Source organism: Hevea brasiliensis, chromosome 5, assembly GCF_030052815.1.
Source record: "Hevea brasiliensis isolate MT/VB/25A 57/8 chromosome 5, ASM3005281v1, whole genome shotgun sequence".
Lineage (NCBI taxonomy): Eukaryota > Viridiplantae > Streptophyta > Magnoliopsida > Malpighiales > Euphorbiaceae > Hevea > Hevea brasiliensis.
The window spans coordinates 18082303-18154391 of record NC_079497.1 but is presented as its reverse complement, the minus strand read 5'-3'; the positions used below and the strand labels follow the sequence as shown (position 1 = coordinate 18154391).

The 72089-nt window shown below is 35.3% G+C and overlaps 2 protein-coding genes and 1 non-coding gene across 4 annotated transcripts; 2 read left to right on the top strand and 1 right to left on the bottom strand.

Moving 5' to 3' along the window:
* The first annotated feature begins 24687 nt into the window (after positions 1-24687).
* On the top strand, positions 24688-26123 carry LOC110667221 (uncharacterized protein At3g17950). 2 transcript variants are annotated; one of them, XM_021828014.2, is made up of 4 exons: positions 24688-24789; positions 24986-25084; positions 25164-25313; positions 25485-26123. In XM_021828014.2, exons 2-4 carry the CDS (start codon positions 25073-25075, stop codon positions 25959-25961), a joined length of 639 nt encoding a protein of 212 aa, XP_021683706.2. In that variant the 5' UTR covers positions 24688-24789; positions 24986-25072; the 3' UTR covers positions 25962-26123. The 2 variants fall into 2 exon arrangements, with proteins under 2 accessions (XP_021683706.2, XP_021683705.2); XM_021828013.2 differs by lacking the exon at positions 24688-24789 and having other exon boundaries at positions 24898-25084.
* Positions 26124-32569: 6446 nt separating this feature from the next.
* LOC110667228 (uncharacterized) lies at positions 32570-33349 on the bottom strand. Its single transcript, XM_021828025.2, has one exon. It carries the CDS (start codon positions 33347-33349, stop codon positions 32570-32572), a length of 780 nt encoding a protein of 259 aa, XP_021683717.2.
* Positions 33350-70979: 37630 nt separating this feature from the next.
* On the top strand, positions 70980-71086 carry LOC131180485 (small nucleolar RNA R71). Its single transcript, XR_009149253.1, has one exon. It is a non-coding gene; the product is annotated as a small nucleolar RNA R71 (small nucleolar RNA).
* The last annotated feature ends 1003 nt before the right edge of the window (positions 71087-72089 follow it).

Genomic DNA, 72089 nt, shown 5'->3' with positions numbered 1-72089 from the left:
AACTTTTGACTTTTTCATTTTCATCTCTTTTTCTTTTTTTTTTCTATTAGTTCTTTAATTTAATTCTCGATTCCGAAATTTTCTTTTCTTCGATTTTATTGGACAGTTAGGTCAGGAGTCAGCTCTCGGGGTCAATTGACCAAATTGCCCCTCGCCGGTTCAACCAGGTTTGCAAATAATCCAATATTTCTTTCGGCTCCCTGACCTAATTATTTGACTGACTTAATAGTTCCTTTTCATGATTTTCTCTTTTCCACAGTGTCCATAAGGGTCCTAAGGACCGCAGCGTCACTTTTTATGGTTCGAAATTTGAGTTTAAAACGACTTCGCAGTCGTTCCCGAGGAGGTCACTCATCGCTGTGACTCTCGGCTCGTTTAACTTCTTATGTTCTGTTTTTCTTATTTATAGTCAACTAATTAAACATTACTAATTATTTGTGTTTATGGCTTCTTAAGTTGTCTTAAGTGTGGTCCTAATCCCCTTAATTGTCTGGATCGACACCGGTCACCGGAACATTGAAATCTACCAGGCTATGCAACCGGGGGTGTTACAATTCTCCCCCACTTAAATAAATTTCGTCTCGAAATTTTACCTCGTATCAATCTCTGAACAGCTGTGGGTGTTGTCTCCTCATGTCCTCCTCTCGTTCCCAAGTAGCTTCTTGGCCCGAATGATGGTTCCACAGCACTTTTACCAATGGTATCTGCTTGTTCCGCAGCTGCTTCACCTCATAAGCCAGAATCTCTATGGGTTCTTCTTCATATGTGAGGTCTGGATTCACTTCAATTTCCTCTACTGGTAGTACATGAGATGGGTCTGATCGATACCTCCTCAACATAGACACATGAAAAACATTGTGTATCTTCTCCAACTCTGGAGGTAGTGCCAAACGATATGCCAAAGGACCCACTCTTTCCAATAGCTCATATGGCCCGATGAAGCGAGGACTCAGTTTTCCCTTTCTGCCAAATCTCATAATTCTTTTCCAAGGAGAAACCTTGAGGAAAACTTTCTCACCCACTGCATACTGAATATCCCTTCTTTTCAAATCAATATAGGACTTCTGATGGTCTGATGCAGCTTTAAGTCGATCTCTGATCACCCTAATCTTCTCCTCAGTTTGCTGAACAATTTCGGGTCCAATCATTTTTCTTTCACCCACGTCATCCCAACACAACGGGGTTCTACATTTCCTGCCATACAAAGCTTCATATGGAGGCATCCCAATGCTTGATTGGTAGCTGTTGTTGTAAGCAAACTCAATCAAAGGCAAGTGTGTATCCCAACTACCCTCAAACTCAATCACACAAGCCCGTAGCATGTCCTCCAAGATCTGAATTACCCTCTCAGACTGGCCATCTGTCTGTGGGTGGAATGCAGTACTGAAGTTCAATCTAGTTCCTAGGGCTCTCTGAAGACTACCCCAGAATCTAGAAGTGAACCTAGGATCTCTGTCTGATACAATGGATACTGGCACTCCATGAAGTCTCACAATCTCATCAATGTACAACCTGGCCAATCTGTCCAAACTGTAGTCCATCCGGACTGGCAGAAAATGAGCAGACTCAGTCAGTCTGTCAACAATGACCCAAACTGCATCATGACTCTTCTGTTTCTTCGGAAGTCCCATCACAAAATCCATTGTTATTCTTTCCCATTTCCATTCTGGTACTGGTAGTGGATGTAACAACCCAGTTGGTACTTGATGCTCTGCCTTTACTTGTTGACAAGTTAGGCATTTGGATACAAACTCTGCCACATTCCTTTTTATACCCATCCACCAGTAATGCTCCTTTAGCCCTCTATACATTTTTGTGCCACCAGGGTGCATGGCAAAAGGAGACTCATGTGCTTCTTTCAAAATGATCTTCCTCAATTCAACATCATTAGGAACACATATTCTGCCCTGGTGTAGCAGTAAACCATCATCTCTGATTGAGAATTCTGGTTTCTTGCCCTGTCGGACTTCTTCCATCAGCTTCTGATATTTCTGATCATTACGGCGACCATTACGATCGATCAATCAACACCTGTCAGACATGCCATGCAACTGCTGTCTGCCCCTCATCATTAATCTCTAAGCTGGCATGTAATGATCTCAACTCATGTACCAAAGACAAAGGAGTAACTCGTAGACTTGCCATAGTCTTGCGACTTAAGGCGTCAGCCACAACATTAGCTTTCCCTGGCTGATAGTCTATCAGACAATCATAGTCTTTTATCAACTCTAACCATCTCCTCTGTCTCAAATTCAACTCCTTCTGAGTGCCCAAATACTTCAAACTCTTATGATCTGTGTAAATGTAACACTTTTCCTCATACAAATAGTGTCTCCAGATCTTAAGAGCAAACACAATAGCTGCAAGCTCCAAATCATGTGTTGGATAGTTCCTCTCATGCGGTTTCAGCTGGCGTGATGCATAGGCAATGACATTTCGATCTTGCATCAATACACAGCCTAACCCATTGTGAGAAGCATCACTATATACTGTGTATTCTTCACTCGGAGTAGGTAAAGTCAGGATTGGAGCTTCAGTCAAACATCTCTTCAATTCATCAAAACTCTATTGGCATTTATCCGTCCACTGAAATTTTACATCTTTTCTAAGCAGCTTGGTCAATGGAGATGCCAACATGGAGAATCCCTTCACAAATCTACGGTAGTATCGGCTAAACCTAAGCTGCGAATCTGCGTGACATTTCGGGTGGCCTCCAATGGGGCGACTTCAATCTTACTTGGATCTACCTTGATACCCTCTTCTGATACTACATGCCCCAAGAAAGATATCTCCTTCAGCCAAAATTCACACTTCGATAATTTGGCATATAGTTTTTTTTTCCCTCAAAGTTTGCAGTACAATCCGCAGATGTCTATCATGCTCTTCTGCATTCCTCGAATAGACCAATATATCATCAATGAATACCACAACAAACTGGTCGAGGTATGGTCTGAAGATAGTGTTCATCAGATCCATAAAAGCAGCCGGAGCATTAGTTAACCCGAATGGCATGACTAGGAATTCATAATGGCCATAGCGGGTTCTGAAGGCAGTTTTAGGAATACTCTGCTCTTGTACTTTCAGCTGATAATAACCTGATCTCAGGTCAATTTTGGAGAACACAGCTGCACCCCTCAACTGATCAAACAAGTCATCAATACGGGGCAATGGATATCTGTTCTTTATTGTCACCTTATTCAACTGCCGATAATCAATGCATAACCGGAGAGTGCCATCCTTCTTCTTTACAAACAACACTGGCGCTCCCCAAGGTGACACACTAGGGCGGATAAAGCCCTTGTCAAGCAACTCTTGCAATTGTACTTTCAACTCTTTTAATTCTGCAGGTGCCATTCTGTATGGCGTTATAGAGATTGGGTCCACACCAGGCATAACATCAATCTCAAACTGCACCTCTCTTTCTGGAGGTAATCCTGGCAATTCATCAGGAAATACATCCGGAAAATCACATACAGTAGGGATGTCCCTTAGTGCTGGACTCCCCACTTGGGTGTCTATCACATGTGGTAAGTATGCTTCACACCCCTTTCTGATCATTCTTCTGGCCAGTGCAGCTGAAATGATGTTTGATGGCAGTAAATGCCTCTCCCCGTGTATTACCACATCACCGTACAAAGGGAGACCAAAAGTGACTGTCTTCAGTCTACAGTCAATCATGGCATGATGCCTGGCTAACCAATCCATGCCCAAGATGATATCATACTCTCTGAAGGGCATTTCAATCAAGTCTGACAGGAAAACATGTCCTTGGATCACCAAAGGACAGTCTCTATAGATTCTGTTGACCCGGACCTCTTGTCCTAACGGACTAGTTACTAGCACTTCAAAACCCATTTGCACACATGGAACAGCAAGTGAACTGACTATGCTAGCACTAACATATGAATGAGTTGAACCCGGATCAAACAATACAAATACTTTTTTATCAGAGATAGAGAATGTACCAGCTACCACATCAGAAGTCTCAGCCTCTTCTCGCTGTCTCATTGTGTAGATTCTGGTTGAAGCACTTCCTTGTCCTGACTGACCAACTGTGCCTTGACTGCCAGAAGCAGTGCCTCTACCTCTACCTCTTCCTCTGCCAACTGACTGTGAACCTCTGAGAGCAGGACTCTGAATAGATCCCTCGGCAGTAGTAGGAGCTGGACTATATCTCGGAGCACTAGTACAGTCTTTAGCTATATGGCCCTTGCCTCCGCAGTTAAAGCAGGCTCCAGTGGCCCAGTAACACTCCCCCCCATGAATCTTGCCACAAGTCTCACAGGGGCGGGCAGAATGTGAACCCCTGCTTGACTGCTGACCAGACCTAGGGGGTCTCTGTCCGGAGAATCGGCCCCTACCAAATCTTCCACCTCGACCCCTGCTGGGTCCACTAAACTTCTTTCTCTTTCCAGAGGTAGCACCAGAACTTTGTTCAACTGATTTTTCCCCCTTGTCTTTTTCTGATTTCTCAGCTTTTTCTGATTTTTCTTTCCTTGGGGTTGCTTCTGATTCAATTCTCTCCAGTTCAAGTGCTTGAGACATAAGCTCTGAGAAGTTGCTGTGTCGGAATCCCACAACTTGCATCCTTATGCTGGGCTTCAAACCCGTCTCAAATCTCTTGCACCTTGCTTTGCTGGTAGTAAGGAGACTCCCCGCATAGTGACTCAGGCGGGAGAACTCCCTCTCATACTCTGCCACCGATCGGTTCCCTTGTTTCAAACTCAAAAATTCTTGCAGTTTCTGGTCAACATATGCATCTGGGATGTATTTCTGTCTGAACTCTCTGATGAAGTCATCCTGTGTCAAGATCGTGGTTCACTAAGCCGTGGGGATGGTCTTCCACCAATCATACGCATCCCCTTGTAGTAGAGACACGGAATACTCAAACTTCAGCTCATCTTGGCAGTGCAGTTTCTTAAACACTGGCCCATTCTCTCAAGCCATTGCTCTGCCTCTAAAGGGTCCACTGTACTTTAAATTCAGAGCCCCATACTTGATAATTTATCATACCGTCTGGCCGAGGCGGTGGTTGTGTCACAGTGTCCGGGTGGAGCTTGAGCAGCATACCTGACCATTTGTCAAACATCGCAGCCATCTATTGTCAGGCGAATCGGGCAGGAATCGCGCATTTGTGGGGTGTGCTGTGACCCACTAACATTCGGTAAAGCTGGGGCTTCCCCTTGTGCCTCAGCTTCAACAGACTGCTCCACTGAGCGATCCCCTTCTTCCATAACAGTTTGGAGTAGGGTATCTCCTGAACAATAACACAAGGAGATTTCCCTCCGTTAGTTCATATTCATGATGTAATGCACTGTATGTAACAATTATGGATATTGAGCAGTTGTACTTAACAAAAAAATACACAAATTCACAATTTAAAACGTACTTCAAAAACTTGCTCTGATACCACTAAAACATGTCACACCTTACCCCTCTATAAGGCATAACATGATCCCGTAGAATACCTAATGAATTACCAAACTTCACCTACCGATAACTCATTAAGTACCCTACAAAGGATTTTAAATCAATTTTCTTACTTTTGTTAAGTGGTGAGCATTTTCTAATAGGCATTTAAAACATTTAGTTAAAATTAAAACTAGTTAATATTTTTGGTCCATTTTAGTTTTCCGCAAATTATATAAAAATTTTGACAGAGTTTCCTCTGTATTTTGAGAAAACCGTTCTTCAAATACCTGTAAAAAGCACTTCTAAAAGTTTTTCTCAACCACTACTTCGGTTTCACAATCAAACTCAATCAATTTCACAATCATTTCGATAAATTTCTCAAGTTTAAAATTCAATAGTCCTCAATGTATAGTCAATCAATTTCATACATTCATATTTTTTTTTTAAAGATAAACAATTTATGTATTCATCATACAAAAATTTACATTAAGAAAATCCAAACTAAAGTTTATTACAAATTTTATACAGATTTTGTACAAGCTGCTCAAAACCCATATTCACATGTCCATACATTTCTGTGCATTACATACATCAAAATAATATTTACGATCAGGGTATAAATTATACCCGATAGCTTCAAAGCAGAACGATCCTCAATCCTTAGCAGCTCAGTCTGCTACTCCTCTAGTCTCTGTATCTGCGACAGCAATAGAAGTTATTGCTGAGTACTAGGACTCAGTGGTGCACAACATACTAAAATAATCTTTATGCAAAACTTAAATCATATTTATTCAAAAATTTGACTAAACATGAGCATTAAACACAAAACATAAATTATGAGATTTTAATGCAAACTAGGTTTATTTCAAAGTATCAAAACACATTTCATAAAACCCACAGTTAGATCATGCCATTCGAAACAAATAGAATCTCAATAGCCAGAGGCTAAAGAGAAATCACATCACAAGGCTAGCTAGCTCAAATATATGGATATCCATTCACATCCTCTTCTACTGGCACACCTCAACACTTCTCCAGAGAAGGAATCAAAATTCGAAACTAATTACCCCCACTAGTCGTGCTAGTGAGGTGTTCAAATATATGGTCATGACACTGCGGTTTCAAAACTTATCTTAACAATTTGCTAAACATTGCCATTTCAAACATACACAATAACTTTCAACAATTTCCATCAAACCATCATAAATAATGTCTCATTTCACTTTTTCAAACCATTCAAAACAATATGCAGCAAATAATTTACAGAAATTATACGTTGTGCACAAACCTCAAACGAGTCGTCCCTTAGCCTCGACTCGGTTCCTCGGGTTCCTTCCCGATATTCTTTTCAACTGAAACACACAATTTTACAATGTTTCAGTACTAGAACTTAACATAAATCCAAAATAAATTTAGCTTTACATTTACCTAGCTCTAACGTGCTAAATTCGACGTTCTTTAAATTTTGTGTTTCGGGTTACTATTCACTGCACTATTCAAGTCAAATAGTTGACTTTCTAAGGCTTAATAGGTATGGGAATTCCAACTTCACCCACATACCACATTTTGATCACTAAACTTGTTGGTTTTGGTTATTTTCTCAAAGCTTAGGTCATTTTGGCAAAATTGCCAATTTTCAGTTTTGGAGTTCTAAGTTGCACTATTCTATTAATCAATCTACTGTTGGAATTTGGCAAAACTTTCTTCATAGAAAATGTTCCTTATTGTCTTAAGTATATTCTCATTTTTGAATCACCCCAATTGGAGTTTTGTAGCTCAAGTTATGGCCAAAATAAGTTTACTGTTCACATACACTGTTCATGCTGCAATTTTGGGTTCTGGCAGATTTTGATCCAACTTTGGTCAGTAATTTGATTAAGTTAAGTTCATAACTTGGTCTGACTTTCTTCATATGAAATGTTATACTATGTCTTAGGTTTCCATCGGTTCAAGAATCGCCTAAATCCGAAGTTTTTAGAGAAAGTTATAGCCATCCAAACATTACTGTTCAACTGAAAATCTGCAGAGTTGCAGGTTTGGTAACTCAACTTTGCTCAATTATTTGAATGGGTTAATGGCATAATTTGGGGTGATGTTCTTCATGAAAGTTTTAGGTCTATATGCCCTCTAACCCCTGGCCAAATTTCAGGTCAATTTGACCTGTCTAACTCGAGTTATGACCAAATGAACAGTTACTGTTCATTTGGTCGATTTAATCTTGATGGCAGCCTGCTATCATTTCACTTTGGTCAATTGTTTCACCAAGTTTTGGTCAGTTTTTGGCCATGGTTCCTTAATGAAAATTGTGCTCTTTTATGTCTATTTTCATCTCCAATTGGTGGCATATCAATTGGACTTGTAAAATTTGAGTTTTGGTCCTTCAAAGTGGGTTTGGTCATGCTGCCAGCAGCATGACCATTGACCTACGAATTTGGTTTAATTTCCTACCATTCCCACACAATCCATTTGGTCATAATTGACCATTATTTCACTTCACAATAGACCAAAGTCATCATTTAAGCATTTCTCCAAAATTTGGTTCACAAACCCTAACCACACTAAATTGTTTCATTTAATCACATTTAAGCATACCAACATCACATCTACCTTCATATAAGCTTGCCTACACTTATAATCTAATCAAATTCATGCACTACCATATCAAACCCTAGCTAATCAAAATCCAAGTTTAGTCCTCCTACAATTAATTTCATTTCATTTTAAGTTAAGATCTAAGTTAAATACAACAAGAACACAAATATTAAACATAATTTTCAATTTTAAATTCACTAACCTTAAACTTTGAATTTCAATCTTCAATCCCACTCCTCTTTCTTTCTTTCTTGCTCAATCCTCTTCTCAAGTGAGGTTATCAAGTTTTTATGGAATAATTATGGAAGAAATTGGGGTTTAGTAGGGATTTAAAAGCTTGAACTCAAGCTTTAATGGGGTTTAGAAATGGAGAGGGAGAGTGAGAGTGGTGGACGTCCACTTAGGGAAGAAGGACTTTGTTTCTTTTTTTTTTTCCTTTTCCTTTATCTAATTTAATTTATGGAAGACCACAAAAAAAATCCCAATTAAAAAAATTCAATTTATTAATTTAGTTATGACATCATCCATGATGTCATAACTTTTGACTTTTTCATTTTCATCTCTTTTTCTTTTTTTTTCTATTAGTTCTTTAATTTAATTCTCGATTCCGAAATTTTCTTTTCTTCGATTTTATTGGACAGTTAGGTCAGGAGTCAGCTCTCGGGGTCAATTGACCAAATTGCCCCTCGCCAATTCAACCAGGTTTGCAAATAATCCAATATTTCTTCCGGCTCCCTGACCTAATTATTTGACTGACTTAACAGTTCTTTTTCATGAGTTTCTCTTTTCCACAGTGTCCATAAGGGTCCTAAGGACCGCAGCGTCACTTTTTACGGTTCGAAATTTGAGTTTAAAATGACTTCGCAGTCGTTCCCGAGGAGGTCACTCATCGCTGTGACTCTCGGCTCGTTTAACTTCTTATGTTCTGTTTTTCTTATTTATAGTCAACTAATTAAACATTACTAATTATTTGTGTTTATGGCTTCTTAAGTTGTCTTAAGTGTGGTCCCAATCCCCTTAATTGTCCGAATCGACACTGGTCACTGGAACAGTGAAATCTACCAGGCTATGCAACCGGGGGTGTTACAATATGCATCACGCTAGCTGAAATCGCATGAGAGGAATTATCTGACTCATGACTTGGAGCTTGCAGCTATTGTGTTTGCTCTTAAGATCTGGAGACACTGCTTATATGGGGAAAAGTGTTACATCTACGCAGATCATAAGAGTTTGAAGTATTTAGACACTCAGAAAGAGTTGAATTTGAGACAGAGGAGATGGTTAGAGTTGATAAAAGACTATGATTATCTGATAGACTATTAGCCAGGGAAAGCTAATGTAGTGGCTGACGCCTTAAGTCGCAAGACTATGGCAAGTCTGAGAGTTTCTCCTTTGTCTTTGGTGCATGAGTTGAGAGCATTGCATGCCAGCATAGAGATTAATGATGAGAGGCAAACAACAGTTGCATGGCATGTACAACCAGTATTGATTGATCATATCAGAATGGCTGCTCAGAATGATCAGAAATATCAGAAGCTAGTGGATGAAGTCCGACAGGGCAAGAAACCTGAATTCTTTATAAGAGATGATGGTCTACTACTACACCAGGGCAGAATGTGCGTTCCTAATAATGTTGACTTTGGACAGATCATTATGAAGGAAGCACATGAGTCTCCTTTTGCTATGCACCCTGGTGGCACTAAAATGTACAGAGGGTTAAAGGAGCATTACTGGTGGATGGGTATGAAAAGGGATGTAGCTAATTTTGTCTCTAAATACCTAACTTGTCAGTAAATGAAGGCAGAACATCAAGTACTAGCTGGTTTGTTACATCCATTGCCAGTACCTGAATGGAAATGGGAATGGATAACTATGGATTTTGTGATGAGACTTCCAAGGACACAGAAGAGTCATGATGCAGTATGGGTTATAGTTGACAGACTGACTAAGTCTGCTCACTTCTGCCTGTCTGGATGGACTATAGCCTGGAAAGATTGGCCAAGTTGTACATAGATGAGATTGTGAAGCTGCATGGAGTGCCAGTATCGATCGTATCTGACAGAGATCCTAGGTTCACTTCTAGATTCTAGGGTAGTCTTCAGAGAGCCCTAGGAACTAGATTGAACTTCAATACGACATTCCACCCATAGACAGATGGCCAGTCTGAGAGGGTAATACAGATATTGGAGGATATGCTATGAGCTTGCGTGATTGAGTTTAAGGGCAGTTGGGACACACACTTGCCTCTGATTGAGTTTGATTATAACAACAGCTACCAATCAAGCATTGGGATGCCTCCATATGAAGCTCTGTATGGCAAAAAGTGCAGAACTCCTTGTGTTGAGATGAAGTAGATGAAAGAAAGTTGATTGGGCCAGAAATTATTTAGCAGACAGAGGAGAAAATCAGATTAATTAGAGATCGACTCAAAACTGTATCAGACAGTCAGAAGGCCTATATTGATATGAAGAGAAGGGATATTGAGTATACAGTGGGTGAGAAAGTATTCCTCAAGGTTTCCCCTTGGAAGAAAATTATGAGATTTGACAGAAAGAGGAAACTAAGTCCTTGTTTCATCAGGCCATATGAGGTTCTGGAAAGAGTGGGTCCTTTGGCATACCATTTGGCACTACCTCCAGAGTTGGAGAAGATACATAATGTCTTTCATGTGTTTATGTTGAGGAGGTACAGATCTGACCCATCTCATGTGTTACCAATGGAAGAAATTGAAGTAAATTCAGACCTCACATATGAAGAAAAACCCATAGAGATTCTAGCTTATGAGGTGAAATAGCTACGGAACAAGCAAATACCGTTGGTAAAAGTGCTATGGAACCATCATTCGAGCCAAGAAGCTACTTGGGAACGAGAGGAGGATATGAGGAGACAACACCCATAGCTGTTCAAAGACTAATACAAGGTAAATTTTCGAGACGAAATTTATTTTAAGGGGGGGGGGGGGGAGAATTATAACACCCCTATTTACATAGCCTGTTATATTTCACTATTCCGGTGATCGGTGTCGGTCCAGACAATTAAGGGGATTAGAACAACATCTAAGACACCTAGATAAGCCCTGAATAAAAATAATTAGTAATTGACAGATATTTAAGTATAAATAAGAAAAATAGAACACAAAAAGTTAAATGAGTCGGGAGACACAGCGATGGGTGACCTTTCCGGGAAGTGACTGCGAGGTCAGTCTTAACCCGAATTTTGAATCGAAAAATGTGATGCCGTGGTCTAAGGACTACTGTGAACATAGTGGAAAAGAGAAAATCACAGAAAAGAGTTGTTAAGCAGGTCAAATAATTTGGTCAGGGATCTGGAAGAAATCTTGAATTACTTGCAAACCGGATTGAACTGACGAGGGGTAATTTTGTCAATTCACCCCTAGAGGTGACTCCTGACCTAACTGTCCAATAAAATAGGAGAAACGAAAATTTCGGAATCGAGAATTAAATTAAAGAGGCAAAGAAAAATTAAAAAAAAAAGGAAAAAGAAATGAACAGTGAATTATTGCATCACCTTGATGACATCACATGCGATGTTAAAATTAAATTTAATTTTCCCTACATTTTTTACCAAGTCAAACACACATAATTACACATAAAAATACATAAAAATTAAAAAGCAAATTCTCTTCTTCTTCTCCACCCAATTTGGCCGAAACTCTCTCTTCCTCCTCCTCCATTATTTCTACCATGAAAGCTTGGTCTCAAGCTTTTAATTCCATCAATTAACCCTAAATTCCCCCAAAATTCTCCGTAAAACCTTGTTAACTCAACTAGAAAAGAAGACTGAAGAAGAAAAAGGAAGGAGAAAAAGGAAGGAGAAAAGTGAAGATTTGGAGACTTAGAAATCAAGGGTTGAGGTAAGTAATTTAAATTGAAATTTTTAGTTGAAGCATATGTTTTAAGTTAATTTAACTAAGAATTAATGATAAATCAAACAAAAACAATTATTGGGGGATAAATGGAATTTTCGACCAACATTTAAGGGAGTTGAAAGGGTATGATTTTGATGAAATTAAAGAGGTAATTGAGTGTAAGTAAGCATGTAAACAAGACTTATACCTTTTAATTGCTTGAAATTGCACAATTGGAAAATTAGGGTTCTTAAGCCTTTTGAAATTAAGAGAAAAATTATAGCAAATAGTCAACTAATGCAAATGACCTTAATTGAAGTGAGAAATGGTCAATTGGGACCATTTGTGGTATGTTTGAATTGGTAGAAACCAAGTACAATTCGGATTGGCTAGAGTCACTATTCTGGCAGTTTGACCTAGGTCTCTTTTAGGGACCAAAAATGAAATTTTACTAATCCAATTGGTATGAGGTCAAAATGAAAGTAGATACATAATAACACATTTTTCATTTAGAAACCATGCCTAGAAAATGACATTAACATAGTGAACAATTAGGTCAAACCCGGGTGTTGTGCACTGCCACTGTACAAAAATGACTAAATGAACAGTGTTTATTCATTTGGCCATAACTTGGGCTATACAGGTCCAAATGACCTGATTTTTGTGGCATTAGAAAGGTATGACATAGCACTACAACTTTGATGAAGAACAACAACCTAAATTCTGCCCATAACTAAGTCATTTTGCCACCCAAAATTAGAGACCCAAAATTGCCAGAACCAAAGTAGGTGCCCAGAAATCTGGGTTAAACCAATCCGGCCAGCCTTGTTCAAATGGCCATATCTTGGGATATAAAACTCCAAATAGAGTGATTCAAAAAGGGAATTAAAGATAAGATAATAAGGAACAACGTTGATAAAGAACACTTAGCCAAATTCCCATAGCAATATGCCCAATGAAACAGTGCAATACAGGACATCAAAACTAAAAATTTGAAATTGTGCCTAGGAGACCTAAAAATTGAAGGGGCAACCAAAATCAACAAATTAAGCAACCAAAATGTGGTATTTGAGTGAAATTGAAATTCCCATACCTATTAAGCATAAGAAAGTCAACAATTTGACTTGAATAGTGTCGTGAATAGTAAACCCAAAATGCAAAATTCAAAGAACGTTAAATTAAGCATATTAGAGCTAGACATAAGTAATTGTGAATTTATTATACGTTATGATACTGAAACACTATAAAATTGTATGTTTTAGTTGAAAAGAATATCGGGAAAGAACCCAAGATATCGAGTTAAGGTCTAGAGGCGACTCGCACAAGGTTTGTGCACAACATAAAATTTTTCTGTAAACTCTCTTGACAATTTGTCTTGATAAATAAATTATGATTTATTTTTATTACAAATTTGTGAATGAAATGAACATTATGCTTTTGACTTAAATTGTTGGAAATTTAATTTATGTATTTGAATTGTTAATAAGTGCTTAGTGAAATATTAAGATAGTTTTGAAACCACAGTGTCATGATCATATATCTGAATGCCTCACTAGCATGCCTAGTGGGAGGAATTAGTTTTGAATTTTGAATTTCCTCTCTGGCTGAAGTGTTGAGGTGTGTGCCAGTAGAGGAAGAAATTGAATGGGTACCCATAGTTTGAGCTAGCTAGCCTTGAGATTCCTCATAAGCCTCCGGCTATTGAGATGAACATTGTACTGATGGTATGATATAATTGTGTATTTTTATGAAATCTATTTTGAGACTTTCAAAATGAGACTGTTTTGACTAAACTTATAAATTGTGTTTTGTATTTGTTTTCATTTTCAGTACTATATTGGAATAAACGTGATTTGATTTATGCGTAAGATTTTATTTTAGTATGTTGTGCACCACTGAGTCATAGTACTCAACGATGGCTGTTTATTTCTGTCACAGATAGAGTGACTAGTAAAGCAGCGGAGTGAGCTGCTGAGGATTTCAGAGCTACTTCTTGACCTTTTATCTGGTATAATTTTATACCCTGATTGTACATGTTTATTTTGATGTAATTGACTATATGTACATTTATAAAGTGATCATGAGCAGTTGTACAGATTTTGCAATAATATTATTTTGGGTTTTTTGATGTAAATTTGGACTGATAAATGTAAATAAACTTTTCTTCAATGAAATGCAAATGAGATGAATTATTATTATTTTTGAGAATAATTGAATTAAAAATTATGAACTATGGAAATTGATTTAAATTGTGGAGTTTGGGAAAATTGTGTTGACTTGAGTTGGAATGGTAGTTGAGATTGGTTGAAGTGATATATTTTGAAGTGTTTTCTACAAGTAAAATTTTTTATTTTTCTCAAGTACAGCCGGCACTCTGCCGAAATTTTTTCAAAATTTGTGAAAAAATAAAAATGGACAAAAATTTTACATAACTTTTAAACTTCAATTAAATATTTTTAATGCCTGCTAGAAATGCTCACCACTTTCAAAAAGTAAGAAAATTGTTTTAAAATCCCTTATAGTGTATTTAATGGGTTATCGGTAGATGGAGTCGGTAATTCATTAGGTATACTACGGGATCATGTTATGCATTACAGAGAGGTAAGGTGTGACAATAGTCATAAGTGAAGGGTAGCACTTATAGAGTGAAATCATCTAGTTTTCGAGAAAGGGTTTTGGACAGTATTGGTATTATAATAGAATGTTGTGCCTAAAGTTTAAGTAAAAATATCATATTCTTTATGCTGTAAACAAGGTACATAGTATAATTTTGCTTCCCTAAAAGGAGATCGAATGCTATGAATGATGTTTATAATGCGTTTTAAGGGGTTTGCAGTATGATAAGATAGCAGACAGCCTAAGATGGTTATGGCAAAGTGGCAGATGCAGTACCTCAATGGTAGTCAGTTGTTATGTAAAGTATGATCTTATCCTTGTAGGGGAGACAAAAGTTTACTATTGTTGATGGTGACCTACAGAATAGTGTCCCAAATGGGACTGTAAAGTATGGTAAAGAGTTATTGGTTTGGGTATCTTGGAGAGGGTACAAGTTTCATTGTAAGGATCATAAGAGATCAGATCATGATGGATTCAGAGCTTTGGAGTAGTAAGGGAAAAAAGGGATCTTGTAGATTCCCTCTTTGAGGTATTAGAGGGTAGTTTATAGCTAAGTAGAGGAAAGGACAATGACTGTAATTCAATAAGAATAAGTCATAGAATGTCAGTAGATAAAAGGAAATATAAAAATGAAAATTTGGATAGTTGGTTTCAGATGTAACAAGAGAGAAATTTGAATGGCAGTGGAAGTGCTAATCGGAGTGGTTGACAGACCAATTATGAGTAGTACAAAGATGAATATGACCTAACGGAGATAATGAAAAGTAAAGTTGTCTAGCATAGCTGTCAGGTTAAAAAGAAAAATGGAGCTAGGGAATAAAGTAATCAAAGTTCTATTTTAGGTAAGATAAAAGAGATGAATTAAAGAGCAAACCGAATAGTCAAGAATAAGACAAGATTAGAAATAGTAGAGTCAGGATATAAAGGAGGCAAAGTGCAGTTCTAGGAAAGGTAACAAGATAAACAAAATAATAAGGATAGAGAGCTTAGAAAAGGAAGGCATTAAGGAGGACGTTTGTCACGGTATATGACCTAGAAGTGCAGAGTTCAGAGTAGGTCATAGTTGATGCAGTGTTAGGAGCTAAAACATGAAGCTTAGAGTTAAAGGATCTATAATAAAATTTGTTTGTTTTCTATCTCCAAGGTAGAATAAGAGGGAATGGGACAAGGACCTTTTGAGTGTTAATGGTATGAGGGAAGCTAGGTGGGGTAGGTAACCAAAGTAAATAGTAACCTAAGGGTGTGCAACAGTAACCTGAGCATTCTTAGCAGATAAAGAAGTGAAGTCAATAGGTAGTAAGTTGAATAAAACTCAGCCTAATGGATTCGAATGTGCCTGATGGGAGAAAGAAATAAGTGATAATGGCACAGAGGTTTAACGTTAAAATTCAGGATGGTGAGACCTAGAGTCTGTAATTGGAGTTAGAGAAATATTTTTGGTGTGACCAACAAGATAATTATGTAAGAAAATATGAATAATAGTATGATAATATATAGTAGAATGCTATTAAAAGTCAAGATAGGACAATATAGGTATAGATGTAATTATAAGATATTGAGAAGTATAAGGATAAAAGTTATGGCAGTAAGTACGATTAGAATCAATTTTGGAAGAGTTTATTAGTAAGAGGTATCTTTTAGAATATAATAAGATATAGAGATGCAAAAAAACGAGGATAGGCATAAAAGATAAAAATGGAGTATAAGTAAAGATAGTAAATCTTAAGATGATATGTTAGGCAAATCGATGGTACAACAGAAGGATTGTTACAGCTGATATCTTATAGAAAGAGATGATGAAATTTCAAGAAGAAGACCAAGAGATATGGGTTGAGCATTATTCTATAGACAACAGTGTGCTGATGATTGTAAGAGGAGATTTCTCTTTCTCTTCAAGTTTAGCTTGTGCTTTTGGCTCTAAAAGACTACATAAGTAAGGGAAGTTGTATTGAGGTGACCCAATATTTAAGAATTTGGTAGGCATTAGGTCATACACATTATCCTTAAAAGGAAATTAAGGCAAGTGTGTACCTAATGTTAAGTATAAAAGGATGATTATAGTAATGACAGGAGGTAAATCGAGTTAGTTATCAGGGCTTGCAACCCTCCTGAACTATAAGCTAGAGGAATTAGTATTTGTAGATGAGTTTTAGTGGATGAAATTATTGATGATGGGTAAATTTGAGGCTGAAGTTTGGAGAGCTATAAGCAATATATGTGATTATATTAAAGAGAATGAACACGTGAAATATCTTGTCTGGAATTATAGCATAGCACTCATTTCTCACAGCCATGTTAGTTCAAGTAGAACTTATAGTTTCAAGGGCTCCTATTTAACCATGATGAGCGATTTCCTACAAAGGGTAATAGGGAATGATAATGTTCTGATGGTCAAGTTGAGAAAAGAGATACAAGAAGAATTTTCTATGGTTAATTATAAGTGTTACATAATGTGAAGGATGTGCTGGTAGGAGCCAATTGTAAGGTTAGAAGTCCAAAAGTAATGGAACTAGTAATCAAGCTAGGACTAAGAAAAAAAAAGAAGATTGAAGTTGATGATGGGATAGACATCCTTGAAGGAAAAAGGTATAAGGGTAAGAGAGGACAAAGGTTAAAGAATAAGTATAGTAGGTTGAAAAGATATCAACAATAGCAAAAACAGAAAAAGGAAATGGATAAGATCCAAAGAACAGGAGGAAAGCTCAGTAGAGTTGGCTACAATGATGAGAATAAGGAGGAATAAGTATGCTAGGGACACACTAAGGGATATTTAAAACAATTTATGGTAAGATGATAGATTAAAGGAGTAATAGAGCCTCGATCTAAGTGTCAATATGTCAGAAAGTGCATCACATAATAAGAAGCTTTAGGAATAAGTCAAGATACTTCCATTCCAGAGGAGGAGTAGGAAATGATAAGGTCGTGTTAACTGGGTTGTCAGGGAATACAAATACTTTTGTCATATAGGAGAAGAGACCCAGTTTACTTTCCACTGTTGATAGATGGTGCAGGGTACACTTGGCACTTGAATGGAACTCTATATGACTAGCTATATAAGATTGACAGGAGTTGGTCTAAGGACCTTAGCAATGACACAAAGTAGATTGGAAATTTAAAGTATCATGGGGGATGAGAAGATAAATAGGCATTGACCATTGAGGTCATAGGACAAGTAAAGATTTCGAACGAGATGCATATGATAGGTGCTATAGGAAAGCATTTCATAAGATACTATAGGATAAGGAACATAAGTCATGTCTTTGGGGAGCAAAGATTATTGAAACAGAGGAATGAGGACTGAAGTCACCAAGAGACACGTTAGGGCTAAATGAAAGTGAGGTAAGCTCCAAAGTTAATTGAAGTTATCAGATATCAAGTTAAGAGCAGTGGAGTTATAGTGAGTATTAGAGATGACACACAAAAAAAAAGGTAAACGAGTAGTTAGATGTAAAGCCCTCACTTTAGGTCGTCCATACATTCTACTGTTTCGATAACTAACGTCTGATCGAATAACCAGGATGTTTGAAACTACACTTAAACTAGAGTGATGAGACATAAATTGATTGAATAAAGATCAAGTAAAATTAAGGAAAAATAGAAGAAATGAAATGCCAAGGTTAAAGGAGCCAAGGTTTCGGCGATGGGTGACCTTACTGGGAAGTAGCTGTGGGTCCAGTTGCCAACCCCGAACTCATGGGGAAACCTGTGAGATAAATATTTGGGATTTAATTAAAGGATTTATGAGGTTTAAATGACAATAAAAATTTCAAGGAGATACAAGAAAATTTATTCTAATTGGTAAAGACAATTAAAACTCGATGAACATAAGGAAGGGCATTTGGTCATTTCACCCTCAGTGTGGAATCTTGACCTGAATGTCAATGAAAAAGAGTGAGGATAAAACATTTAAAATAAATTAAAATCATGAATTGTGTAATGGAAAAGAGAAATAAAAGAAAAAGGAAATAAAATTGAATTATGACATAAGCATTACCACATGATGACACAAGCATGATTAAGCATGATGATAAAATGACATCATTAGAAATTTAATGTAATTACATTAGTATAAATATAAATATATAAGACTAATTACATTAATTAAAAAGTAATCATCTTCTTCCCTTGCTTCATTTGGCCGAACCACCATAGATAAAGAGCCTCCACCATTTTCAAGCTTTAAAGCTTGATTTCCCACGTTGTTCCACCCCAAAACTCCTTAGTCCCTCCACTAAAAATTGATCCTACACCTTGAGGAAGCCATAGGCATCCAAGAATTGAAGGGAAACTTGAAGTTTAACAAGTCAAGTTTGGTCACAAGTGAGGTTAGTGCAAGATTTTCCTTACCTCTCTTCTTTAATCATGATAAGCATGTTAAAAGGAGTAAAAATGTATGAAATTAGAAGAATATAATGAATAAATGGAAACCCTAAATTTTGGCAGCCATGGGAAAGATGGGATTTTGATGATTTTGGTTTAATTAAAATTGTTTAATAATAGTGATTGATGAGTATACATGTATTAGAAGTTGCATGTTATGAGTTTGCATGAGTTAAGAATTTGGAAGTTAGGGTTTTAACCTAAATTGGGGATTTTGTGTTGTGGCTTGAAATTGACATTGTTGAGATAGTTTATTGACTATTTAAAGTGCAATGAATGTGATTGAAGTTTGGTAGTTGAGTGGAATTAAGATTGGAAGTATTGAATTTTTGTGTAGGGAATTTTGGACCTTGAGTCCAGTGTGCTTATATGGCCATAAGTGGAGCCACATTGCTCCAATTGGTGTGAGGCCAATTGGAGATGAAACTTAGAACATAAAGCCACATTTTTCATGTGGAGACCTTGCCCAGAAACTGAACCTAATATGCTAGAATCCAATTGGCTTGAATCCGAGTAACCACATGCTGGACCTGAAAAAATGATCATATGAACAGTAAGTGTTCAAATGGGTATAACTCACTCTAGGAAGGTCAGAATGACTTGATTCTCAAACCATTGGAAATGAAACTTAGGACATAAAGCCACATTTTTCATGTGGAGACCCTGCCTAGAAACTGAACCTAACATGCTGGAATCCAATTAGCTTGAATCCGAGTAACCACATGCTGGACCTGGAAAAATGATCATATGAACAGTAAATGTTCAAATGGGTATAACTCACTCTAGGAAGGTCAGAATGACTTGATTCTCAAACCATTGGAAAGGTTAGACATAGGAGCACATTTTTCATGGGGAGCATAGAGCCCAGTTCTGACTCTAACTTAATCAATTTGCTAGAACAATTTAGGTTAATAATTCTGACCATAATCAAAAATTGACCTGAAATTCTGGACTTTGACCTATCTGACCAGTTTTGGTAAAAATGCCATAACTTGGTCCACAAAATTGCAAATGTAATGATTTTAAAGCTAAAATCTCTATAAGACCTAGAACTACAATTTTGGTATTTTGACCAAAATCCAGAACCTAATGAAACTTGGACAATTTGCTAGGACAAATCAGTATTCCAAATTCACCTCAGAATAGTATTTATGTCATATCTCCCACTAGGAAACTCCAATTGGGATGAGTCAAACTGTTCTAGAAACCTAAGAAATAGGACTCCAACTTTGATTTAGGAACTTTCCTTAAATTTTGAGTGTAAGAACCCTAAAATGGGAATAAAAAACACTGACTTAAACCTAAAATCCTGAAGGCACAGGGTTTAGGAGTCCAGGTCAATTAATTGGCTATAACTCACCCAACATAACCTGAAAAATTGTGATTCTTGAACTTGAGTGACCCTAAGACATAGGGTAACAACTCATTTGAAGGACATTAGGCTTGGTTCTGGAACCATAAAAGGTCAATAGACCAGTCTTGGAAAATTGACTATAACTTGAGTTCTAAAACTCTAAATTAAGTGATTCAAAAAGAGAAATCAAAGTTTAAACATAGAGAAACAACTTCCATGGAGGAAGTGTGGTCAAACAGACCCTATATCTTAGCCAAATTGCTAGGCGAAAATAAGGGACAGAATATGTACTTAAAGAAAGGTTCATGAAATTATTTGATACATGATATATAAATTACCTAAATGGTTTGCCAAATATATAAGTTACATGAAAGTGAGATTGGAACCTATTTTTCCATTACAAATGACATGAAATTGCTATGTAGCACTAATAGCGCATAACATGAAATAATAAGTCCATAAGTACTTAATAACACTAATTTGCCTAAAGTATACATAGACTTATGTATATAGCTTGGATCAATTGGTATACCAATTAGGGACTACATATTGTAGTACTGCTCATATGAATGATCATTGATAAATAATATATGTCTGATATGGTTATTCCTCTGGCTTTATGCCTGACATGATATGATCATCGGCTTTTATGCCTTATATGATTTCTGGCTTTATACCTGCCCGTTGGCCATTGTGCCTAATCTGATTTTTGGCTTTATGCCTGCCCGCTTGCCTTGTGCCTGACATGGCAGATGTATACATGATAGATATATGAATGTATAACTAGTATACTCCCGTGTATTCAGTCTTTATAGTATGTTATAGATTACTTAGGCACTTATATGAATTTAATAAGACTAAATATGGAATAATTGAACCAAAAGGATTCTGATAAACTTATTTGCTCCCAATGTTCAATAAACATGTAAATGACTCAAAATTCATGAAATCTACATTTCTTTATGAAATCATATAGGGAATAATTATCTTTAATTGTTTAGTTATTTTTACTTTAATTTATGCACCACTAAGCGTTATGCTTAGCACGTTGGTTTTTCCATTGCGTAGGTACTGGAAACCAGCCGCAGAAGTAGTAGTGATCTGATAGAGAGTTTGATCAGATCTGTGTTAGAGTTGGAGTCACCTCAGCTGTGCACTTGGTAGAGCCTATGGTTACATGTTTTGTACTTTTTGTTCATTGTACATAAGTAAAAGATGTAATTAATTTTGGGACTATAATATAAATTGTAAATTGTTGTATATGAATTTTATAAATGAAATGAAGGGTGTTTTACATGAATGAATGGTATGACATATGATATGGGCTGATGATGAAAAGACCAGATATGATGTTGAAATTATAGTATGAAACTGTTTTGACAGGTGAATGGAATTTAAATTAAAAATGTACACGATAAGACAAGACAGGGTGCTCTGGCACTGAATGTGGCACGCTTTGCTCGGCTACACTGTAGATCGAGTAAAGGGTATCACATCAGATGTGATGGTTTAGTCTCAAAAGGAGGATGGTAGCTGGCGTACTACAACAGGGGCAGATAGATGTAAAACATTTTTAACCATCCATGCAGATCCAAGGCGGAAAGATGTAAAATTTACAATGGGTGACTATGTGTTTTTAAAGGTTTCTCCTATGAAAGGGATTATGAGATTTGGAAAGAAAAGGCAAGTTGGCACTCCGTTACATAGGACCTTTTGAGATCATGGACAGAGTGGAAGCATTTGCCTATCAGTTAGAGTTGCCACCAAATCTTTCTCATGTCCACCTAGTATTCCACATTTTCATGCTTAGGAAGTATGTTCCTGATCCTTCTCATATGCTGCAATCAGACACAGTGGAGTTAAATGAGAATTTGATTTTTGAGGAGTAACTAGTAGCCATAGTAGACTATCAGATGAGACAACTTTAGTCAAGGAAGATCCCTATGGTTAGTCCTGTGGAGGAGTTAATCTATGTAGGAATGCACTTGGGAGTTAAAGTGGGACATGTGCAGCAAGTACTCATAAGTTTGATATGCAATTATGTGTCATTATTCTGCCTTGTGTAAAATTCGAGGACGAATTTTCTATAAGGGGGGAAGAATGTAACATCCCATATTTTGAGATAATCATTTTATGTATAGTTATATAATTTTTTACTGGTTTGACGGGCCCAGGAGGGGCCATATGATATTGATGAGATGTGGATATGGAAGATGTGATTTAGAAGTATTATTTGGATCATTTTATAGGTTGGGTATTTCCTATATATAGGGAAATCCGCCGAATTTTTGGCACAACTTAAGATGTCTTTGATTCTTTTTAAGCTTGTGTTGAGTCAATTGTATTAAATAATTATAATGTAATTGTTAGGTGAGCCGAGACAACCTTCATTCGCTACCCAACCACCACAGTGACCTCGATTCATGTCTGTGAGTAAAATATTAATTTTAATTATAATTTCAATATTATTATATGTTCAGACATACCCATGCATTACTTATAAATATATATCTATTTAGTTAAATATTAAACACGTTTTATATTGCATTCTTAATTAATGAAATGTTATGGATGTTGTTTTATAGTTATTTAGAGCAGTGTGCGTGTGTTGGCATGCGTGTGGTGTGTGGTATTGGATATGGATAGGACGGGTAGACGCGGCTGGAGCTTGACTCACTGGAACCCGATCCTTTTATGGATAAGTCAGGGTAGGCACAGCTCGAGATGATCCCGCTGACTCCCGTATTTGGTTTATTAAGCAAAAGTCCGGCTTGAGATGTACTCGCCAGCAAAGATTGGATTAAGAGAGCTATATAAGGGATCAACTCCTATATATGTACTGTTTGAATATTATATGGGTGTGTGAATGCTCCAAATTACCTTTTTGTTATTCATGATGTGATTTGTATGAAAATTATGAAGGTATTAAATTCCACTTTTTGGGATACATTAGCCTTAGATAGCTATAGAAATTGTATTTAAAATCAGTATTTTACTCTCTTAGTCTAACGCTCACTCCTGTTCACCTATTTTTCCAGGATACAGGAGGCCTCTTATTGAGTTTAACCTGCTCTCTTCTTCACAGGTCTATTATCAGCATTTAATTGTATTTTGTTCTCTTATTCTGTTCTAAAACTTTGCATGTATTATTATTATTAGTGATGTACTCATTTGGATTTGTTATGTATGTATTAACTGGAATTGTAAGCATGATATATGAGTATGCGTGAATGATCATTGGGTTGAATGAGGAAGCTGAGCTCTCATTTGAAATAGTATTTTTATGAGTATGTGGAGGGTGAGCTGAGCTCCCCAAATTGTTATATATATTGTGCTTACAGGTCGGGTGAGTTAAAAACTCTCTGTTGGATGGTCCATGTTATGGTCAAACTCTGTTCGGTTGATTTTGTGAAATTAGGCTCAATATGGGCCTTAAGATTGGGTTAAGGAATAGTTAGGCTTACTACGGGTCTCGAAAGTTTTAGGCTGGCTCAGGTCCTAGTGTCGGTCCTGCCCATAAGTTGGGTCGTGACATTTATTCTATTTGAAAAATGAACTTTGTCATTGGAGAAATTATATAATAAAGCAGTTATTTGATATCAACTTTGATATATAATGACAACCCAATAATAGTTAGACGCACATATAAATATTATGACTACTTTAAAAAAAAATGTAAAGTGATTATAAATTTTTGAGATCCACTCATATATATATATATATATATATATATATATATATATATATATATATATCCATTCATCATTAAATTACCATTTTATATAAGATATCTTACATGAAATAACGTTTCGTTATATAATTACTCTATTGTTAGGTGCTTTTCTATAGCAGATTGTTTTTCCCACTAGCATGAGAATTATGTCTAAAATGCTGAATAGAGCTTGTGGACCGGATAAAGAGAAGGTGCTTCCTAACATGGACACAGAACCATTGATATAATATTATTTTAGAACATTTTCCTTTTCCTTTTTTCAAGTGTTCTGCTATCTCATCCTCTTTTTGCATTGAAATACTAATCTATGCAGGAGGACAAAGTGACCAGTGCCTTTTACGGAAATGGCTTCCATGTCCAACCGAATGTATCTAGTAATTGAAAAATTGGGTCAGGCTAAACGTCTTTGTAAATGCTGAAAACCTCTCTCCGAGGGTTACAAAATAATAATAATAATGGGAAATCTGATTGTGCAGGTTGCTCAAATGTTTTAGTCTAAAATGACATTTGGCATAATGAAGTTGCATCCTGATAAGTTACCAACCACAAATGAAAGTTACTTAAATTCTACTTACAGTTATTTCTTTTGACTTTGAGCCTCAACATTGCTGAGAAGGCAATAAAACTATAGGCAAAATGGGGAGTTAAATAAAAGATCAGGGATATTTTGGTCACATTGTAAAAGTTTTGCCTTTCTCTGGAGTTTACGCTGGCCCCTTCTGCTATTTCCATGTCTCACTTTCACTCTTCACAGTACAAAAATTTTTCTGATTCCTCTCCTTCCACTATCTATTCTGTCCTCAGTCTACTCATCCAGAGATGCAGCTAAGAATGGTAAGAAGTCACTTTCACTTCCCTCCCTCTCTCTCTCTCTCTCTCTCTCTCTCGTGCTTGTGTGCTCTTGCACTTTCTGCTTAAGAGGAAATGCTGCTCACATTTTCTGCCACTTCTCCCATTTCAATATTTTTCATATTTTCTTCTGGTCTTTTAACTCTTTTATTATATATATATTTTTTTTGGTTTAAAATAGATTATCTAGATCCCTCTCTCTAAGCTCACCACATTGGACTTCTCTTAGTACGTCAATCAGTTTCAGTGGCGTACACAGCACAGGTTCATGGTTCTGCAGGTAATTGTATGATACATTACCTAATCTGTGAATATTATGACCCAACAAGTTTGATTTTTTTGGTACATTGCATTTGCAGGAAGATGGGTGGCCTCTTGGCCTAAGACCACTGAATGCAAGAATTGGGTTGGTGAGAAATCGTGATTTCAATGGATCAATTTCATTTAGCACTCTGCTTACTGGTTCTCCTAGCTCCACCGCAGATTCTTCCTCAGATCCCGATACAGAGGTCAGGCCATTCTTCTTTCCTTTGATTACTAAAATCAGATTCAAAACGAGCTAGTAAGAGCATATTGAGTTATTTTTTTTACAAATATTCACATCTATTACGTGCATTTGCATTTGTATGTGTTATTGTTTTCTGGGTTCATACAATATCTAATATTCACATTATTTTCAGTCTACTGGATCTTTCTTCCATGACAAGAGCATCACACTTGGGAGCCTTATTGGAGTATCTAGCATTCTAGAGCTCTCTCGAAGATCAACTAGGAGAAGAAGAACAGCAGAAACATTAAGAGACCAGAAGAATTGCAAGTCAAAATCTTGGTTCTTCTCATTATGCTCAAAGCTAAGCACTGATGCTGTTAACAAGAACAACTCTCCTCCTCTTGGTCACTTTCTTGAAGCAGAGAGGAGAGCAGCTAACATTCACAGAAGCGATAGCCCAATGTTATATGGACCTAATGATTTCTCCCCCGTTCGAACCAATTCAGATCCTAATTCCCTCTTTATTGGTGGTCAGGTTGCTCCTCAATCAAGTTCTTCATTGGAGGCAGATGCCGGAAGAAGATCCAACACAGAATTATTAGAACATGGCAATGGGTATGGATTTCCACTATTGTTCTCATGTTTGTGTGGACAACTGATTGAATGATGAGTTCCTGTTGAACGTTCTTTAATGGCTTGTTCATCTAAGCAAGTACTTATTGCTAAATTTTAATGGCTGTAATTAAATTTTATTTGTCTTTAGACATTATCACTAAATATCATAGAATTTCTACTTATTTTGAGCATATAAATTAAAAATATTTTCTTCTATGGTCTTATAATTAAATTTTAGTCTTTGTGAAGCATTGCACTAAAAACTTCAAAATTGGGTTATACAGGTTAGCTGCTCTTTTGGCATGGGGCCTTTTCTTTTTATTTTCTTGCTGCTCTTTTGGCATGGGGCCTTTTCTTCTTTTTATTTTCTTAGTATTTAAGATTCTTAAATTATTTTTTAATTGCATTTATGCTAAATATTATTATTGTTAACTATAAAAAATATTATTGTTACATTACATACAATAAAACTCAATTTTCCCATCTACGTAGAGGGTGTTTAATTTGATTTTTAAGTCAATTAAAACCTACTTACAAATAGAAAGTCGTAAGTAAAATAATATTTAATTTAATTTATAAATTTAAAAAAATTACTTAAAATAAGTCAAAAGTCATAAATAAAATAACCTTAAAACTACTCTTTGACCAAGAAAAAAAAAGTATACTATCTTAATAATTTTAAAAATATCAACATTATCATTATTTAACAAGTACAACACTTAATTTTATATATATATATATATATATCATTTTGACTAATTAAGTTCTATTTAATCATTAAGTTCCATTTTATCACCTTTTAATCAAATACATAAATTATTTATTAAAATTTAATTTTAAATAATTTTAGCAAACTTATTTTTAAATTAACTAATATATAAATTAAACAACATAAACAATCAAACCGATGCTCTCTTAGTCGATATTTAGGTATTACAGCATCTAAAAGGGAGAAAAAAAAAAAAAAAAAAACCTTCCATTATGTAGCCTACACCTATTGACTCTTTCAATAATGATTTTCTAGAAAGATGCCACTAATAAAAATTGAATTCATATAAAAACGAGTTTAATAATTATTAAATTAAATATTTATATCAAGATGTGTTTATAATCGATTAAAATGTATATAATAAATATATGAATCTATATATAAATATTTGATATAAAATTATTAAGTTGATATAAATTCGAGTTATAATAGCCTCATCCTTCTAAAAGTAGTCCAAGGATAATATTAGTGCACAATCAAGACACTATTGCTTAAGTATTTCTTAGAATGCCCACTTACATTAATATTTGTAACTTATTTATGTATTATTACTTATGTCTGATTATACTCTGACTTATGCATTCAATATATAATGAATTAGATCCTAATATCACTTATATTAATTAGTTTTAAGCTAAAATAATTTGAAATAGTTCATGTGCAACAATGATTATTCTGCAAAACTAAATTTAATTCCAATTGTATTAATTTAATTTATTTTACTATTAATATCTAATGTTTTATCTACATTTATATGAGTATATTTGTTTTGTTTTATACTATGAAAACGCATTAGATCGTGTGTGTGTATATATATATATATATTTATATGAGTATATTTGTTTTGTTTTATACTATGAAAACGCATTAGATCGTGTGTGTGTATATATATATATATATATATATATATATATATATATATATTATAAAATTAATTTATATTTAAAAGTTAATTTGGAAAGAGTAATTTTTATATCACAAATGCATACAAGATATCATATTTTTTTATAGAAAATAAAAGATAAAAAAAACAAAATATAAATCTAAAATATACTCCTACAATTTTACATAAAAAAATTAAGATAAATCACTTATATAAAATATAATTATAATTATCTTAATTTAAAAGATTTGATAAAGTTGACAGAGCATTTGATTTTGCCATTAGATGAGATATACGCTTTACTCAGTGGTAATCTAATATTGTTTAACTTCATGATTTTTCTACGAGTTCAATGTTGTGCAAAATCCCACAAGTGCACGGATCATTAACAAGTAATATAATAGTGAGTGAGCATCGTTCCCACGAGGAACTAAGTGAGTACCAAACTAAACAGCAATTATAACTATCTAGACTACCAATTATAGCATTAGAATCTAAACTAAGTTATTCTAAACTAATGAAATAAAAGAAAGCTAAACAATTCAACTAATGTAATCAATTAATAAAAGCAATTCCAGAATTAGGGGTTCACACTTCAACTTATTACAAATCTAATCCCATTCATTCAATAAATTGAAAACTTGTTACTTCGAAGGAAATTAATTCTAAACTATTTTAAGTCCTCTCTCAAGACACTCAAGGTGTATTTTAATTAATCTGAACCCTACTTTTGTAGTGATCAATCTCAATTAAGACCCTTTAAGCTCTTTGATTAATTATAAACTCCACAAAGAATCTCAGCCTATCTCTAGGTCAAAATCCCTAAGTTCAATATCTAGATTTTTCAATATTAATCTTCACCTTTCAATCTTTCAACTAATATGTAAAATCATAACTAAGTGGAGCTCTACAAATAGCATGCATTAAGATCACAAGAAATTGAATCAAAGAACAAATCTCTAAATTTATCAAATAAAATCAACGTGAATCCATAACAGAATTTGAAAGTCTACATCCCTAATCCTAGAATTAAGAAAACTACTCATTCATGGTGAGTTTAACAATCAACATAAAAATAAAATAACAATGACAAAACATCTGAAGAAATAGAACAAAGAAACCAAATAGAAGATTTTGCAACATTGAACTTTTAGGACTTCGGCTGTAAATCTCCCTTAAGAATCTTGGTGCAAATCTCTCCAAATTACTAAAAATCTAACATAGAATGTAAAAGTAGCAATCCCTAGCTTATTCCTGACTTCTTGTATTTATATATGGCATAAAAACCCTTAATTTGGAGTCCTGGAGGCTTTAGAAGTCTTTCCGAGTCAAGCGAAACAGAGTTAGAGTCAAATTGGAGTCAAAGCTGGGGCATTTTACACAGCCCCTGCTTCATTACACCGGTAAGCCGTGTAACTTTCTGAAGCTTTTGAAGCTTTTACAAATTGGGGAGGCAAAAGATTACCCGAGCCAGGGACCATTGCGTGGGTCCCTTTACACAGCCCGTGTAAAGTCTTTTTCTCAGCATACTCCTAGCAAATTGTTACATGGAGCAAGGATGCCCAGTGCACAGCCTGTGCTTTTATCCTTAGTACAAGACTTATTGTAATGTGTTCTAGGCCTTGGGACTATATGAAATCACCTGATAAAACACAGAAATTAAGAGATTAAGCAAGAGTAACTCAAAATCCTAAACAATAATGAAACTAATAAGAATTTATGCAATTAACAAACAAAATGCTCATGAAATATAGTCAAAAGGTTCCTTAAAATACCTATATAATATCTATATAAACAATATGATACCCTATTCGACTTTCATTCTTATGCTAATTTAGTTCTAAGTATGTCAATATAACACAGAATTAGCAAGGAAGGAAACTTCCCTGATTGAAATTCACTTCTCTTGCGTGGTTTTGTGCCTTTGTTCTAGTCTATCCTTCTTGTATCTCCTCTCTTCACCTGAAATAATTCAAGGTTAGAGTTTGGTTAGGGGTATGCAGTAAAAAAAATAATTGCAAAACTAAAAAAGAAATTAAAACTTTAAAACTTGGGTTGCCTCCTAAGAAGCACTTATTTATAGTCTTTAGCTTCACTGTACTGTTGGCTCATTTAGGGGTAGGTGGATTAGTAAAGGAGTGTATAACTCCTTTCTTAATAGGTTTTCCAAAGAAGTGTGGCTTTAGGCATTGGCCACTGACTTTGAATGCTCTTGATGTCTCACTCTATACTTCCATTGCTCTATAAGGGAAGACTTGTAGGACTTTGAAAGGTCTAAACCATCTAAATCTTAACTTTCCAGGGAATAGCTTCAATTTAGAGTTGAATAGCAAGACAACGTATCCTTCTTTGATCTCTCTTCTTCTGATGTGCTTATCATGCTAGTTCTTTGTCCTTTTTTTTTTTTATATATTTGTGCATTTTCATAGGCATCTTGCCTAATTTCTTCCAATTTATTGAGTTGTAGAAGTCTCTTTTTTGTAACACTCTTCAAGTCAAAATTTAGTGTTTTTATTGCTCAATAAGCCTTATGTTCAAGCTCGACAGGGAGGTAGCATAACTTCCCAAAGACTAAGTCGAAGGGGGTAGTTCCAATAGGTGTTTTGAAGGCTGTACAGTAGTGGATCATTAAGTTTCAATGACTAATATTTCCTTGAGCAATTCACTATTTTCTCAAGTATCCTCTTCAGCTCCCTATTTGAAATCTCCACTTGCCCGCTTGTTTGGGGTTAATAGGTGTTGCCACTTTGTAAGCCACTCCATATTTCTTGAGCAGTGCTTTAAATTGGCTATTGCAGAAGTAACTTCCCCCATTATTGATTGTAGCTCTTGGAGTCCCACACCTTGTAAAGATGTACTTCTTCGAGAATTTGATGACCACTTTAGCATCATTGGCTATTGAGGCTATTGCTTCCACCCATTTAGATACATAATCTATACCAACTAGGATATACTTGTTCCCAAGTGAAAATGAGAATTGACCCATGAAGTCTAGCCCCCATATATAAAAGCTCTACTTCAACTATTCCATATAGTGGGATCTCGTTCCTTCTTGATATATTTTTGGTCGTTTAACATTGACCTCCTGTAAGCACAAAGTATCTTACATCTTTGAACAAGAATGACCAATAAAAACTTGCTTGTATTATCTTAGCTGCAGCTTTTATTATGCTAAAGTGTCCTCCATAAGGAGAGGAACAACAGTGTTGGAGTATGCTTTCAACTCCTCTAGAATGTATCTTCTAATGAGGCCATCATTATATCTCTTATATAGCAGAGGCTCTTTCCAAGTATAGTCTTTTATGTCAAATAAAAATTTCTTTCTATGTTGGTAGGACATATATAGTGGTAGTACTCTGTATACAAGATAGTTGATTATGTCTACATAGCATGGGGGTTGATTTATAAACAGGAGGTGCTCATATAGAAAGGAGTCATCTATTGGCGTGTCCTTAGTTATGTCCCCCCTTTCTTCTTACTTCAGCCTGGAGAGATGATTAGCTACTACATTCTCAGCTTCCTTCTTACCTTTAATTTCCAAGTCAAATTCATATAGAAGAAGTATCCATTAGATTAGCCTTGGCTTTGCCTCTTTCTTATTCAAGAGATACCGAAGAGCTGTATAGTCTGTATAGACAATGACTTTGAATCCAACTCGGTAGGATCTAAAATTTTCAATTACAAATACAACGGCCAAAAACTCTTTTTTTGTAGTTGCATAGTTGATCTGTGCGTCATCAAGCATCTTGCTAGCATAGTAGATAGCATGGATCTTCTTGTCTTTACATTACCCAAGAATTGCTCCTATTGCATGGTTGCTTGCATCACACATGATCTTAAATGATAGCTCCCACTCTGGAGTTTGTATTATTGGTGTAGAAATTAATCCTTCCTTTATCCTGTAAAAAGAAGCAAGGCAAATCTCATCAAAATCAAAGGGTACATCTTAATTTAGTAAGTTTGTTAATAGCTTAGCTATTTTGGAAAAGTTTTTGATGGATCTTTAATAGAATCCAACATGTCCTAAAAAGCTTAGTACTATTTTGACTGATGTTAGAGATGACATTTTCTTTATGATTTCAGTCTTCACCTTGTCTAACTCTGTGCCTTTTTTTGAGACTAGATAACTACGAACTATGCATTTTCTAACCATGAAGTGGCATTTCTCCCAGTTAAGTACCAAGTTTGGTTCCTCACATCTTTGTAACACTTTGAAAAGACTAGTTAAACAATCATTAAAACTAGTGCCATAAATGGAGAAATCATCCATAAATACCTCCATTATATTTTTAATAAAGTTAAAGAAAATAGCCATCATGCGTCTTTGAAAAATAATAGGGGGACTATATATACCAAAAGGCATTCTCCTATATGAAAAAGTATCATAAGGGCAAGTAAAAGTAGTCTTTTCTTGGTCATATAAGTGAATTGGGATTTGGAAAAATTCCAAGTACTCATCTAGATAACAGAAATTTGGATGTTTGGCTAGTCTCTCAAACATTTGGTTAATGAACGGAAGAGGGAAATGGTCTTTCTGGGTGGCACTATTCAATTTCTTATAGTCAATGTACATTCGCTAACTGATAACAGTCTTAATAGAGATTAGCTCATTGTTTTAATTTTTTATTATAATCATCCCACCTTTCTTAGGTAATATATATACTGGATTAATCCATTTACTATCAGAAATAGGGTAGATTACACTTGCATTTAATAGTTTCAAGATTTCTTTCTTTACTACTTCTTTTATGTTTGGATTAAGTCTCCTCTGATGCTCTATAATGGGTTTACTATTCTCTTTCATAGGTATCCTATGCATACAAATGGAAGGGCTAATTCCCTTTATGTCCTCTATTTTATACCCAATGCTCTTCCTATGGGTTCTTAGTTCCCTCAACAGTTTTTCTTCTTCTTGCTCAGTTAGACTAGCACTAATTACTACAGGAAAAGTATATTTTGAGCCAAGATATGCATACCTGAGAGTGGAAGGAAAGGGTTTGAGTTCTACCTATTGTGTTGCCTCATTATTAGATGTTGACATGGTTGGAGTTTGCTTTAACTCCTCTACTTGAGCCAATGGGGGTGATTGGCTAGCTTCTAGTGATTGTGCAACTGCTGCTATTTTCTTATTTTCATTTTTTGCGGTATTGCTGTGCATAATATAAGTTTCTAAAGGTTCTTCTGGATATCTCTGGTTGAACTCCTCTTCGACTAGCTCATCACTTATATCAACCCTTAAACACTTGTCCATATCTTGCTTTTGTTTCATGGCATGAAACAAGTTAAACTCCACTTCCTCTTCTCCTACTTTGAGAGTCAACTGCCCATTTTTGACATCTATGATTGCTCTGCCAGTTGCTAAGAAAGGTCTTCCTAAGATTATAGGAATTTGAACATCCTTATCCTTCTCCAGAACAATAAAGTCAGTTGGTATAAAGAATTTTCCAATCTTTATAGGGATGTTCTCTAAAATTCCTATTGGATATTTGACATATCTATCTGCTAGTTGTAATGAGATTGTAGTCCACTTAAGCTCTCCAACATTTAACTTTTGACAGGTAGATAGGGGCATTAGACTAACACTTGCTCCCTTGTTATAAAGGGCCTTGTCAATGTTCATGTTGCTAATAAGACAAGGTATTGAGAAGCTTCTAGGGTCTTTTAACTTTGGAGGTAGTTTGTTCTGCAAGATTGCATTACATTCCTCTATGAGAACCACTGTCTCATAGTCATCAAGCTTCCATTTATTTAAAGGTATCTCCTTTAAAAACTTAGCATATAATGACATTTGAGATAGAGCTTCTATGAAGGGAATGTTGATGTATAGTTTCTGTAAAACTTCTAAAAATTTCCCAAACTACTTGTCTAGTTTAGCCTTCTAGAATCTCTAGGAAGAAGGTAATAGTGGTTGGTAGGGCTTAGATAGCTCCTTCTTTTCGTCTTTCCTGTCCACTTTGTCGGTAACTCCTTCTTTTCTTCTTTCCTATCCTCCTTCTTCTCTTTGCCTTTGTCAGCTTGTGTTTCTTCTCCCTTTGCTTGAGTCTCTGTTTCATCATAGGCCTTTTTTATTGTCTTTTGATTCATTCTGGCCTTTGGTCTTCTAGTATCCTACCACTTCTTAAGGTAACTACCTTGCATTACTCCTTTGGGTTCATTTCTGGTTGACTAGATAGTTTACCTATGGCCTTACTTAAAGAACTAGCTTGCTGAGCAATTTGATTCTTAAGTATTTTGTTATGTGTGGCCAATTGGTCTATTTTAGAAGTTAGCTACTTGGTCATTTTCATTTTGCTATTGTTGAACTACTAGAAAACTCTCCATCATGGATTTCATAGTCAACTTTGGTTTAGGCTGTTGAGGTTAAGGAGCTGGTGGTGGTTGAGTGACATTCTGACCTCTATTCTGAAATCCTGGTGGTATTGGCTTATATCCTTGCTGTCTATTGATTGGCTAATTTTGTTGGTTCTACGAGTTTGACCATAAGAAATTTGGGTGGTTCCTCCAATTAGGTTTATAGGTGTTAGTATAAGGATTATTAACTGTCTTCTGATTGAAGTTTCCACTGTTGTTTGCATAGTTCATCTATTATATGGATGGCTTACTATAGTTGTTGCATTCTAAACTTAGGTGTTCTCCTCCACAGTGTTCAAATGAATGATTGTTGGTTACAATTACATTGGCTTGTATTTTATTAAGCCTCTTTGAAAGTTGATCAAATTGAGCATTAATCATGCTAAGAGCATCCAGTTCTAATACTCTAGCTGTCCTCCTTGTGTCCCCTCTCTCAATTTACCATTCACAATTATGATATGCAACTCTCTCTAAAGTTTAAGAGCTTCTGTGATTGTCTTTTCCATTAGATCTCCACTAGTTGCTGAATCTACTGTGCTCCTTATTGATGTAATAAACCATTGTAAAATTTCTGAATTAGGAGCCAGTCTTGAATGCCATGGTGTGTGCACTCCCTCTGAAGGTTTTTACACCTTTCCCATGGATCATAAAGTTTCACTATCCTTTTGCTTGAAAGTGTTCAACTTGATTCTCAATTTTGCAGCATTTACAGGCGGGAAGTATCTTGCTAAAAAGGTTTGTGAAAGGTCTGCCCAGTTGGTGAATGATCATGCTAGTTGAGATAGCAACCACTTTCTTTCTATCTTTAAGAGAGAATGGGAATGCTCTGAGTCTAAGAGCATCCTCAAAAATACCATTCATCTTAAATGTGTCACATAGAAAAAGAAAACAATGAAAGTGATAATGTGGATCTTTCATTGGTGACCCTCTATGTCACACCCTGCCCCTCTGTAAGGCATAACATGATCCCGTAGTATACCTAATGAATTACCAACTCTGTCTACTGATAACCCATTAAATACACTACAAGGGACTTTAAAAACTTTTCTTACTTCTTTTACAGTGGTGAGCACTATTTACAGGTGTTAAAAACCTTTTTGAACTGAAGTGATAGAACTAACACATTTGAATTATTTGGAATTTCTGTAAAAATTTTGGCAGAGTGCCATCTGTATTTTGGATAAAACAGTTCTTAAGAAAACCTGTAAAAAGCACTTCAATATTTTTCCAAATCTCAACTCCAACATATTTCTCAACACAACATATTTCTCAACTCAAATCTATAGTGATTTTCAAAGACTGAGATAAAAGAAATATAATATAATTTTTACAAGCCAAAATAACTCATAATTATTTTACAACTTCAATGTACAATTTTAATTTATAACTGCTCAAAACAAAAAACAATATATACATACAGTGGTCATACATTACAGTACAAAATGCAAAATGTGGTATACTCGTTATACCCGAAAATCTCTCGCTAGAGGTACTAGCAGCCTAGTCTGCTGCCCTGTCTGTCTGTCTACCTGCGACAGCAATAAAAAGCTATCGCTGAGACAATGTCTCAGTGGTGCACAACATTAACCAAATACATCTTTAAATCGTAATTCATAAATCATACAAATAATGGATACTTAAAACCATAGTTAATTTCAAGACAGTAATTGTCAATAAGAATTTAAACTCCATTTCTCAATATCACAATAATTTCAATAAGTCAGATCATGGTTGAATTCAAAAGACAGTATATGTCAATAAGAGTTTAAATTCATTTCACAATCTCACAATACATATCAATAAATCACACACAGCTTAATCATGTTCCAAAGTTCAATTCGTCCCAAAAGCCGATGGCTAATGAGGTATTCAATTCGTCCCAAAAGTCGATGACTAATGAGGAATAACATAGCTAGCTAGCAAAAATATGAGTACTCATCCAATTCGTCCTCAACAGGCACACACCTCAACACTTCAGCTAGAGAGGGAATTCAATTCGTCCCACTAGACAAGCTAGCGAGGAATATAATCAATATACATGATAGCTGTGGTTTCAAACCATTTACAGTGCTTTTCAATCAATAAGTATCCATCAAATATTATTCAAACAATTTTTCACAGTTTCACAATTTAAAACAATAATATACAAATAGTCAAAATTTATTTCAATTGAAAATAATTCAAAAGAAATAGCTGTTGTGCACAAACCTCTGATAACTGTCTCTTAGTCTAGACTCAGTGTTTCCTTCCCTTTTCCTGAGTCTTTGGTAAATGAGAAACACAATTTGAAGTGTTTCAGTACTAAATTAAATTATCTCTAACGATAATGTTCGATAAATAATTCACTGAAAGCTATTATTTGCTTAATCACCTAATATACCGATCCTCGATGCGTTCTAGGTAAATTAGGTTTTAACGTTACTAATATGTCACATTCGATAGTATTTTAGGGTTGGTACATATTACCGATTTCATTTCCTTGTTTAGTGCATTTTATTGCAACTTGCTGGATTCCGGGATACTAGTTTGACCTAGCCGGACGACCTAGTTCCCTCGGTTTTCGGGTTTTGGTCAAAACTATAAACTTGTAGATCTATGTCTTACGGAACGCGGGGCAAAATTTTAGGTCATTCTGAGTTATGTAGACCAAGTTATGGTCATTTTACTATTGCTGGTCAAATGACATCAAATTTGGTCATTTTAGGTCAATTTTGGTCAACTTTGGTTCGGCCAGTTTTTGGACCCGAACTTGTGCAAGCTGTTTGACTTGCTTATGGTCATTTCTGGGCTTTGGTGTCTTCATAAGACTTGTAGATATGGATCTTAACTATTCATGGTTAAAATTTCAGGTCAATTGGACCTGTTTTGAGTGAGTTATGGCCTAAACACTAACTGCTGCCCAAATGGTCAGTTTTCAGGCCTCACTTGCATTTAATCCGGATTTGGTCATTTTTCAAGCTACCTTGCAAGCAGAATTTTGGTATGTTTCCTTCATGAAGGTTGGCACATTTTGTGCCTAGTTTCACCTCCAATTGGTCTCATACCAATTGGAGTTACACATTTAGTGTTATGGGCTAAAATGCATACTGCCCTTAATTACATTGCTTATACATGTATCAATTACACATTTACCTTACTCTAAGTCTACTTCCCTTACCAATTCTGATTTGGTACATTACCAAAACCATTTACTACTTCACCTTAAAGTTACTTTGGGCAGAATGCAAACATCCTTAATACACTAAATGAAACTCTAATTCACAAAGTCCAAATACAACCATAAATACACATAAAACTCCTAATTGTTACATACAATTTCCACAACCAATTTACATACATATTCATCAACCCTCAATATCACAATTCATCCAACATCTTCATGAATTCAAACATTCATTAAGGAGTCCCAAGGTTGCCGAAAGCTTCACAATGCCAAAGTTTCCCACAATTCGTCAACTTCCATTTCAAGTGCACAATCACCATATACATGTGGAATTAACTTACTAGGATATTAAATCACCCTACTCAACATAATTTCCCATTAAATAAATGTAAGAATAAATCATCAAATATACAACTCCATGGATGTCCAAACTGGATATATCAAGAACTCCTCAAAACTTAAAAATTCCTTCACAAAGCACACACCCATAACATGTATACAAAGTTTAACAAAGCAATATTAAAAAATACAAACTTACTTATTGTTAGGACTTGTTAAACCTTCACTAAACTTCTTGATTTTGCTATCAAACTCTTCCTTATGATGTGGAGATAAACTTTGATGAAGAAACCTAGGTGTTTAGAGGTGAAATGAAGGAGTGAATGAAGGTTTAAGCAAAACGGCAATGGGGGTTCTCACTTTCTTCATTTTGGCATGGTTGAGGGAAATGGAGAAGATGAAGATTTCAGATTGTATAATGGACTTACACCTGCCATTTAATGTTTAATTTATTCTATAGTGGTCCACTTTCACAAAGTAATTCATTTTATATGTTAAATTTTCCTTTATTCCACATTAAACCCATAATTTTTGCTATTTACTTTAGGTACCACCAAATTAATTTTTCATTATATTTTCTAAGTGTAATATTAATTATTTTTAATGGACATTTAGGTCAAAAGACAATTCGGGATTTCAAATGACCATAATGCCCCTGTTCGGATTACATTCCCGATTTTTCGGTAACACCGGGTTTTGTCTGTTTTTTGATTTCTCACTTTTCTTTGTACTAATTATTTAATTTTTATTTAATATTTCTAATGATATTTATACTTCAATTGATGTCTCTTTAAGTCCTATAAATATTTTCCAGGGTTCCCCGCAGTCCAGGGCTAGTCAACGGTCCATGCCGTGACTTCTCGGTGCGGTCACCCATCGCTAGGGTTCTCGGCTCGCTTAACTTGGTTACATTTCTTTGCTATTATTTTTCCTTTGTTTTTCTTGTATTTTCTTTTCTTGTATTTCATTATTTTATGTCTCCTCCCTCATGTCAAAGTGTAGTTCTAGGCATCCTAGCTGTCCGGACAACACTGGTCACTGGAACAGTAGAACGCACTACCGAACATAGGGGTGTTACACTCTAAATTATTGTTAAATCATCTAGAGCCGTGTCGGTTTAAGCTCAAAATTATTTGCATCTATTATAGGTCTAGTAACACTCAGTTGGAATCCTTGCATAGTTGGGGCTCCATAGTCCCTCAAGGGTCTTGCCTATAATCTGCCATGGTTGAAGTTTCAGCTTCCTGTTGCTTCTTCCCCTTCTTGATGGCTCTTAGAATTTTATCTATTTTTAGATCCAATTCAAGTATATCTTTGGGTTTAGTTATGGTCATAAACTAAACAGAAGGCTTGAAATAGGAATAAGAAAACAAAAATAAATAAATAACTAATAAAAATAAAATAAAACAAAATGTCTAAATTAGATAAATTTCCTATCGTCTAATATCAACAAAAGTTCCTTGGCAATAGTGCCAAAAACTTATTGTGCAAAGTCCCATAGGTGCACGAATCGTTAACAAATAATATAGTATTGAATGAGTATTGTGCCCACGAGGAACTTGGTGAATACCAAACTAAACAATAATTATAAGTATCTAGACTACTAATTATGGAAATGAGAATATAAACTAAGTTATTCTCAACCAATGAAATAAAAGAAAGCTAAACAATTCAACTGATGTAATCAATTAATAAAAGTAATTCCAAAATTAGGGGTTTGCACTTTAACCTCTTACAAATTTAATCTCATTCATTCAATAAATTAGAAAGCTATTACTTTGAGAGAAATTAATCCTAAACTATCTTAAGTCCTCTCTCAAGGTACTCAAGGTGTATTTTAATTAACCTGAACTCTACTTTCATGACAATCAATCTTAATCAAGACCTTTTAAGCTCTTTGATTAATTATAAACTCCACATAGAATCTTAGCCTATCTCTAGGTCAAAAACCCTGAGTTCAATGTCTTGATTTTCCAATATTAATCTTCACCTTTCAATCCTTCAATTAATATCTAAATCATAACTAAGTGGAGCTCTACACATAGCATGCATTAAGATCACAAGAAATTGAATTAAAGAACAAATGTCCAAATTTATCAAATAAAACAACATCCATAATAAAATTTGAAAGTGCTACATCCATAATCTTAGAATTAAGAAAACTACTCACTCATAGTGAGTTTAACTATGATGACCCAAACCAAGGGCCATTACTAGCATTAGGGATCAGGTCAGCTTAAGGCTGCTGGAACTCATAGCAAGCCTAAAACCTAAGAAACATATATACATTCCTACATCTCACCAGTTAAACATACTTTAAACCGTTATACCTTAGTCTTTTCATTCATACATAAACATTCATAACATAATGATGGTTCTTAATTTGAACATTAACATACATAAGATCCAAAGTGTAATGGTTTAATATGCGTATCCTCAAAAGGGTTAACACAACATATACATCATCATACTTTAACAAATATTACATATTTCCAATTTCCTTTAATCACCAACATAGTACTATCCATTCATAAATTACATGTCCATCTGAAGGAACGGAAGCGTGAAAAACACAAGATTATACCATTGAATTCAAAAATTTTCACCTAGGGTCACATGCACCATGCAAGATTTATTTTTATCTATTTGATTTCAATGATAAACAACATATTAAATCTCTTTTAATATGTTTTTGGATCTGTATTTGCCATTTAAGATTTTAAAATTAATCAGATTAATTTTAGAACCCTAGATTAAATCAAGAACGATTACACTAACCTCTTGATGTGCTGCAGCGTGTCTGCGCCTTTGAGATTCGTCTTGAGACACGGATGTTGTCCCTCTAGCTTGTCCACACCAAGAACACCTATGGAAGCCCTTGAACAGCTTCTAAAGCCTTTTCTATTAATTAGAAATTCAAGTTCTGCCTTTTAAGAGATTAGAGATGTAAACAGGACACTAGAAACAATTTCTAGTGTTCTTAATTCAAGAGATTGATGGCTAATCTCTTTGAATTGATGAGAGATGAAGAGAAATAGCTGGAGAGGCTCAAAGTGGCGTGACATATGAGAGGAGAGGCTGCTGGTTATGTTTTCTTTTCATAACCACACTTAAATAGCTAGGTTAACACATTAAACCCTAGCCACATGTCACCTTTTGATTAGCTCTAGGTTTAAGTGACCCAATCACATTGTGCCAAGTGTCAAACCTATATTTAATCTTGATTTTAATCATCTTACATGATTAAAAACATTTGGCAAGCTTATGTGTTATGCCATGTGTCACCATCTCATGGTGCCACGTGTCACACCGCAAAATGACCAAAATGCCCTCGTGTCTTAATTTTGAGTTCTTAACCCAAAATAATTATTTTCTTCTTCTAATTAATTTATATCAAATATAAATTAATTAATTAATCTCTATTAATTAATTTCTCATCAATTAAATTCATATTTAAACACTTTAAATATAAATTTAATTTATACTACATCCAATAATCTAGATTTGGTTTCAAGTCATGCTAGGGACTTTGCAATTTTATTGCAAACCAAATCTATTTAATTAATCAATTAAACTCTTTAATTAATTAATTAAATCATATTTAAATAGGTGATAACTTGTGTATGTGTGTGACTTACTAGGCTCATCACTAATTGGCAATGAGACATGATATCAACTCTTAATATCATCGAACTCTTTCTTACCATAAATGATTTCTCTAAATCATTTTATGAACCTCATAGACCATGGTTAACACCTAGCATAGCATGCCATGGCCACCCAATTAGTAATAAGGTTTACCTTAAATGAACCTATAATCATATGTTACCATGCACTAGAATCTCTCTCATTACAAAATCCCAACTCAAGCCGGAGTCATGGTTTATGTCAAACTCCATTTGCTATGAATATTATGTTCTCTTTTAATTCCAGTTCTTGATTAAAAGATTTTCTCATCTAAACTCTTTCTGAATAAATCTATCTGTCTGGCCAGAACTTGAAACATAAAGAACAATTAAATGAACCTAGGATTTTAACTCTATTTACTTAGAGGAACAGATTCCATCTTGATCACCACCTACCTCCATATATCACTAGTAGGAGCCAACTGATGCCCATCTACCCATACAGTACAAGTATGAAAGCGATCAAACTCAAACTACCTATATACAAGATAAGCTGCTATCTCAGGTCTAAAGATTATATGCACTGATATGATTTATGACAAAATATTGACAAGAGTAAACTCCATGTGTTTGTCATAAGTATCACTGGTTCGGCCTACTTATCATTTATAAGTGCCTATCAAGTTTGTTATATGGCATGAGACTCACCATTCCATCTTATTTATATCTCATATAAATAACTTGGGAACAAACATGAATACAATCTTTCTGGATAAGTCATGTCCTTATTATGAAGTATCCTCGATTGTGAACCTATTTATGATACTTTGTGCTAGAAATATTGTCACTCATATTCTTAACAACTTAAGAATAATATTTCTAACAAAATATCAATGGACCTTTTCTATTACACATAAATATATTATGTAAACGGAAAAGTGGAAATGCCTTTTATTATTAAAAATATGTACAAGATACATACTAAATGATATGCTCTAGGGCATACTACTAACAATCTCCCACTAGCACTAGAGCCATTCATTACAATATCTTAGACCTATCTTCTCAAGATGTCGGTCTAATCGAGTCCGTGACAAATGCTTAGTGAATGGATCGGGTTTTTCACCGATGTTATTTTTCTGCATGGCTATATCGCCTTGCCCAACTATATCTCCGATAATGTGGTAGTGCCTTTCTATGTGTTTGGATTTTGGTGAGACCTTAGTTCCTTAGCTCAGATGATCGCTCCATTGTTGTCACAAAGTAGTGGAACCGCGACTCAATGGAAGGAACTATCGTAAGTTCTCACACGAACTTCTTCATCCAAATGACTTCTTTTGCAAAGATTCGATGCAAAGAATATACTCACCTCGAGTGGAATCTGCAATGTGCTCGCTTGGAACTCTTCCAACCGATCGCACCTCCATTACAAATGAACACATATCCAGAGGTAGACTTTCTATCATCGATATCCGATTGGAAATCGTAATCGGATAACCATCCAATTGCAAGTCTCTACCTACATAAATAAAGAATAAATCCTTAGTTCTTCTCAACAACTTAAGGATATTATTGACTATCGATGTTCCAAACTCGGATTAGATTGATACCGCTAGTCAAACTAATAAAGATATGCGATATCCAGCCTAGTACACAACATTGCATACATTAAACTTCCAATAGCCGAAGCATATGGAATCCTGGCCATCTTATCTCTTTCTTCAGGTGTCTTTGGAGACATCTCTTTAGAAAGGTGGATACCATGTCTCACTGGTAACAATCCTCTCTTGGAATCAAGCATGTTAAACCTCTTTAACACCTTTTCCAAGTATAGACTTTGGGATAAACCAATTATTCTTTTCGCTCTATCTCTATAGATGCGAATCCCAAGAATATAGGTTGCCTCCCCTAAGTCTTTCATGGAGAATGTATTTGACAACCATACCTTTATAGTCGTCAACATACCTGTATCATTACCCATCAATAGTATGTCATCCACATATAAGACAAGGAAAGTGATAGCACTGTCACTAACCTTCTTATATACACATGGCTCATCCTCATTTTTGATAAAACCAAAAGATTTAATGGCTTCATCAAAACGGATGTTCCAACTCCTCGAAGCTTGTTTCAACCCATAAATGGATCGCTTTAGCTTGCATACCTTGGAACCATCTTGGGATTCAAATCCCCTAGGTTGTTCCATGAAAATGTTTTCTTCAATGTATTCATTGAGAAAAGGCTTTGACATCCATCCGCCAAATCTCATAATCATAGTATGCACTATTGCTAGTAAAATCCTAATTGATTTAAGCATGGCAACAAAGTAGAAAGTCTCCTCATAGTCTTTTCCTTGCCTTTTGCGATACCCTTTTGCTACTAGGGTTGCTTTAGAGTTATCTTCCTTTCCATCAGAACCTATTTTCTTCTAGAAAACCCATTTGTTCCCTATAGGTACAATACCTTGTGTGGGTCAACACGATCGCACACTTGATTCTAATACATGGAATCAATCTCGGATTTCATAGCATCAATCCATTTTGAAGAGTCTATATCTGATATAGCTTCTTCATAGGTAAGTGGATCATCTCCATGATCTACTTCTTCATGAGTAGACAACTCTTTTTCTTCTTCATGAAGAAAACCATATCTCACCGTGGGTGAGATACCCGGTTGTTCTACGAGGAACAAATTGTAGATGTTTCATCAATGAGTATAGGTTGACTAGATGGATCTATATCCATCCGATGCATTGGTTGGTCGAATTCTCCAATTCTAACTCTATTTGCCTTCTTTTGCCTCCTTCTTGAACAAACGTTGTTCAAGAAATGTGGCATCTCTACTTATCACAACCTTTTGTGAAGTAGGCAAATAAAAATAATATCCAAAACTATCTTTTGGATATCCAACAAATTGACCTCTTTACGATCCGGTCTCCAATTTATCGTTGTTCACTTTTTGATATAAGTCGACAACCCCAAATCTTAACATGCTTAAGACTTGGTTTTCTTCCATGCCATATCTCATAAGGTGTGGAAGAAACTGATTTTGATGGAATCCTATTCGAATATATAAAGTCGATTCTAATGCAAATCCCCAAAAGGAGATTGGCATATCAAGATAGCTCATCATACTACGCACCATATCCAATAAGGTACGATTTCTCCTTTCAGATACACCATTCACCGTATGCGTTCTGGAGGAGTCACCGAGAAACAATGCCATGCTCTCTCAAGTATTCATCAAATTCAAGACTCAAATATTCACCTCCACGATCCGATCGAAGAGCTTTAATACTCTTTCTGCTTGATTTTCTACTTGATTTAAATTCTTTGAACTTTTCAAAGGATTCATGTTTGTATTTCATCAAATACAAATACCCAAACCTTGATTTATCATCAGTAAAGGTAATAAAATAATGAAAGCCCCCTCAAGCCATTTCTTTAAACGGACCACATACATCACTATGTATTAGTTCCAAAATATTTTTAGCTCTTAGCCCTTGTCCAACAAAGGGTAATCTAGTCATTTTGCCTTGAAGGCAAGATTCACAAGTTGGAGTAGGCTCGAGCCCAATGAGGATAAAATCCCCATTTTCTCCAATTTTGTAATCCTATCTTACGCAACATGACATAACCTTAAGTGCCAAATATATTTTGAACTTGAGTTGGTTTTCACCATGGCATTGCATTCATTTAGATTGCTTTACTCGCGGTGGAAACACTTTCTTACTGACAATGGAAACACTTTCTTTTTGGCAATGGAAACACTTTCCTATTGGCAGTGGAAACAATTTCCTTTGCCTTTGTCAGCTTTGGTCTTCCTTTTCTGCTTAGCTATTTTCTTGAAGGACCAGAATCGAGGTTTCTTTTTCTTATTGCCCTTCTTCTTGTTGGACTTTCCAGTAAGAAGATGCAACCAAAGCTACCTCTTTTCCTTTATTGCTCGGCATATTCTTTTGGGCAATAACCAGCATGTTGAGTAATTCGGCTAAGGTGCATTCTGTTTAGTCATATGGAAATTTGTCACAAAATTCCCAAAAGACTCGTGAAGGGATCAAGGATCAAACCGTCTGTAGTTGGAAATCCATGTTGAAGTCAAGATGTTCCAACCGCTCAATCACCGAATCATCTTGTGGACATGATCCCCAACATTCTCGTCCCTCAGACATCCTCATACGGAATAGTCTAGATATCTCATACCTAGCATTCTGCTGTGCTCACCATACAACTCTTGTAGGTGAAGGAGGATCTCATTCGCACTGCATGTTCTCATGTTGCTTCAGAACTCATTACTCATAGAAGCAAGCATGTAACACTTAGCTCTCATATCATGCTCCTTCCACTTGTCCAAAGTATCATGTTCCTCTTGTGTGGCCTCTGGAGGTAAGGGACCAGAACATTTGAATCTAGAACATATCCTATATGTTCAAGGTTCAAGACAAGTTTCAAATTTCTTAGCCAATCGCATGATTAGGTCCTCACAACCTATTGCGATCAAGTATGCTTGCAAGGATATTGGATGGTGGTGGTTGTTCGTGCTCATTATTATCGTAAAAATTAATTGCGAAATAACCAGATTAATTAGTAAATGTATCATGTAATTAACCAAATATGATTATGGTCTTTTAATCAAATTGGTCCTCCCACTAACTTAGCGAATCCTACACTTCCAAAGTAGAAAACGGAAATCCTAGTTGGATGGATTTCTAGTGGGTGATTGAATTCTTATAATTCTATTGATCATCCTCAGGTACATCCATTATTGGAATTACAATAAACTATAAGTGAGCAACTCCTTGCCCATCACATCTCATGTGAGGTTCAACTTTTTACTAGCCCCTAATGCTCAAAATCTCGGGTACATCCAATATTGACTTATCTTGCATTAGTTAAGTTGATCCCATTGAGCTAATTATGCAAATAATTTTAATGTCCTCAGGTACATCCAATATTGGCCACCAAACCATTTACATATTTACAAAATCTCATGCTTAACAATTATTCTTAAGAAAATCTCTTAAATAAATTGCATCTTATGCAACTATTTAAAATTTCTTAAAATAATTGCCCCAATGGAGGGCTTATGTTATAATTACTTTAATTATAGCATTTCCAACTTAATCATTTGTTTGGAAGATTTTATGGTCATTCTAATTACTATTAAGGTCTCACTTTGCACATTATCCATTTAGCATGCATATATCATATAATTGCATACATTCCCATACATCTCATGCATTCATGGATAAGCAGTAAATATGGTATGATCATGGACTTTCTAAGGGATTCAATTCTGAGCCACCAAGAATTGAATCAGGGCATTCCTAGGTGTATTTCATTCATTCATTTTACAAGAGTTGCTGAAGGAGTACATAATCAACACTTGATATTGAATTCCTCCCACTGGTCCCACCAATGCTCTTGACCTCCTTGAACTTCTTGCAATCCAATATTACATAGTAATCCTTGGCATACCAAGGCGAATTTACAAGAACTTAAATAAATGAAATTACAACCCAAAAATTATTACAAACTTAATAATACATGCCCAAAATAAATTAAAATAAATTAATTAATTTACAATCCCAAAGAAACATAAAAGAAATAAATCCAATCACATTGGTCTTTTATAGTCCATGATCATCCATCATGCATATCACTATTTAACAATTAAATAAAACATACATACTTAAATTAAATTGAATATCTCATATTCAACTTAAAAATCCAGATTTGAATATGATTCAAATAAATTTAAAAATTCAGATTTGAATCTCATTCAAACAAATTTAAAAATTCAGATTTGAATCACATTTAAACAACTTCAAAAATTCAGATTTGAATCACATTCAAACATTTTTTTAAAAAATCAGATTTGAATCACATTCAAATATTTTTTAAAAAATCAGATCTGAATTTTATTGAATCAATTTTAAAAAATCAGATTTAAATATGATTCAAACAACTTTAAAAATTCAGATTTGAATCACATTCAAACAACTTTTAAAATTCAGATTTGAATCACATTCAAAACAATTTTTAAAATTCTGATTTGAATCATAATTTAATTGTGTGATTAAAACAACTAATTAAACACTTTAATTAGTCAAAGAATAGGCCTTAGATCATACAACAATTGCAGAATTAAAAGCCAAACCTTGAACCACCCATGGAACCATTGTTGCCGCCACCAATGGTGGCTTCACCATGTGTGACGCCACATCTCATGATCCAACCAGCAATGAATCTCTTGATCTTATGATCAAACACACAATTAAATTATATAATCAACAATCTAAATGGCAAATATAGTGGCTCTGATACCAATTGAAGGAACGGAAGCGTGAAAAACACAAGATTATACCATTGAATTCAAAAATTTTCACCTAGGGTCACATGCACCATGCAAGATTTATTTTTATCTATTTGATTTCAATGATAAACAACATATTAAATCTCTTTTAATATGTTTTTGGATCTGTATTTGCCATTTAAGATTTTAAAATTAATCAGATTAATTTTAGAACCCTAGATTAAATCAAGAACGATTACACTAACCTCTTGATGTTGCGCCTTTGAGATTCGTCTTGAGACACCAAATGTTGTCCCTCTAGCTTGTCCACACCAAGAACACCTATGGCAGCCCTTGAACAGCTTCTAAAGCCTTTTCTATTAATTAGAAATTCAAGTTCTGCCTTTTAAGAGATTAGAGATGTAAACAGGACACTAGAAACAATTTCTAGTGTTCTTAATTCAAGAGATTGATGGCTAATCTCTTTGAATTGATGAGAGATGAAGAGAAATAGCTGGAGAGGCTCAAAGTGGCGTGACATATGAGAGGAGAGGCTGCTGGTTATGTTTTCTTTTCATAACCACACTTAAATAGCTAGGTTAACACATTAAACCCTAGCCACATGTCACCTTTCGATTAGCTCTAGGTTTAAGTGACCCAATCACATTGTGCCAAGTGTCAAACCTATATTTAATCTTGATTTTAATCATCTTACATGATTAAAAATATTTGGCAAGCTTATGTGTTATGCCATGTGTCACTATCTCATGGTGCCACGTGTCACACCGCAAAATGACCAAAATGCCGTGTCTTAATTTTGAGGTCTTAACCCAAAATAATTATTTTCTTCTTCTAATTAATTTATATCAAATATAAATTAATTAATTAATCTCTATTAATTAATTTCTCATCAATTAAATTCATATTTAAACACTTTAAATATAAATTTAATTTATACTACACATCCAATAATCTAGATTTGGTTTCAAGTCATGCTAGGGACTTTGCAATTTTATTGCAAACCAAATCTATTTAATTAATCAATTAAACTCTTTAATTAATTAATTAAATCATATTTAAATAGGTGATAACTTGTGTATGTGTGTGACTTACTAGGCTCATCACTAATTGGCAATGAGACATGATATCAACTCTTAATATCATCAGAACTCTTTCTTACCATAAATGATTTCTCTAAATCATTTTATGAACCTCATGGACCATGGTTAACACCTAGCATAGCATGCCATGGCCACCCAATTAGTAATAAGGTTTACCTTAAATGAACCTATAATCATATGTTACCATGCACTAGAATCTCTACATAAAATCCCAACTCAAGTTTGAGTCATGGTTTATGTCAAACTCCATTTGCTATGAATATTATGTTCTCTTTTAATTCCAGTTCTTGATTAAAAGATTTTCTCATCGAAACTCTTTTCTGAATAAATCTATCTGTCCTGGCCAGGAACTTGAAACATCAAGAACAATTAAATGAACATAGGATTTTAACTCTATTTACTTAGAGGAACAGATTCCATCTTGATCAACACCTACCTCCATATATAACTAGTAGGAGCCAACAGATGCCCATATACCCATACACAGTACAAGTATGAAAGCAGTATCAAACTCAAACTACCTATATACAAGATAACTGTGCTATCTCAGGTCTAAAGATTATATGCACTGATATGATTTATGACAAAACATTGACAAGAGTAAACTCCATGTGTTTGTCATAAGTGTCACTGGTTCGGCCTACTTATCATTTATAAGTGCCTATCAAGTTTGTTATATGGCATGAGACTCACCATTCCATCTTATTTATATCTCATATAAATAACTTGGGAACAAACATGAATACAATCTTTCTGGATAAGTCATGTCCTTATTATGAAGTATCCTCGATTGTGAACCTATTTATGATACTTTGTGCTAGAAATATTGTCACTCATATTCTTAACAACTTAAGAATAATATTTCTAACAAAATATCAATGGACCTTTTCTATTACACATAAATATATTATGTAAACGGAAAAGTGGAAATGCCTTTTATTATTAAAAATATGTACAAGATACATACTAAATGATATGCTCTAGGGCATACTACTAACACCATCTACCCATATATCATACATAAAGGAAGGGCTAAGGCTACCCCTGAAGCTCTCTTTTCGAAAAACTCTTCTAGTCCTATAACCCTACACCGGGGGGTTAGGGGAAAGGGGTAAGCTTACACAAGCTCAGTGAGTAAACTAACCATAATTAATTATATCATTCATTCATACATGTGAATGTAATGCATCATTCATATGGATTTCACATCACAAACATTTCACGTAAGATGGACATTATCATCAATAACTCCCCAAACTTTCCTTTTGAACATGACCTGTGTCATGTACCCTAGGACAACTTACAGATCTCTCCTGAAGGGCAACTTAAAGATCTCCCAATGGGATTTACTTATGGATCCATAACAAACGTAATGTTACATAATCATAACATATGGAGAGTTAGTGGGTCATCCAATATCCATCAATGCACCAATAACAAATTAAGTAATTATGCAACATCTTGGTGTTCTAGATGCGTACATTCTAAATAAATATGATATAATGCATAAGGATGCTCATTAATTACCTATAAATAGTTTCCATTTTATTAAGGTTAGAGTTACTCGATGCATAAGGATAATTATTAATTACTTATAAATAGTTTCCATTTTATTAAGGTTAGAGTTACTCACCTCTTATAGTCTATTAACCACCTCACTCGAATAGGAGCTATCCTTGGATCCTTACCCTTTTGAGTCCCTTAAGCCTAATCCTATAAAATCAGACCCTAGAGTGTTATACAAGGTTTTAAAAATCTACACATATCATAAACATCATATTTTAAGCCCTAAAGAACCATGAAATCATGTTTTGGAACTTTAGAAAAGAAGGGAGAAAAAGTTAGGCAAACACACTTCGACTGTCAAAGTCTTAGGCTTTGGACAACACTTTTATCTAGTGCTGACTTTGACTGCCGAAGTCTTAGACTTCAATTGTAGAACCTAAAAATTTTTTAGATTTTTCGAGAAATTATATGCTTCAGCTGCTGAACCTTTGGCTTTTGATAGCCGGATCTGGGAATTTCTAGAATTTTCAAGTCGAAAACCTATAGATCCCTTATCTCAAATACCTCAAAACTCATTGTAAAGTTTCAAAACACAATCCCATCACATATACACATCTTTGGGGCCTAAAACAACTTGAAAACATGCTTAATACCCACATATATTAATAAAAAAACTCAAATCCTAGGTTCCCCCCAAACCTAACTTAGTATATGCATGGATTTCTTCAAATCCATCATAGGAAATTAGCCATTTATAATAACCTTAATTTAAAATATAAATTATATATTTTTATATATAGTATTTTAATATTGTTTTTAATATTATCTAACTTGATTATTATTATTATTATTATTATTATTATTATTATTATTATTATTATTATTATTATTATTATTATTATTATTATTTTCTTGTTTTTGCATATCAAGACTAAATTTGAAGGCTTTATTTATTATTATATTAAATTAAATTAAGTTTAGTTTAATTATTTCATTGAATTAAATATGTTAAATGAAAATTTTAATTGTATTTTAATATTAGTTATTGAGTTAATTTTATATTATATTATTTTATTAAAAAAAAACCCAGAAACCCCCCCACCTCTCTTTCTCTCTCCCCGACTCCCTCTTTCTCCCTCCCTTTTTCCTTCGCTTCCGACCACCACCTACATCGCCCATCGTTGGCCAGTGTCTCCAACCACCACCCCCAGCACCAGTGACCTTTGACGACGTCCCAATGGTGAGCTCTAGCTGCAAAAACACGAGGAAGGAGAGGGAGAAGCTGTGCACCTTCAGAGCTTTAGGCCTCGATTCTTGGTGTTTCCAACCCTGGATGGCCGTATTCCCACCGGTGTTCACCTCCTCATGACTTGGTGCACCTTTCCCAACTGATGGTGCTTCAAAATGTTGCTGGTAGTCGTAGTTCCAAGGAGAGAGAAAGAAGAAAGAAAATTTTGGGCAGTGGGCTTTCTGGCCAATCCCATCATCGGATTTGAAATTCGATACCACCGATGGACTCAAAGTGATGAAATCTTCAAGATGGGATCGACCCTACTCCAATTGGACACCATTGAAAAAAGGCGATCATTGGATAGTCCAGATCGCTTAGTGTGATTGGATCGATGGTAGCTTATCGGCGTCGGGACTGCATTTTTAGCTAGATCTGGTTATCCGGTGGCTTGTCTCGGAACGTGGTCAATATTATTGTCAATCCTAGTGTTTTCAGACATTTTAGAAGCGTTTCAGGTGTCAGATTTAGCATAGGTGATTGAGGTCAGCTATTTTTCCTCCACCTAGCAGCCACAATAGTCCCTAGTGTATAGTGAGTAGATATTAATTTTATTTACAATTTCCATATTATTGTTATTACATGTCACAGCATGCCCATGCATCACTTATAGATATATATATTAGCTACTATAGGCACGCTTTGTGTTGCAACTTTACTTGATGGTTTAATGTGGGTGTTGCCTGGGGTAATTTGGAGCTGTGTACGTGTGTTGGTGTGTGTGTGGTGTATTGGTGGTGGATATGGGTAGAACGAGCAAATCGGCTTGGGCTAGTCTCTCTTAGGGCCCTATCCTTTTATGATAAGTGAGGATGAGTACGGCTTTGAGTTGATCTCACTGAACCCCACACTTGGTTTGTAAGAGAAAGTCCGGCTCGAGTTGATCTAGCTGGTAGGCCTTGGATTAAGATAGCTGTATAGGGGATTAGCTCCCATATTGTATTTATACTGGTGTGACACACGGGTGTGTGAGTGCTCTAAATTATTCTTTGTGCGAGTATTGTTGAAATTGCTGATCTATGCTGTATTTCATCCTTAGGGATGTATTAGTACTAGATAGTTATAGAAATTGTATGTAAAATCAATATCTTACTCTATGAGTCGAACGCTTACTCCTGTTTACCCTATTTTTCTAGGCTATCAGAGGAGTTCTTTTTCAGAGTAACCTGTTTTCTTCTTCGCAGGTTTAATATCAGTTATTTATTTGTTTTATTATTTTTTAAATTTGAAATCTAGAACTTAGCATTTGTTAGCAGTATTATGGATCTTGTTAGAGACTGTGTTAAATTGAGTTTTTGGTTTTTTTACTGAATGGAAAATTTTTATGACATATAAATTATTTGTAAATGGTGGTACTAGGGTTGAGCTAGGCTCCCCTCGTTTTAGTAGTTAACAATCATTGGGTTGGGTTGACTCAAATTAAAATGGAATATTTTATTTTTATTTTATTTACTTATTGGGCCTTGGTTATGGATTTGGGAACAGTAAGACTTACTATGGGTATCAGAGGCTTTATGCCGACCCAGGTCTTAGTGCCGGTCTAGCCCGTGGGATTGGGTCATGACAATTATGGTATTAGAGCTTAGGCTCCAAATTCATGGGAAGTGTATGTCTAGGGATTTAAAAAAGGGCTCTTGTTAGGAGGTCACAGGCGGAGTATAGGCTCCTGTTTCATCTTCTTCTATAATTCCTTGTTTCTAGATTATGCATTATTCCTTGGATAGTGTAAGAATGCTTCATTTGATGTATTAGTTTTCGTGGAGTACATGGTGATGTGAACTAGAGCTAGCAAGCATGCTGAGGTCTACCATGAGGATACGTACTCCAAGAAATGCTATGTTTCTGTCAGTTTGGGTTTAAATGGCATGCCTATCTGGTACAAGGCACAAGGAAATAAAGGTAATTTTTAGCAGTATAGTTGATTTAGATGGGAGTGAGGGTACCACTGCTAGTAGTCATCAGTAAATAGCCCAGTCAGAATACATTTATGGTATCAGTGGGTTGAAGAGATATAGGAGATTAGGAAACCTAGTCTATTGGGATGTATCATAGTAATTATACAATGTTTTTTTTATGTTTGTGCTATAAGCTGCAGATTACAGTACCGATATGGAATTATTGTGTAGAGCTACATGCTTTCCTGCAGTGTTTCATGATGAGGGTATTTGCAGATAAGCTCTAGTTTTGTATAGATATGCCAGAACAAAGTTCTATATCTACAGAAGAGTTAGGAAAACTCCTAGTTAGGGTTTAAGACCCTAGGCATAGAATATCAAAAGTCACAGTTGGGTGATAACTAGAGTCAGTGACTTAGTTATCTTAACTTGAGCACAGAGTTATAGCATGAGTGGCACAAGACTAGAGGTTTTTAGTATGGTCACAATATAATGATTACACCTACTTAGTGGGGTCATCTGGTCTTTGATATGAGGTCTTGGACAATTTTAGTATTACAAGAGACATTTTGCCTAAATTTAGTAACAATATTATATCCTTTGTTTGTCAGCAAGATGCAGTACCCCTGTTGCAGTCAGTTATGATGTAGGGTATGATCTTATACTTTCAGGAAAGATAAAATATTACTACTAGTAATGGTGATCTAAAGAATAGTGTCCCAGATGGGACTGTAGAGTGTGGTAGAAAGTAGTTGGCTCAAGTATCCTGAAGAGGATATAAGTTTCATTGTAGGAACTATAAGTGATCAGCTCATGATGGATGAAAAGCCAGTGAATTGAATGAGAGGTTATGGTACCCAGTACCATAAGTTTTGACTAATTGAGTGGATATAAGAAAATAAAATCCTTGTAGATTTCCTCCTTGAGGTGTTAGGGGGCAGCTTATAGTTAAGTAGAGGAACGGACAATGACTGTAAGTAAGTGAAAATAAGTCATAGGATATCAGTAGATAAAAGGAAATTTAGGAAAATTTGGATAATCAGTTTTGGATGTGACAGGAGAGAAATTTGAATGGTAGTGGAAGTGCTAATCAGAGTAGTCGAAGGACCAATTCTGAGTAGTGCAAAGGTGAAGATAACCTAGTAGAGACACTAAAAGGTATAGCTATCTAGCATAGCTATTAGGTCAAGAAGAAGAATGGAGCTAAGGAATAAAGTAATCAAGGATCTATTTTGGGTAAGATAAAAGAGATGAATTAAAGAGCAAACCAAATAGCGAAGAATGGGATAAGATTAGGAAGATCAAGGTAAGATACAAAGTACATAAGTGCCATCCTAGGCTAGGTAAATAGGATGAACTGAAAAGTCAATATTAGAAAGCCTAGAACGAGATTACATGAGTGAGGATAGTTACCAAGATATGGAATCCAAAAGTGTAGGACTTAGAGCAGGTTATAGTTGGGCAATATTAGGAGCCGAATTCAGAGTTACAGGATAAGGATCAAACTCTGTCTATTCCTATTCACAGAATGGAGTAGGTACTAATGAGATAAAATCCATTTAAATTTCTAACAATATGAGGAAAGTTAGTTGAGGGATGCAACCAGAGCAAGTAAAAGTTATAGGATGTGCAATGGTTTCTTGAACTGTCTTATTAGGCGAAGAAGTGAATTAATAAGTAATAAGTTAAATAAAAGTAAACCTAATGGTTCAAATAGGCATAACAAGTAAAAAGGGATGGTGGAAAATGACATATAGGCTTAGGTCACAAGTAGAGATGGTGAGATAGCAATTATAAAGTCTGTGATCAAGGGTTAGGTAAGCATTTTCAGTATAATGAATAGGCTCACTTTATAAGGAAACATGAATGAAAATAAGTGACAGAATGACAGTAAGAGATAGAGCAGGAAGAGTATATATGAGTGATAGTCACAAGTCACTGAGAAGCACAAGGATGAGAGTTATGACAGTAAGCATGATTGGAATCCATTTTGGAAGAGTCTATTAGTGAGAGGTTTCTTCTTGAATACAGTAAAATATAAGGATGCAAAAGAGTTAAGGTAGGCATAAAAAGGTAAAAATGGAGTACAAGTGGAGATAAAAAATCTTAAGATGATATGTCAGGCAAATCGATGGTACAACAGAAGGATTATTGTAGTTGATATCTTATAGAAAGATGATGAAATTTCAGAGAGAAGACCAAGAGACATGAATAGTGTGTTGATGTCAGTAGGAGGAGATTTCTCCTTCTCTTCAAGTTTAGATCGTACCTTTGGCTCTGAAAGTCTACATAAGCAAGTGAAATATTGTTGAGGTGACCTAGTATTTAAGAACCTAATAGGCACCAGTCCGTACACATTCTCCTTAAAAGGAAATGACAACAAATGTGTACCTAATATTAAGTATGAATGAATGATCAAAGTAGTGATAGGAGTTAAACCGAGTTAGTTACCAGGGCTTGCAACCCTCCTGAGCTATAAGCTAGAGGAAGTATTATTTGTGGATGAGTTTCAATTGATGAAATTGTTGCTGATGGGTAAATTTGATGCTAAAGTTGGAGAGCCATAGGCAGTATATGTGGTTATAATAAGGAGAATGAGTATGTGAAATATCTTGCCTGGAATTACAGCATAGCACACATTTTCCACAGCCATGTTAGTTTAGGTGGAACTTATAGTTTCAAGGGCTCTTATCTAACCATGATGAGCAATTTCTTACACAGGGAAGTAGGGAATAATAATGTTCTGATGGTCAAGTTGGAAAAGGAGATACAAAAAGAATTTTCTATGGTCAATTACAAGTGTTATAGAATGTGAATGATGTACTGGTAAGAGCTAATCGTAAGGTTAGAATTCCCGAAGTAATAAAACTAGTAATCAAGATAGGACTAATAAATAAAAAGAAAGTTAAAGTTGATGATGGGATGGATATCCTTAAAGGAAAAGGTATAAGGGTGAGACAGCACTAAGGTTAAGGAATAAGTACAATAAGTTGAAAAGATATCAACAATAGCAGAAATAGGAAAAGGAAGTGGATAAGATCTAAAGGACAGGAAGAAAGCTCGGTAGAGTTGGTTACAATGATGAGAATAAGGAGGAATAAGTATGCTAAGGAGACACTAAGGGATGTTTAAAATAACTTATGGTGAGGTAATAGATTCAAGGAGTAGTGGAACCTCAACCTAATTGTCAATGTGTCAGGAAGTGTGTCACATAATAGAAGCTTTAGGAAGAAGTCAAGATATTCCCATTCTAGAGGAGGAGTGGGAAATGATCAAGTCACATGGACTGGGTTGTCAAGGAGTATAACCACTTTTGTCATATAAGATAAGAGACCCAATTCACTTTCCAATATTGATAAATGGTGCACTTGGCCATTGGAGGGAACTCTATATAACTAGATGCATAAGATGGACAGGAGTTGGTCTAAGAACCTTAGTGATGACTTAAAGTAGATTGAGAATTTGAAGTATCACAGGATTAAGAAGATGCAAAAGTGTTAACCATTGAGGTCATAAGACAAGTAAAGATTCTAAATAAGATAACTCTGATAGGTGCTATAAGAAAACTTCTCATAGGATATTATAAGATAAGAAACATAAGTCATATCCTTAGAGAGCAGAAATTGTTAAAACAGAGGAGTAGGGACTGAAGTCACCAAGAGACGCATTAAGGCACAAAGGAAGAGAGGTAAGCACCAAAGTTGATGGATGTTAAGAGGCATCAAGTCAAGCCTAGTAGAAGTATAGTGAGTACTTGAGATGTTAGAGCAATGGTCAATAAATAGTTAGAGGTAAGAGTTTTGCTACAGAATGATGATAATAGTATTACACCCTACCCCTCAGTAAGATGTAACATAATCCCATAGTACATCTAATGAATTACCGTACTTCGCCTACTGGTAACCCATTAAATATACTACAAGGGATTTTAAAATAATTTTCTTACTTTTTGAAGGTGGCGAGCACTTTTGGTAGGAATTAAAAACTTTTACTTGAAGTTTAAAGACTAATTAAAATTTTTGTTGTTACACAAATTTTGGAAAATTTGCGGCAAAGTGACGTCTAATTTTGAGAAAAACAGTTCTTCAAAACTTGAAAAGAAACACATTACCAATATTTTCTCAATCACAACTTCAATACAAATCAATTCATCTCAATCCCACACAATATGCTCAACGTTGGAACATCTCATTTCCGAAAAGGAAATAATTTATCATTCATAAAATACAAAAGAATTATTTACATTAATTACAAAACTTAGAAATAAATTTAAATATTACAATAATTTGCATTTTAATTACATACCCAAAATAATATTACAAGAGTTTTTGTACAACTGCTCAAATAATTTACACACATATATTTACATGCATAATCAAGATCTAATATACAAGGGTATAACTAAATACTAGTACAAAAATCTCAGTGTAGTCACAACAATCGGCAGCTCACTCTGCTGGCTTTTTCCTTGTCTCTATCTGCGACAGCAAATAAAGCTATCGCTGAGTATAAAAATACTTAGTGGTGTACAATAAAATATAAAATGCACAATATAAAATATTTGTTATTAATTCACAGTTTAAATATTTGACAATCACATTTCAATTTTCAAATCACATTTATCACAAATCACAATTTGAATATTTCACAATTTTCAAAGCTTAATTTAATACAATTTGATCAAACAATTTAATAAACACAGTGTTGCCAATCACTAACACAACTTAGACCATGACACAAAATTTTTGAACATGCCGTGTGTACATCACGACAAAGCAAACTCACCCCACTAATCGAAATCAATGAGGGAGGTAGCTAGCTAGCTAATGAGTACTCATCCAAACTCACTCCTTAGACTGGAAAGCCAGAGAGAGAGGAATATAGTCAAACTCACCCCATAAATGGAGGAGGAACATAGTGATATTGCCATACCAAGTGTGAATAAAAAATAATTTAAATCAAGTTATTCAAATATTTCATGCAAAACATAATCAATTTCCAAAGTCAATTTTCCATTCACAAAGAGGCAACACGGTAGTTATCGAAACCCATAATTAACACAATGCATACAAACCATGTTTTCAATGGGAAAACGATAATTTAAAGTTATTGTGCACAAACATCTTTTGTCGACTCAACTTACTCAAACTTTCGTTTCTCCTTCGAAGATCCCTTTCCAACTGAAACACAAAAATTTAATGTGCTTCGGCAATCCATTCAATCCTTTTCTAATAACTAATTCTAATAATTTTACTTTTGCAGTCTTATCCTACCTAATACGGTTCTTAAATTCGATCCTTTATATTTTTGTGTGTAGTGGCATTATTCATGATACTATTCAAGTCAAAATATTGACTTTTCTATACTTAATAGGTTTGGGAATTTCAATTTCATCCACATATCACATTTTGGTTACCTAATTTGTTGGTTTTGGTTATTTTCTCAAATTTTAAGTCTCTTAGGTGAAATTTCCAAATTTCAGATTTGGTGCCCTGTTTTGCACTGTTCCATTGGTCAAGTTGCTGTGATAATTTGGCTAAGTTTTCTTCATAGAAGTTGTTCCTTATTGTCTTAACTTTATTTCCCTTTTTGAATCACTCCATTTGGAGTTTTTTAGCCATAGTTATGGCCATTTGAACATGGCTAGCCGGATTTGGTGTTACCCAGAATTCTGGGTAAATTCTGGATTTTGGCAATTTTTATAGGTTGATTGAAGGTGGTTTCTTAGATAGGTTATGGTCACAATTTGGGTTTATTTTCTTCATAAAAGTTGTAGGGATATGTCTCGCCTTTCCATTGGTATAAGATTCAGGTCATTTGGACCTTCCTAGACCAAGTTATGGTAATTTACGTAACTACTGTTCATTTGGTCATTTTTGTACAGGTCATTGTGCCCAATTCCAGATTTGGCCTAATTGTTCACTAAGTTATGGTTACTTTCTGGGCATGATTCCTAAATAAAAAATGTGCCATTTTGTGTCTAGTTTCATTCCAAATTGGCTTCATACCAATTGGGTTGGTAAATTTTCAGTTTTGGTCCCTGAAACAGACCTAGGTCAAGCTGCCTACAGATTGACCCTCACCAATCCGAATTGGAACTTATTTCCAACAATTCATACACATCACAAATGGTCACAATTGACCATTTCTCAACTCAAATAAGGTCAATAACATCAATTGACTAATTATCAACTTTTTCTCCAGTTTTTCACAAGCTCAAAACCCTAATCATATAGAGTTCAAATCTGATGCATTCAAAACATATATCCATGCTTCACATACATAACTCAACCTAAACAACCATTCAAACACCTCAAAATCATTCATTTCAAACTCTAACACAAGATGGCTGAAATTTCCTTTTTGGTCCCCCAACAATTGTTTTCTATTTGATTTTACAAAATTTCTAAGTTATTTTCACTTGTTCAATGTTAATTCTATAAGCATAAATCAATTTAAGTTAGGAGAGAGATTTACCTCATATGGAGCTTTTCAATTCTCCAATTTTTCTCTTCCTTCTTGCTCCTAAAGAGTTTATCTAGGTCTAAGGGTGAAATTTAGTGTTGGGAATTGGGGGATTTATGGAAGGGAACCAAAGAAATTTAAGCTTTCTATTCTTTAATAATGGTGGAAGATGAAGGAAGAGAAAGAAAAGAGAGAGGGAGTTACGGGAAACAATGAAGAAGAGAAGACCAATTTCATTTCTTTTAAATTTTTTTGATTCTTATCTCTTATTTGACTTGGTCAAAATATAATTAATTGGAAATTATTTTTATGGTCATGCATGATGTCATCTTGGGTGATGTCATAATTCCATTTTCATTTTCTTTTCTTTTTCTTTTGTTTTCTTCACACTTCTTTAATTTAAATCTATATTTCAAAATTTTTATTTCTCAGATTTTATTGGACAGTTAGGTCAGGAGTCAGCTCTAGGGGTAAATTGACCAAACTGCCCCTTGCTGGTTCAATCCGGTTTGCAAGTTATTTGATATTTCTTCCTGATCCCTGACCTAATTATTTGACCTGCTTAACAATTCTTTTTCGTGATTTTCTCTTTTCCACTGTGTTCACAATAGTCCTAAGGACTGTGGCGTCACATTTTCCGATTCGAAATTTGAGTTAAGACTGACCTCGCAGTTATTCCCGAGAAGGTCACCCATCGCTATGACTTACGGCTCATTTAACTTTTTATACTTTATTTTTCTTCTTTATACTTAACTATTTGGCAATGACTAATTATTTGCGTTCAGGGCTTATCTAGGTGTCTTAGATATGCTTCTAATTCTCTTAGTTGTCTGGACCGACATCGATCACCGGAACAGTAACATATACCAGGCTATGCAAATAGGGGTTTTACAAATAGGAGGCAGGACACTATAGTAGAGACAAAGAGCAGTAGAACTTAATCTATAGCATACTAGAGTTTGAGGGTAAATGTCTGCAACAATGCCAATAACCTCCTTTCTTTACTCCTCCTTATTTGTTTGCAAATTCGGGGACAAATTTTTTTTAGGGGGGAAGATTGTAATAATCCTAATTTTAAAATATAAATTTTATATTTTTATATATAGTATTTTAATATTGTTTTTAATATTATCTAACTCGATTATTATTATTATTATTATTATTATTATTATTATTATTATTATTTTTTTGTTTTTGCATATCAAGACTAAATTTGAAGGCTTTATTTATTATTACATTAAATTAAATTAAATTTAGTTTAATTATTTCATTGAATTAAATATGTTAAATGAAAATTTTAATTGTATTTTAATATTAGTTATTGAGTTAATTTTATATTATACTATTTTATTTAAAAAAGAAAACCCAGAAACCCCTTCCCCCCACCTCTCTTTCTCTATCCCCGACTCCCTCTTTCTCCCTCCCTTTTTCCTTCGCTTCCGGCCAACACCCACGTCACCTATCGCCGGCCAGCGTCTCCAACCACCACCCTCAGCACCAGTGACCGCCGGCGATGTCACAATGGCGAGCTCTGGCAGTAAAAACATGAGGAAGGAGAGGAAGAACTGCGCATTGTCAGAGCTTCAGGCCTCTATTCTTAGCATTTTCGACACTGGATGGTCGTACTCCCACCTGCATTCACCTCCTCATGACCTGTTGCACCTTTCTTGATCAGTGGTGCTTCAAACCATCGTCGACAGCAGTAGTTCCAAAGAGAGAGAAAGAAGAGAGAAAAAATTTGGGTAGTGGGCTTTTTGACAAGTTTTCGGCCAATCCAACAGTCGAATCAGAAATCTGAGACTACTGATAGACTTAGGGAGATGAAATCTTCAAGATAAGATTGGCCCTGCTCTGATCAGACATCGTTGGAAAAAGGCGATCCTTGGACGGTCCAGATCGCTTGGTGCGATTGGATCGATGATAGCTCACCAGTGCCGAGACTGCATTTTCAGCAAGATTCCACTATCAAGTGGCCTGTCTCGGAACGTGATCGATATTATAGTCAATTCTAGCATTTTTAAATGTTTTGGATGCATTCCAGGTGTCAGATTTAGCATAGGTGATTGAGGTCAGCTATTTTTCCTCCACCTAGTAGCCATAATAGTCCCTAGTGTACAATGAGTAGATATTAACTTTATTTATAATTTCAATATTATTGTTATTATATGTCACAGCATGCCCATGCATTACTTATAGATAGATGTATTAGCTACTATAAACAAGCTTTGTGTTGCATCTTTACTTGATGGTTTGATGTGGGTGTCGCCTGGGGTAATTTGGAGTTGCGTGCGTATGGTGTATTGGTGGTGGATATGGGTAGGACAGGCAAATCGGCTTGAGCTAGTCTCACTTGGGGCCCCGTCCTTTTATGATAAGTCGGGGTGAGTACGGCTTTGAGTTGATCTCGCTGACCCCCGCACTTGGTTTGTAAGAGAAAGTTTGGCTCGAGTTAATCTCACTGGCAGACCTTGGATTAAGAGAGCTGTACAGGGGATCAACTCTCATAGTGTATTTATACTGGTATGATACACGGGTGTGTGAGTGCTCAAAATTATTCTTTGTGTGAGTATTATTGAAATTGTTTGAAATTGCTGATCTATGCTGTATTTCATCCTTAGATATGCATTAGTACTAGATAGTTATAGAAATTGTATATAAAATCAATATCTTACTCTATGAGTTGAACGCTCACTTCTGTTCACTATATTTTTTCAGGCTACAAGAGGAGTTCTTTTTCAGAGTAACCTGCTTTCTTCCTCGCAGGTTTAACATCAGTTATTTATTTATTTTATTATATTCTAAATTTGAAATCTAGAACTTTTCATTTATTAATAGTATTATGGATCTTGTTAGAGACTGTGTTAAATTGAGTTTTTAGTTTTTTTACTGAATGGAAAATTTTTATGATATATAAATAATTTGTAAATGGTGGTACTAGGGTTGAGCTAGGCTCCCTTCGTTTTAGTAGTTGATAATCATCGGGTTGGGTTGACCCAAATTAAAATGGAATATTTTATTTTTATTTTATTTATATATTGGGCCTTAGTTATGGATTTGGGAATATTAAGGCTTACTATGGGCCTCGAGGGCTTTATGCTAGCCCAGGTCCTAGTGCCGGTCCATATCGTGAGATTGGGTCGTGACACCATTTAAGGCCCATAACACTTAAACATAACTATTCTAACCACAAAACATACAATTTTAACATAAAATCACAAAATCCTAGCCCTAACATACATACACTTCCCAAAACTCTACTTGAAACACCTTTTTATGAAGTTGAAGTTATAGAAACCTCATCTCTCATCAACTTTCTTAGATCTGCCCATTAGATCAAGAAGAAAAGAAAGTTATCTCTTTTCTTGGAGCTTGGAGGTGCGAGAACTAAAACTTCAAAGCTTAAATCTATTATTCCACACTTCTAAATGGAAAAATCTATTCAAAAACTCAAGGAATTCTCTTCAAAGAGCTCCTTGAGTTGAGAGAGAGAGGAAAGAAGAAAACTCTAAGTGTTTTAGCAGCAAAATAACCTTTGGACCCTTTTTATACCCTATATGTCAAGGGACTTTTGGCAGATGAAAGTCCAGCTTTAGGCTATCGGAGTCTATTATGTCCAAAAGAGCTTTTGAACAAGGAAAGAGGTTACGATTACTGAAACTCAATACTTCGGCTACCGAAACTCTTTTTGCTAGAAACACTCACTTAAAATTTTTAAAACATTTTTTATTCTTAAATACTTTTTAAACATTTCAAACACACATACATGAACATACTTTCATACCTTACCACCATTCCTTTATTAGTAAAGTTTTACTTTTCACCAGAATATTTCGTCAAGGATAGATGTTTCAACATTAAAAAATGGTAGGTATTACATTCTCCCCCCTTAACAACATTCATCCTCGAATGTTAAAACAAACACATAAAAAGCAAACATATAAATCATAACATACCTAGAAAAAGTGAGGATGTTGTTGTATCATGGAATCACAGTTTTCTCATGTGCACTCTTTCATGTTGTGGTGGTTCTATAATACCTTGACCATAAGTATCTTCTTGTTCCTTAGCTTCCTTACTTGTGTGTCTACAATCCAGACAAATTGTTCAACATAAGAAATATCCTCTGAAATTTCCATGTCTGGTTCACTTATAACCTTGTTTAAATTTGACACAAACTTCCTCAACATAGAAGCATAGAATATTAGATGGATTCTCTCTATTTCTAATGGCAAAGCTAACTTATAAGACACATTTCCAACCCTTTTGCAGCACTTTATATGGTCTAATGCACCTTGGAGCTAGTTTGCCTCTCTTTCCAAATTGAGTGACACCATTCATTAGAGATACCTTCAGAAGCACCATGTCCCCCTCCTAAAAAACCACTTCTCTCTTACAGAGATCCACATAACTCTTCTATCTATTAGCTACTATCTTTAATCTTATCCTAATTAAGGGCATGGCTTGATTGGTGACTTTCACCAACTTCGTTCTCGCTAAGGCTCTTTCACCAACTTCTTCCCAACACACAAGAGACCTATATTTCCTCCCATACAGAGCTTTATATAGTGTCATTCCAATGCTCTAGTGATAGTTGTTATTATATGAAAGCTCAACTAGAGGAAAGTACTTTTTCCATGACCCACCAAAATAAAGTATACACATTATCATCATATCCTCCAAAGTCTATATGATCCTTTCTGACTATCCATGTATTTGAGGTTAAGGGTGAAAAGCCATGCTAAAGTCTAATCTGGTGCCTAACTTGTTTTAAAGACAGCACCAAAACCTTGATTTGAACTATGGTCCTCTGTCAGAAACTATTGTTATCGGAGCTTCATGCAACCATATTATCTCTGCCACGTACACTTGAGCCAACTTATCCATAGAATAGTTAGCTTTAATAGAAATGAAATGAGCAGTCTTAGCCAACTTGTCCATTATAATCCATATTGAGTCATGTCTATTGGAGGTGACTGGTAGCCCTACAAAAATATCCATGGCCACATTTTCCCATTTCCACTCAAGAATGGGTAGTGGGTTGAGCATTCCTACTGGCTTCTAATGCTCCAGCTTCACTCTCTAATAGACCTCACAAGCAGTCACAAACTGTGCAATCTCCTTCTTTATGGAAGGCCACCAATACATCTTCTTTAAGTCCTGATACATTTTGGTGGCTCCAAGGTGCATACTATACTTAGCATCATGAGCTTCCCTCATAATGTCTTCCTTGAGTTGGGTATCATTTGGTGCAAACAACCTGTTGCCAAACCTTAACTCTCATTTTTCATCGAAACAAAACTCACTGCTCTTCTCTTTCTGTATCGCTTCTACTATTTTCACCATCTCAAGGTCTTCATGCTGTTTTTTTGTTATTTGCCTTAGGTACACTAGTGTCACCTTCATTTGAGCTATCTGGGTACCCTTGGCTGATAACTCTAGCTGCAACCCTTCTCTAATTAGCTAGTGTTACTCCTTCAAGATGTGTTATCTTTCTATAGATATATGTGCCAAACTGCCAAATGATTTTTGGCTAAGGGCATCTATAATAACATTTGCCTTTCTTGGATGGTACTGGATTGTACAGTCATAATCACTAAGTAGTTTTATCCATTTTCTCTGTCTAATATTTAGCTCTTTCTATTAAAAATGTACTAGAGACTCTTGTGGTCTATGAAGATCTCACATTTGCTCCATAAAAATAATGTTTTCACATCTTTAGAGCAAAAACTATAGCTGCCATTTCTAAGTCATGAGTGGGATAATTAGCTTCATGCTTTTTCAACTATCTTAAAGCATAAGCTATTACTCTTCCCTTCTACATGAGAACACATCCCAAATCCACTACAGAAGTATCACAGTAAATAGTGAAATCTTCATTGTCTATAGGCAGAGCCAGCAATGGTGCTAAAATTAGGCATTCCTTAAGCTTTTAAAAGCTTTCTTCACATTTATCACTCCATTCAAACTTCCTATTCTTTTGAGTTAACCTAGTCATTAGTGCAACTATCTTAGAGAAATTAGGCATAAATCTCTTATAATAGCTGGCCAAACCTAGAAAACTCTTGATCTTGGTCACTATGGTTAACCTTGGCCAATCTGCCACTACTTTTACCTTTTTAGGATCCACTTTGATTCCATTCTCTGACACTATATGCCCCAAGAAAGATATTGTCTTTAGCAAAAACTCACACTTAGAGAACTTGGCATATAATTGATGCTCCCTCAATGTCTGGAGAACTATTTTTAGGTGTTGTGCATGCTCTTCTAAACTTCTAGAATACGTCAAGATATCATCAATAAAGACAATTATAAAGTGATCCATATATTGTCTGAATACCCTTTTCATGAGGTTCATGAATGCAGCTAAGGCATTTGTTAACCCAAATAGTATCACAAAAAACTCATAATGCCTGTATCTGGTCTAAAAGGCATTCTTCAGAATATCTGAATCTTTAATCCTCAATTGGTGATATTCGAATCTCAAATTTATCTTTGAAAAATAATTAGCTCCAGCCAGCTGATCAAATAAATCATCAATACGAGATAGAGGATGTTTCTTCTTCGTGGTTACCTTGTTCAATTGCCTATTGATCTAGTGCCTTTCAAGTGGCATACTAGTTAATTCCTTAGGAAACACATTTGGAAACTCTCTTACCATAGGATCTAATTTCGGTCTACTTCTATTCTCCACAACCTCTCTAACATGGGCTAGAAACTCTCTACATCCTTTTCGAAGCATCTAGCTAGCTTGCATCACAGAGATCATTCCTTTGACTGCTAATGTCTGATCTCCCTTAAAAACTACCTCCAACCTGTCCTATCCTCTGAACCGTACTACCTTGTGTCTATATTCTAAAGTGATATAATTGGCTGAGAGCCAATCCATTCTTAGAATGACATCAAAATCTATTAATTCTAGGACCACTAGGTCAGTTGAAAAATATTTATCCTCCACCATCATTGGGCAGGCGTAACAGATCATCTCTATCACCGAAGGATCACACTTGGGCCCACTAATAAATAATGGATAATTTAAACTCTATACTATTAAACCCAATCTTAGAATTGCTTCAGGTTTAACAAAAGAATGGAATGTACTAGGATCAATCAAAGCATGCACATTGACGCTTCCAATGCAAAGGTTACCTAACACTATAGTGTTGGAGGTATTAGCTTCTTGTTGTGTCATGGTAAAGATCTATGTCGGTATTATTGAACCCTTTCCTTGAGAGCCTACCATAGAGGAAGAAGAACCTCATCCTCTACCCTGTTCCCTTCCTGACGAGGGATCCACAAAAGTCAGTCTCACTACTAGTTAAGCCACACTACCTAATCTAGTTCGCTACTGTGAAGCCACCCTTTCCATGTTAGGACACTCCGTAGACATGTGCCCCTCCTAACCATATCTGTAACATTAGGGAGTTCCAAAATTATAAATTCCTTAATAAGGCTTCCCACATCTGACACAATCAGAGGTATCCAAACCCAAACTAGAGCCACCTCCCATTCTAAGGCCTGGCTTGATTCTATTCCAGAATTTATTCTTCTTTTGCTTCTTGCCAAACTTCCTTCCTTTATCTTTCATAGTTTTGAATAAGGAAATAATCTTAGTTAAATGATCAAACCTCCATACATCTGTAGCCTTAAGAATTGCAGATTGCTTGGCTTTTATACTTTTTAGCTTTAGACTCCCTTCAATGATAGCCCTAGCTTCTTTCTTGTAGCATCAATTATGGAATGGAAGATGCGGGTTTCTGCAACTAAAATCAATAAAGAGTATCTAGAGTGTAACCTCTGAGTGTACCTCTCTGCCTTCTTCTTATCTATATCATACTCTTTCACAATATACTGCAGAAGCTCAATAAACTTGTCTGTATACTCGTCTGCACTCATATCAGAAGTTTGTCTCAACTGTTTAAACTCCACCACCTTTAGTTTCCTAGAGCTTTCTGGAAAAGTCCAATTAGTAAACTCTGTCACAAACGAAGACCAAGTCATACTATCAGCTCTGTCAACAATATAGGACTTATGCCACTCCTTCGCCTTCTTACATTTTAAGGTAAAGCTGACCATCTGAATGACCCTACTATCACTAGCATCCAATTCATCAGCTATCATTTTGATTGCCCTAACGTACTCAAAAGGATCATCTCCTTCTTTGTACTTAGGAGCATCCAACTTTAAGTAGTCTGTCATCTTTGCTTTAACTTGATTATTTGTCTCGATCTCTTGTGTTGGAACTATAGGAGCTGCAAGGGGTGGTGGTGGTACTTGTTCTCTTATAACTCCCTCCATGGGATTTTGAGTTCCCATGGTGGTGGAAGAACCTTAGGGGTACATGAGATATAAGTTATACGGTGAGAAATAAGGTAGGTAGGGCATAAAAAAAGGATATTGGGGATAGCCCATAAACCTAGGGTTTCCAAAACTTCTCGATTGAGGATATGGCTTACCCAAACCCATACTCTGGTCTTAGCTATGGAGGAGATACAAACTCTAACTCATCTCCTCCTTCCTCAAAACTGTCTTCTCCCATCCTTCCCATATAAGAAGGTTTGGGATTCTCATAATGTTGGGAGAAGCCATAAGAACTCTTTCGTGCATCTACAAACATTCTAGGTGCCTGTGTAGTCTCCCTACTAACTTTAAAGGATCTTCTAGGACCTCTTGAAGATTCTCCTCTTCCACTTCTGCTTGTTCTGTCCCTAACAATAGGGCTGGCAAGTAGTGCTCCAATACCCTCATTCTCGGGTGGAGGCCGATCAACCTAGCAAATTGTCTTGAACCTCACATTCTTGAAAGCAAACAAGAAGTGTTGAGCACATAAAAAGTTCATGTGCATTCACATGAACACACAACACATAATCAAACATAACATGAAACCTAACAGGCACATAACAATCATCACATAATATATAGGGACTCAACCATATTGGACATGTATTTTCCTAACTGTGCTGGTTAACATACTTCCTTTCGCCTCTCTTCTATACTTTTACTAGCATCTAGGTCTACTCATCCAACCTAGAGCTCTGATAGCAACTTTGTAATGACCCAAACCAGGGGCTATTACCAGTGCTAGGGATCAAGTCAGTTTAAGGTTGTCGGAACTCATAGCAAGCCTGAAACCTAAGAAACATACATACATTCCTACATCTCATCAGTTAAATGTTTGCTAGTTTACAATCATGCAAGTGCACGGATCATGAATAAGTAATATAGTAGTGAATAGAGTATCGTTCCTATGAGGAATTAGTGAATACCAAGCTAGATAGCAACTTTGACTGTTTAGACTACCGAATGTGATGAAAGAGATTTAATTTAAACTAATTTAAACAAACTAAAGTTGTTAAGGATAAAAGAAGGCAAAGTAGTAAACTTAAACTTAGAAAGCAATTTATGAAAATAATTCTAGAATTAGGATTTCAGACTTTAATCTTATTATGGATTTAACCTTACCTATTTAACAAATTGATAATTGTTACCTTGATGAAAATTAATCCCAAGATATCTTACTTCCTCTCTTAAGGCATTTAAGATGTATTTTAATTAACCTGAACCTTACTTTTGTGGTGATCAATCTTAATTAAAACCCTTTAAGCTCTTTGATTAATTATGGAACTCCACAATGGATTTCAACCTATCCCTAGGTCATATGTCCTAGGTTCAAAATCTTGATTTCCAATACTAATCTTCACCTTTCAGTTCTTTAATTTGTATCTTATATCATAACTAAATGGGTACCAATATATAGCATGTATTGAGAACACAGAAGATTGAATCAAAGAACAAAACTCAAATTTATTAAATAACTTTAGTATAGATCCATAACAAAATTTGAGAGTGCTACTTCCTAACTCTAGAATTAAACAAACTACTCACTCATGGTGAGTTAAAGAAACATAATGAAATTAAAATAAAAGAACATCAAATAATATGAGGAAATAGAATAAAAGAACCCAGAACAAAGATCTACAACTTGGAACTTCAGCTGAGAATCCTTCTCCTTGAGCTTTGATGCAGACTCTTTCCAAGTTGCTTAGAAAACTAAGGTTGAAAGTAAAACTTATTGTTCTTTTGCTTGTTTTTATCTTATAGTATTTATATCAAGTTCTTAAAGGTCTTGTTTTAGAGTTCCAAGAGCCTTAGAAGTTTGTTTGGAATGAGTGCAGTAGAATCCAGGTCAAATTGAAAGTCTTGTCTAGTGCATTTTACACGACCTGCGTGGCACTACACGGGTCAGGCCATGTAAGTCTTTAACTACTTTGTACTTTCTTTTTTAGGAATGTTAATGTAAAGTTTCTATAATACTTTCAAAAAATTTCTAAACTGCTTATCTAATTTGGCTTTCTAAAATCTTTGAGGAAAAGATAGTGGGAGCTGGTATAGCTTAGGCAGCTCTTTTTTCTTTTTCTCTTCCTCTTCCTTATCTTTGTCAGCTTCCGGTTCATCTCCCTTTGCATGGTTATCAGAATCACTAGAAGTTTCCTCTATTGACTTTTGCTTGTCTTCTAGTTATTGCTCTTCTAGAATTCTGCCACTCTTCAAGGTAATTGCCTTGCAATTCTCTTTAGGGTTCATGTCTAGTTGACTAAGCAATTTACCAATGGCTTTGCTTGAAAAACTGGCTTGTTGAGCAATTTGGTTCTCAAACATCTTATTATGTGTAGCCAGTTGGTCCATTTTAGAGGCTAGTTGCTTTATCATCTCATTCTATTGCTATTGTGCTCCTAAGAAGCTTTCTATCATGGGTTCTATAGTCATTTTAGGTTCAGACTATTTAGGTTGAGGAAGTGGTGGTAGCTGAGCAAGGTTCTATCCTCTGTTCTAAAAACCTAGTGATGGTGGTCTGTATCCTTGTTGCTTATTGACGGGCTGATTCTATTGGTTTTGTGAGTTTGACCATGTGAAGTTAGGGTGGTTCCTCCATCCAGGGTTATAGGTGTTTGAATATGTATTGTTAACTACCTCTGGTTGAAGTTTCCTCCATTATTCATGTAATTCAACTGTTTTATGAAGGGCTCATTATAGTTGCTGCATTTTGAAGTCATGTGGCCTCCTCCACAGTTGTTGTAGTTTTGATTGCCTACCCTTATTACATTGGCTTACATCTTGTCAAGTCTCTTTGTAAATTGGTCAAACTAAGTATTAATCATGCTTAGGGCATCTAGTTCTAAGATTCCATCTATTTTCCTCATATCTCCTCTTTTGTTTAACCATTCAAAGTTATGGCATGCAACCCTTTCCAGAAGTTCAAGAACTTCATCGACTGTTTTCTCCATGAGATCACCTCCTGCTGCTAAATCAACTATACTCCTTGTGGATGGTAGTAATCCATTGTAGAACTTCTGAACTAGGAGCCTATCCTCTATGCCATGGTGTGGGCATTCTCTTTAGAGGTCTTTGTACCTTTCCCATGCATCATAAAGTGATTTTCCTTCCTTTTACCAGAAAGTATTCAACTCTATCCTCAATTTTACAGTCTTTGTAGGTAGAAAGTACCTTGCTAAGAAGGCTTATGAGAGATCCTCTTAGGTGGTGAATGTTCCAGCTGGTTGAGAAAGTAGTCACTTTCTTGTTTTATCTCTGAGAGAGAATAGGAATGCTCTAAGTCTAATGGTTTCATCAGAGACCCCATTCATCTTGAATGTGTCACATAGAATAAGAAAGCATTGAAGCTAGTAGTGTGGATCTTCTGCAGGTGAACCTCCAAACTGAGTCTGTTGAATCATTTAGAGCCATGTCAGTTTAAGCTCAAAATTGTTGCCTTCTATTGTGGGCCTGGTGACACTAGATTGAAATCCTTGGATAGTTAGGTCTCTATAGTCCCTCAAGGGCTTTGGCCTATTGTTGGCAGCCATAGCTAGAGTTTCAATAACTTCTGGTTCTATTTCTTATTATCTCCTCCCTCTCTTGATGGCTCTAAGAGTCTTATCTATCTTAGGATCCAATTCAAGCAACTTCTCTTTAGTTCTGGTCATAAATTGAATAGAAAGCTTAAAAAAAAAGAATAAAAAACCAAAACCAAAATAAGTAAATTAAATAAATAAAAATAAATGCCTAAATCAACTAAATTGCCTATTGCTCAATATCACTAAATTCCCTAGCAACAGCACTGAAAACTTTTTTGTTGGTTTACAGCCCTGCAAGTGCACGAAATGTGAACAAGTAATATAGTAGTGAATAAGGTATCATTATTGATGAATACCAAGCTAGATAGTAACTTTGACTATTTAAACTACTGAATATGATGAAAAAGATTTAAATTAAACTAATTTAAACTAACTAAAGTTGTTGAGAATAAAGGAAGGCAAAGCAGTAAACTTAAACTTAGAAAGCAATTTATGAAAACAATTCTAGAATTAGGATTTCACACTTCAACCTTATTATGAATTTAACCTTACCTATTCAACAAATTGAGAATTATTACTTTGATGGAAATTAATCCTAAGATATCTTAAGTCATTTCTCAAGACACTT

Bases quoted from the DNA above. Each gene is read 5' to 3' on its own strand.
- LOC110667221 (XM_021828014.2), top strand. The intron at 25,314-25,484 runs GTCAGGCCATTC...CATTATTTTCAG, and splicing joins CCTCAGATCCCGATACAGAG to TCTACTGGATCTTTCTTCCA.
- LOC110667228 (XM_021828025.2), bottom strand. From the start codon at position 33,349: ATGTCATTATATGCTAAGTTTTTAAAGGAGATACCTTTAAATAAATGG.